A 72089-nucleotide genomic window follows, 5' to 3' on the forward strand; every position below is an offset into this window, starting at 1 on the left:
TACATCACGCCCATCAGCGTAGCAAGGCTCCCGTTTCTCCATGGCCTGTCCTGCATTTCTGGTTTTGACACTTTATTCAGCATGGCCCTTTTGACCGATGGGAAGCGAGACTTCTTTGTAGCGCTGATTTGCCTTTCCAGGTTGCTTGGTTGGCCAAAAAGGGCGTATGCGTTTTTTCCTGAATATATTCAGGAAAAAACGCATACGCCCTTTTTGGCCAAGGGCATCATGGTCGAGGTTTTGCCGCCTTTCCTGTGCTTTAAAGGCGATTCAAATCTACCTCCTGAAATCTGTTTCCTGCAATTCTGCCTTGCTTTCAAATCCTCTTCGTTGCCTTCCCTCAATATATTTGTGGACGAGAGTTATCATTTCTAACTCTGCAGGTTTGTGAATTGCAGTGCCCCTGAGCTCCACTTTTCAACTCGCTTTCTTCGGAGCTGGCCGCAAAATCGCAGGATTGCTTCAGGCCCTATTCTGGTTCCGGGCGGCAGGCTGAGCCTGTGGTTAATTCTTCTTCCTGATGGGAAAATAGAGTGACCTGTGCCTGTCCCAACACCTAGAGCTAGTCTCTCATTGGTTCCCCCTCTTCCCGTTCATCCTCAGGACAAATTGCACCCTGTACGGAACAGGAGGTTAAAGGTGCTGATTCTCCACGGAGGGAGATTGCTAATAACGCGGCTGGAATGGCGAACCCGAGCACAAGGAGATGAGAAATGAGGTGCGTTTTAGAAACCTTTCCCGATCACACGGTGTACCATCTTCTGGGTTTCTCATGCATGTTTTCGATGTAGGAAGATGCCCTTGAACCTGGAGATTTGGGACCCATGGGATGGGTACCACGCAGTATTACTTTAAAGGGTGTGCGTTTGCTCACCCAACCTCACCAAACCTCTCAGCCCCAAGAGTGTCCACCCTTATGTCTCAATCAGCTGTGGGTCTAGATATGGTCAATCCAGGTGGCATCACAGCCCCTGAACGAATTTTGTAAGAATTTCTCTCTCTTTCACTGTCTTTGTTTCACTGGATTTTAAAATTAATTGATTTTTATAATGGGGTTTAGCTGCTTTTCACTGCTCTGTTTATGCTGCTTTACACCCACTTGACTCATTTACAGAGAGATATCAATACATAGCTTTGAAGATTCTTCCTAGTCAGGTATATTCTTGGGCGGTGAATAGGGGGTGTCGAGTCCAGTTCACTGAGCAAGGAGTAGGTCTTGTCTATTACATATTGGGTTTATGGAACGGTATCTGAGCTAATTTGAAACCCTTGTTTTCTACCTCACCTGACCTCACCTTTCCGGTTAAGCAGCCATAGTGTGTTTTGTAAACGTGTGACGCTGTTCTGTTTTGTAATTCAGTTCAAGTGTAGCGGTTTTTACATTCCCTCTCTAAGTGATATCTTATGATAAGTGTCTTTTTCTGTGTGACTTATTTCATTTAGAATCGTCGTACCTAAATCCTCTCATCATGCTGCTACTAGCCTTATGACGTTAATTTCATGGCTGAGTGATATGCCATTGTACATAAGGACCACAACTTCCTTATCCATTTTTCTCTTTCCTGGGATATTTAAGGTGTAACGAAGTGGAGGTTCTTGTCAACAGAGCAGCCCTAAACTTTGGGGTGCCTGTGTCTTGCTGATTTTTAGTTTTCCCAATTTATACGCCCATGAGTGGAAGTGCCTTATGCTCCCTATGCTGAGTTTTTTAGATGTTTCAGGAAACACCGTACACTTCTCCAGAGTGACTGTTGGCAATTTACATCACGCCCATCAGCGTAGCAAGGCTCCCGTTTCTCCATGGCCTGTCCTGCATTTCTGGTTTTGACACTTTATTCAGCATGGCCCTTTTGACCGATGGGAAGCGAGACTTCTTTGTAGCGCTGATTTGCCTTTCCAGGTTGCTTGGTTGGCCAAAAAGGGCGTATGCGTTTTTTCCTGAATATATTCAGGAAAAAACGCATACGCCCTTTTTGGCCAAGGGCATCATGGTCGAGGTTTTGCCGCCTTTCCTGTGCTTTAAAGGCGATTCAAATCTACCTCCTGAAATCTGTTTCCTGCAATTCTGCCTTGCTTTCAAATCCTCTTCGTTGCCTTCCCTCAATATATTTGTGGACGAGAGTTATCATTTCTAACTCTGCAGGTTTGTGAATTGCAGTGCCCCTGAGCTCCACTTTTCAACTCGCTTTCTTCGGAGCTGGCCGCAAAAGCGCAGGATTGCTTCAGGCCCTATTCTGGTTCCGGGCGGCAGGCTGAGCCTGTGGTTAATTCTTCTTCCTGATGGGAAAATAGAGTGACCTGTGCCTGTCCCAACACCTAGAGCTAGTCTCTCATTGGTTCCCCCTCTTCCCGTTCATCCTCAGGACAAATTGCACCCTGTACGGAACAGGAGGTTAAAGGTGCTGATTCTCCACGGAGGGAGATTGCTAATAACGCGGCTGGAATGGCGAACCCGAGCACAAGGAGATGAGAAATGAGGTGCGTTTTAGAAACCTTTCCCGATCACACGGTGTACCATCTTCTGGGTTTCTCATGCATGTTTTCGATGTAGGAAGATGCCCTTGAACCTGGAGATTTGGGACCCATGGGATGGGTACCACGCAGTATTACTTTAAAGGGTGTGCGTTTGCTCACCCAACCTCACCAAACCTCTCAGCCCCAAGAGTGTCCACCCTTATGTCTCAATCAGCTGTGGGTCTAGATATGGTCAATCCAGGTGGCATCACAGCCCCTGAACGAATTTTGTAAGAATTTCTCTCTCTTTCACTGTCTTTGTTTCACTGGATTTTAAAATTAATTGATTTTTATAATGGGGTTTAGCTGCTTTTCACTGCTCTGTTTATGCTGCTTTACACCCACTTGACTCATTTACAGAGAGATATCAATACATAGCTTTGAAGATTCTTCCTAGTCAGGTATATTCTTGGGCGGTGAATAGGGGGTGTCGAGTCCAGTTCACTGAGCAAGGAGTAGGTCTTGTCTATTACATATTGGGTTTATGGAACGGTATCTGAGCTAATTTGAAACCCTTGTTTTCTACCTCACCTGACCTCACCTTTCCGGTTAAGCAGCCATAGTGTGTTTTGTAAACGTGTGACGCTGTTCTGTTTTGTAATTCAGTTCAAGTGTAGCGGTTTTTACATTCCCTCTCTAAGTGATATCTTATGATAAGTGTCTTTTTCTGTGTGACTTATTTCATTTAGAATCGTCGTACCTAAATCCTCTCATCATGCTGCTACTAGCCTTATGACGTTAATTTCATGGCTGAGTGATATGCCATTGTACATAAGGACCACAACTTCCTTATCCATTTTTCTCTTTCCTGGGATATTTAAGGTGTAACGAAGTGGAGGTTCTTGTCAACAGAGCAGCCCTAAACTTTGGGGTGCCTGTGTCTTGCTGATTTTTAGTTTTCCCAATTTATACGCCCATGAGTGGAAGTGCCTTATGCTCCCTATGCTGAGTTTTTTAGATGTTTCAGGAAACACCGTACACTTCTCCAGAGTGGCTGTTGGCAATTTACATCCCGCCCATCAGCGTAGCAAGGCTCCCGTTTCTCCATGGCCTGTCCTGCATTTCTGGTTTTGACACTTTATTCAGCACGGCCGTTTTGACCGAAGGGAAGCGAGACTTCTTTGTAGCGCTGATTTGCCTTTCCAGGTTGCTTGGTTGGCCAAAAAGGGCGTCTGCGTTTTTTCCTGAATATATTCAGAAAAAACGCAGACGCCCTTTTTGGCCAAGGGCATCATGGTCGAGGTTTTGCCGCTTTTCCTGTGCTTTAAAGGCGATTCGACTCTACCTCCTGAAATCTGTTTCCTGCAATTCTGCCTTGCTTTCAAATCCTCCTCGTTGCCTTCCCTCAATATATTTGTGGACGAGAGTTATCATTTCTAACTCTGCAGGTTTGTGAATTGCAGTGCCCCTGAGCTCGATTTTTCAACTCGTTTTTTTGGGAGCTGGCCGCAAAAGCACAGGATTGCTTCAGGCCCTGTTCTGCTTCCGGGCGGCAGGCTGAGCCTGTGGTTAATTCTTCTTCCTGATGGGAAAATAGAGTGACCTGTGCCTGTCCCAACACCTAGAGCTAGTCTCTCACTGGTTCCCCCTCTTCCCGTTCATCCTCAGGACAATTTGCAACCTGTACGGAACAGGAGGTTGAAGGTGCTGATTCTCGAAGGAGGGAGATTGCTAGTAAAGCGGCTGTAATGGCCAACCCGAGCACAAGGAGATGAGAAATGAGGTGCGTTTTCGAAACCTTTCCCGATCACACGGTGTACCATCTTCTGGGTTTCTCATGCATGTTTTTGTTATAGGAAGATGCCCTTGAACTTGGAGATTTGGGACCCATGGGATGGGTACCACGCAGTATTACTTTAAAGGGCCTGCGTTTCCTCAACCAACCTGACCAAACCTCTCAGCCCCAAGAGTGTCCACCCTTATGTCTCAATCAGCTGTGGGTCTAGAGATGGTCAATCCAGGTGGCATCACAGCCCCTGAACGAATATTGTAAGAATTTCTCTCTCTTTCACTGTCTTTGTTTCACGGGTTTTTAAAAGTAATTGATTTTTATAATGGGGTTTAGCTGCTTTTCACTGCTGTTTTTATGCTGCTTTACACCTACTTGACTCACTTACAGAGAGATATCAATACATAGCTTTGAAGATTCTTCCTAGTCAGATATATTCTTGGGCGGTGAATAGGGGGTTTTTGCGTCCAGTTCACTGAGCAAGGAGTAGGTCTTGTCTATTACATATTGGGTTTATTGAACGGTATCTGAGCTAATTTGAAACCCTTGTTTTCTGCCTCACCCGACCTCACCTTTCCCGTTAAGCAGCCATAGTGTGTTTTGTAAACGTGTGTCTCTGTTCTGTTTTGTAATTCAGTTCAAGTGTAGCGGTTTTTACATTCCCTCTATAAGTGATATCTTATGATAAGTGTCGTTTTCTGGTTGACTTATTTCACTTAGAATCGTCGTACCTAAATCCACTCATCATGCTGCTACTAGCCTTATGACGTTGATTTCCTGGCTGAGTGATATTCCATTGTACATAAGGACCACAACTTCTTTATCCATTTTTTTCTTTCCTGGGATATTTAAGGTGTAACGAAGTGGAGGTTCTTGTCAACAGAGCAGCCCTAAACTTTGGGGTGCCTGTGTCTTGCTGATTTTTAGTTTTCCCAATTTATATGCCCATGAGTGGAAGTGCCCTATGCTCTCTAAGCTGAGTTTTTTAGAGGTTTCAGGACACACCGTACACTTCTCCAGAGTGGCTGTTGGCAATTTACATCCCGCCCATCAGCGTAGCAAGGCTCCCGTTTCTCCATGGCCTGTCCTGCATTTCTGGTTTTGACACTTTATTCAGCATGGCCCTTTTGACCGATGGGAAGCGAGACTTCTTTGTAGCGCTGATTTGCCTTTCCAGGTTGCTTGGTTGGCCAAAAAGGGCGTATGCGTTTTTTCCTGAATATATTCAGGAAAAAACGCATACGCCCTTTTTGGCCAAGGGCATTATGGTCGAGGTTTTGCCGCTTTTCCTGTGCTTTAAAGGCGATTCGAATCTACCTCCTGAAATCTGTTTCCTGCAATTCTGCCTTGCTTTCAAATCCTCTTCGTTGCCTTCCCTCAATATATTTGTGGACGAGAGTTATCATTTATAACTCTGCAGGTTTGTGAATTGCAGTGCCCCTGAGCTCGATTTTTCAACTCGCTTTTTTGGGAGCTGGCCGCAAAAGCGCAGGATTGCTTCAGGCCCTGTTCTGCTTCCGGGTGGCAGGCTGAGCCTGTGGTTAATTCTTCTTCCTGATGGGAAAATAGAGTGACCTGTGCCTGTCCCAACACCTAGATCTAGTCTCTCACTGGTTCCCCCTCTTCCCGTTCATCCTCAGGACAAATTGCAACCTGTACGGATCAGGAGGTTAAAGGTGCTGATTCTCGAAGGAGGGAGATTGCTAGTAAAGCGGCTGTAATGGCCAACCCGAGCACAAGGAGATGAGAAATGAGGTGCGTTTTAGAAACCTTTCCCGATCACACGGTGTACCATCTTCTGGGTTTCTCATGCATGTTTTCGATGTAGGAAGATGCCCTTGAACCTGGAGATTTTGGCCCCATGGGATGGATACCACGCAGTATTACTTTAAAGGGTCTGCGTTTGCTCACCCAACCTCACCAAACCTCTCAGCCCCACGAGTGTCCACCCTTATATCTCAATCAGCTGTGGGTCTAGAGGTGGTCAATAAAGGTGGCATCACAGCCCCTGAACGAATTTTGTAAGAATTTCTCTCTCTTTCACTGTCTTTGTTTCACGGGATTTTAAAAGTAATTGATTTTTATAATGGGGTTTAGCTGCTTTTCACTGCTCTGTTTATGCTGCTTTACACCCACTTGACTCATTTACAGAGAGATATCAATACATAGCTTTGAAGATTCTTCCTAGTCAGATATATTCTTGGGCGGTGAATAGGGGGTGTCGAGTCCAGTTCACTGAGCAAGGAGTAGGTCTTGTCTATTACATATTGGGTTTATTGAACGGTATCTGAGCTAATTTGAAACCCTTGTTTTCTGCCTCACCCGACCTCACCTTTCCCGTTAAGCAGCCATAGTGTGTTTTGTAAACGTGTGTCTCTGTTCTGTTTTGTAATTCAGTTCAAGTGTAGCGGTTTTTACATTCCCTCTATAAGTAATATCTTATGATAAGTGTCGTTTTCTGGTTGACTTATTTCACTTAGAATCGTCGTACCTAAATCCACTCATCATGCTGCTACTAGCCTTATGACGTTGATTTCATGGCTGAGTGATATTCCATTGTACATAAGGACCACAACTTCTTTATCCATTTTTTTCTTTCCTGGGATATTTAAGGTGTAACGAAGTGGAGGTTCTTGTCAACAGAGCAGCCCTAAACTTTGGGGTGCCTGTGTCTTGCTGATTTTTAGTTTTCCCAATTTATATGCCCATGAGTGGAAGTGCCCTATGCTCTCTAAGCTGAGTTTTTTAGAGGTTTCAGGACACACCGTACACTTCTCCAGAGTGGCTGTTGGCAATTTACATCCCGCCCATCAGCGTAGCAAGGCTCCCGTTTCTCCATGGCCTGTCCTGCATTTCTGGTTTTGACACTTTATTCAGCATGGCCCTTTTGACCGATGGGAAGCGAGACTTCTTTGTAGCGCTGATTTGCCTTTCCAGGTTGCTTGGTTGGCCAAAAAGGGCGTATGCGTTTTTTCCTGAATATATTCAGGAAAAAACGCATACGCCCTTTTTGGCCAAGGGCATCATGGTCGAGGTTTTGCCGCTTTTCCTGTGCTTTAAAGGCGATTCGACTCTACCTCCTGAAATCTGTTTCCTGCAATTCTGCCTTGCTTTCAAATCCTCCTCGTTGCCTTCCCTCAATATATTTGTGGACGAGAGTTATCATTTATAACTCTGCAGGTTTGTGAATTGCAGTGCCCCTGAGCTCGATTTTTCAACTCGCTTTTTTGGGAGCTGGCCGCAAAAGCGTAGGATTGCTTCAGGCCCTGTTCTGCTTCCGGGCGGCAGGCTGAGCCTGTGGTTAATTCTTCTTCCTGATGGGAAAATAGAGTGACCTGTGCCTGTCCCAACACCTAGAGCTAGTCTCTCACTGGTTCCCCCTCTTCCCGTTCATCCTCAGGACAAATTGCAACCTGTACGGAACAGGAGGTTAAAGGTGCTGATTCTCGAAGGAGGGAGATTGCTAGTAAAGCGGCTGTAATGGCCAACCCGAGCACAAGGAGATGAGAAATGAGGTGCGTTTTCGAAACCTTTCCCGATCACACGGTGTACCATCTTCTGGGTTTCTCATGCATGTTTTCGATGTAGGAAGATGCCCTTGAACCTGGAGATTTTGGACCCATGGGATGGATACCACGCAGTATTACTTTAAAGGGTCTGCGTTTGCTCACCCAACCTCACCAAACCTCTCAGCCCCAAGAGTGTCCACCCTTATGTCTCAATCAGCTGTGGGTCTAGAGATGGTCAATAAAGGTGGCATCACAGCCCCTGAACGAATTTTGTAAGAATTTCTCTCTCTTTCACTGTCTTTGTTTCACGGGTTTTTAAAAGTAATTGATTTTTATAATGGGGTTTAGCTGCTTTTCACTGCTGTGTTTATGCCGCTTTACACCCACTTGACTCACTTACAGAGAGATATCAATACATAGCTTTGAAGATTCTTCCTAGTCAGATATATTCTTGGGCGGTGAATAGGGGGTGTCGAGTCCAGTTCACTGAGCAAGGAGTAGGTCTTGTCTATTACATATTGGGTTTATTGAACGGTATCTGAGCTAATTTGAAACCCTTGTTTTCTGCCTCACCCGACCTCACCTTTCCCGTTAAGCAGCCATAGTGTGTTTTGTAAACGTGTGTCTCTGTTCTGTTTTGTAATTCAGTTCAAGTGTAGCGGTTTTTACATTCCCTCTATAAGTAATATCTTATGATAAGTGTCGTTTTCTGGTTGACTTATTTCACTTAGAATCGTCGTACCTAAATCCACTCATCATGCTGCTACTAGCCTTATGACGTTGATTTCATGGCTGAGTGATATTCCATTGTACATAAGGACCACAACTTCTTTATCCATTTTTTTCTTTCCTGGGATATTTAAGGTGTAACGAAGTGGAGGTTCTTGTCAACAGAGCAGCCCTAAACTTTGGGGTGCCTGTGTCTTGCTGATTTTTAGTTTTCCCAATTTATATGCCCATGAGTGGAAGTGCCCTATGCTCTCTAAGCTGAGTTTTTTAGAGGTTTCAGGACACACCGTACACTTCTCCAGAGTGGCTGTTGGCAATTTACATCCCGCCCATCAGCGTAGCAAGGCTCCCGTTTCTCCATGGCCTGTCCTGCATTTCTGGTTTTGACACTTTATTCAGCATGGCCCTTTTGACCGATGGGAAGCGAGACTTCTTTGTAGCGCTGATTTGCCTTTCCAGGTTGCTTGGTTGGCCAAAAAGGGCGTATGCGTTTTTTCCTGAATATATTCAGGAAAAAACGCATACGCCCTTTTTGGCCAAGGGCATCATGGTCGAGGTTTTGCCGCTTTTCCTGTGCTTTAAAGGCGATTCGACTCTACCTCCTGAAATCTGTTTCCTGCAATTCTGCCTTGCTTTCAAATCCTCCTCGTTGCCTTCCCTCAATATATTTGTGGACGAGAGTTATCATTTATAACTCTGCAGGTTTGTGAATTGCAGTGCCCCTGAGCTCGATTTTTCAACTCGATTTTTTGGGAGCTGGCCGCAAAAGCGCAGGATTGCTTCAGGCCCTGTTCTGCTTCCGGGCGGCAGGCTGAGCCTGTGGTTAATTCTTCTTCCTGATGGGAAAATAGAGTGACCTGTGCCTGTCCCAACACCTAGAGCTAGTCTCTCACTGGTTCCCCCTCTTCCCGTTCATCCTCAGGACAAATTGCAACCTGTACGGAACAGGAGGTTAAAGGTGCTGATTCTCGAAGGAGGGAGATTGCTAGTAAAGCGGCTGTAATGGCCAACCCGAGCACAAGGAGATGAGAAATGAGGTGCGTTTTCGAAACCTTTCCCGATCACACGGTGTACCATCTTCTGGGTTTCTCATGCATGTTTTCGATGTAGGAAGATGCCCTTGAACCTGGAGATTTTGGACCCATGGGATGGATACCACGCAGTATTACTTTAAAGGGTCTGCGTTTGCTCACCCAACCTCACCAAACCTCTCAGCCCCAAGAGTGTCCACCCTTATGTCTCAATCAGCTGTGGGTCTAGAGATGGTCAATAAAGGTGGCATCACAGCCCCTGAACGAATTTTGTAAGAATTTCTCTCTCTTTCACTGTCTTTGTTTCACGGGTTTTTAAAAGTAATTGATTTTTATAATGGGGTTTAGCTGCTTTTCACTGCTGTGTTTATGCCGCTTTACACCCACTTGACTCACTTACAGAGGGATATCAATACATTGGTTTTAAGATTCTTACTAGTCAGATATATTCTTGGGCGGTGAACAGGGGGTGTTGAGTCCAGTTCACTGAGCAAGGAGTAGGTCTTGTCTATTACATATTGGGTTTATGGAACGGTATCTGAGCTAATTTGAAACCCTTGTTTTATGCATCACCCACCTCACCTTTCCCGTTAAGCAGCCATAGTGTGTCTTCTAAACGTGTGACGCTGTTCTGTTTTGTAATTCCGTTCAAGTGTAGCGGTTTTTGCATTCCCTCTCTAAGTGATATCTTATGATAAGTGTCTTTTTCTGTGTGACTTATTTCACTTAGAATCGTCGTACCTAAATCCTCTCATCATGCTGCTACTAGCCTTATGACGTTAATTTCATGGCTGAGTGATATGCCATTGTACATAAGGACCACAACTTCCTTATCCATGTTTCTCTTTCCTGGGATATTTAAGGTGTAACGAAGTGGAGGTTCTTGTCAACAGAGCAGCCCTAAACTTTGGGGTGCCTGTGTCTTGCTGATTTTTAGTTTTCCCAATTTATACGCCCATGAGTGGAAGTGCCCTATGCTCTCTAAGCTGAGTTTTTTAGATGTTTCAGGACACACCGTACACTTCTCCAGAGTGGCTGTTGACAATTTACATCCCGCGCATCAGCGTAGCAAGGCTCCCGTTTCACCATGGCCTGTCCTGCATTTCTGGTTTTGACACTTTATTCAGCACGGCCGTTTTGACAGAAGGGAAGCGAGACTTCTTTGTAGCGCTGATTTGCCTTTCCAGGTTGCTTGGTTGGCCAAAAAGGGCGTCTGCGTTTTTTCCTGAATATATTCAGGAAAAAACGCAGACGCCCTTTTTGGCCAAGGGCATCATGGTCGAGGTTTTGCCGCTTTTCCTGTGCTTTAAAGGCGATTCGAATCTACCTCCTGAAATCTGTTTCCTGCAATTCTGACTTGCTTTCAAATCCTCTTCGTTGCCTTTCCTCAATATATTTGTGGACGAGAGTTATCATTTATAACTCTGCAGGTTTGTGAATTGCAGTGCCCCTGAGCTCCATTTTTCAACTCGTTTTCTTGGGAGCTGGCCACAAAAGCGTAGGATTGCTTCAGGCCCTATTCTGGTTCCGGGCGGCAGGCTGAGCCTGTGGTTAATTCTTCTTCCTGATGGGAAAATAGAGTGACCTGTGCCTGTCCCAACACCTAGACCTAGTCTCTCATTGGTTCCCCCTCTTCCCGTTCATCCTCAGGACAAATTGCAACCTGTACGGAACAGGAGGTTAAAGGTGCTGATTCTCCACGGAGGGAGATTGCTACTAACGCGGCTGGAATGGCGAACCCGAGCACAAGGAGATGAGAAATGACGTGCGTTTTAGAAACCTTTCCCGATCACACAGTGTACCATTTTCTGGGTTTCTCATGCATGTTTTCGATGTAGGAAGATGCACTTGAACCTGGAGATTTGGGACCCATGAGATGGGTACCACACAGTATTACTTTAAAGGATCTGTGTTTGCTCACCCAACCTCACCAAACCTCTCAGCCCCAAGAGTGTCCACCCTTATGTCTCAATCAGCTGTGGGTTTAGAGATGGTCAATACAGGTGGCATCACAGCCCCTGAACGAATTTTGTAAGAATTTCTCTCCCTTTCACTGTCTTTGTTTCATGGGATTTTAAAAGTAATTGATTTTTATAATGGGGTTTAGCTGCTTTTCACTGCTCTGTTTATGCTGCTTTACACCCACTTGACTCATTTACAGAGGGATATCAATACATAGCTTTGAAGATTCTTCCTAGTCAGATATATTCTTGGGCGGTGAATAGGGGGTGTCGAGTCCAGTTCACTGAGCAAGGAGTAGGTCTTGTCTATTACATATTGGGTTTATGGAACGGTATCTGAGCTAATTTGAAACCCTTGTTTTCTACCTCACCCGACCTCACCTTTCCCGTTAAGCAGCCATAGTGTGTTTTGTAAACGTGTGTCTCTGTTCTGTTTTGTAATTCAGTTCAAGTGTAGCGGTTTTTACATTCCCTCTATAAGTCATATCTTATGATAAGTGTTGTTTTCTGGTTGACTTATTTCACTTAAAATCGTCGTACCTAAATCCACTCATCATGCTGCTACTAGCCCTATGACGTTGATTTCATGGCTGAGTGATATGCCATTGTACATAAGGACCACAACTTCCTTATCCATTTTTCTCTTTCCTGGGATATTTAAGGTGTAACGAAGTGGAGGTTCTTGTCAACAGAGCAGCCCTAAACTTTGGGGTGCCTGTGTCTTGCTGATTTTTAGTTTTCCCAATTTATACGCCCATGAGTGGAAGTGCCTTATGCTCTCTATGCTGAGTTTTTTAGATGTTTCAGGAAACACCGTACACTTCTCCAGAGTGGCTGTTGGCAATTTACATCCCGCCCATCAGCGTAGTAAGGCTCCCGTTTCTCCATGGCCTGTCCTGCATTTCTGGTTTTGACACTTTATTCAGCATGGCCCTTTTGACCGATGGGAAGCGAGACTTCTTTGTAGCGCTGATTTGCCTTTCCAGGTTGCTTGGTTGGCCAAAAAGGGCGTATGCGTTTTTTCCTGAATATATTCAGGAAAAAACGCATACGCCCTTTTTGGCCAAGGGCATCATTGTCGAGGTTTTGCCGCTTTTCCTGTGCTTTAAAGGCGATTCGACTTTACCTCCTGAATTCTGTTTCCTGCAATTCTGCCTTGCTTTCAAATCCTCCTCGTTGCCTTCCCTCAATATATTTGTGGACGAGAGTTATCATTTCTAACTCTGCAGGTTTGTGAATTGCAGTGCCCCTGAGCTCGATTTTTCAACTCGCTTTTTTGGGAGCTGGCCGCAAAAGCAGAGGATTGCTTCAAGGCCTGTTCTGCTTCCGGGCGGCAGGCTGAGCCTGTGGTTAATTCTTCTTCCTGATGGGAAAATAGAGTGACCTGTGCCTGTCCCAACACCTAGAGCTAGTCTCTCACTGGTTCCCCCTCTTCCCGTTCATCCTCAGGACAAATTGCAACCTGTACGGAACAGGAGGTTAAAGGTGCTGATTCTCGAAGAAGGGAGATTGCTAGTAAAGCGGCTGTAATGGCCAACCCGAGCACAAGGAGATGAGAAATGAGGTGCGTTTTAGAAACCTTTCCCGATCACACGGTGTACCATCTTCTGGGTTTCTCATGCATGTTTTCCATGTAGGAAGATGCCCTTGAACCTGGAGATTTTGGACCCATGGGATGGATACCACGCAGTATTACTTTAAAGGGTCTGCGTTTGCTCACCCAACCTCACCAAACCTCTCAGCCCCAAGAGTGTCCACCCTTATGTCTCAATCAGCTGTGGGTCTAGAGATGGTCAATCCAGGTGGCATCACAGCCCCTGAACGAATTTTGTAAGAATTTCTCTCTCTTTCACTGTCTTTGTTTCACGGGTTTTTAAAAGTAATTGATTTTTATAATGGGGTTTAGCTGCTTTTCACTGCTGTGTTTATGCCGCTTTACACCCACTTGACTCACTTACAGAGGGATATCAATACATTGGTTTTAAGATTCTTACTAGTCAGATATATTCTTGGGCGGTGAACAGGGGGTGTTTAGTCCACTTCACTGAGCAAGGAGTAGGTCTTGTCTATTACATATTGGGTGTATGGAACGGTATCTGAGCCTATTTGAAACCCTTGTTTTATGCATCACCCCACCTCACCTTTCCTGTTAAGCAGCCATAGTGTGTCTTCTAAACGTGTGACGCTGTTCTGTTTTGTAATTCAGTTCAAGTGTAGCGGTTTTTACACTCCCTCTATAAGTGATATCTTATGATAAGTGTCGTTTTCTGGTTGACTTATTTCACTTAGAATCGTCGTACCTAAATCCACTCATCATGCTGCTACTAGCCTTATGACGTTGATTTCATGGCTGAGTGATATTCCATTGTACATAAGGACCACAACTTCTTTATCCATTTTTTTCTTTCCTGGGATATTTAAGGTGTAACGAAGTGGAGGTTCTTGTCAACAGAGCAGCCCTAAACTTTGGGGTGCCTGTGTCTTGCTGATTTTTAGTTTTCCCAATTTATACGCCCATGAGTGGAAGTGCCTTATGCTCTCTATGCTGAGTTCTTTAGATGTTTCAGGAAACACCGTACACTTCTCCAGAGTGGCTGTTGGCAATTTACATCCCGCCCATCAGCGTAGCAAGGCTCCCGTTTCTCCATGGCCTGTCCTACATTTCTGGTTTTGACACTTTATTCAGCATGGCCCTTTTGACCGATGGGAAGCGAGACTTCTTTGTAGCGCTGATTTGCCTTTCCAGGTTGCTTGGTTGGCCAAAAAGGGCGTATGCGTTTTTTCCTGAATATATTCAGGAAAAAACGCATACGCCCTTTTTGGCCAAGGGCATCATGGTCGAGGTTTTGCCGCTTTTCCTGTGCTTTAAAGGCGATTCGACTCTACCTCCTGAAATCTCTTTCCTACAATTCTGCCTTGCTTTCAAATCCTCTTCGTTGCCTTCCCTCAATATATTTGTGGACGAGAGTTATCATTTATAACTCTGCAGGTTTGTGAATTGCAGTGCCCCTGAGCTCGATTTTTCAACTCGCTTTTTTGGGAGCTGGCCGCAAAAGCGCAGGATTGCTTCAGGCCCTGTTCTGCTTCCGGGTGGCAGGCTGAGCCTGTGGTTAATTCTTCTTCCTGATGGGAAAATAGAGTGACCTGTGCCTGTCCCAACACCTAGATCTAGTCTCTCACTGGTTCCCCCTCTTCCCGTTCATCCTCAGGACAAATTGCAACCTGTACGGATCAGGAGGTTAAAGGTGCTGATTCTCGAAGGAGGGAGATTGCTAGTAAAGCGGCTGTAATGGCCAACCCGAGCACAAGGAGATGAGAAATGAGGTGCGTTTTAGAAACCTTTCCCGATCACACGGTGTACCATCTTCTGGGTTTCTCATGCATGTTTTCGATGTAGGAAGATGCCCTTGAACCTGGAGATTTTGGCCCCATGGGATGGATACCACGCAGTATTACTTTAAAGGGTCTGCGTTTGCTCACCCAACCTCACCAAACCTCTCAGCCCCACGAGTGTCCACCCTTATATCTCAATCAGCTGTGGGTCTAGAGGTGGTCAATAAAGGTGGCATCACAGCCCCTGAACGAATTTTGTAAGAATTTCTCTCTCTTTCACTGTCTTTGTTTCACGGGATTTTAAAAGTAATTGATTTTTATAATGGGGTTTAGCTGCTTTTCACTGCTCTGTTTATGCTGCTTTACACCCACTTGACTCATTTACAGAGAGATATCAATACATAGCTTTGAAGATTCTTCCTAGTCAGATATATTCTTGGGCGGTGAATAGGGGGTGTCGAGTCCAGTTCACTGAGCAAGGAGTAGGTCTTGTCTATTACATATTGGGTTTATTGAACGGTATCTGAGCTAATTTGAAACCCTTGTTTTCTGCCTCACCCGACCTCACCTTTCCCGTTAAGCAGCCATAGTGTGTTTTGTAAACGTGTGTCTCTGTTCTGTTTTGTAATTCAGTTCAAGTGTAGCGGTTTTTACATTCCCTCTATAAGTAATATCTTATGATAAGTGTCGTTTTCTGGTTGACTTATTTCACTTAGAATCGTCGTACCTAAATCCACTCATCATGCTGCTACTAGCCTTATGACGTTGATTTCATGGCTGAGTGATATTCCATTGTACATAAGGACCACAACTTCTTTATCCATTTTTTTCTTTCCTGGGATATTTAAGGTGTAACGAAGTGGAGGTTCTTGTCAACAGAGCAGCCCTAAACTTTGGGGTGCCTGTGTCTTGCTGATTTTTAGTTTTCCCAATTTATATGCCCATGAGTGGAAGTGCCCTATGCTCTCTAAGCTGAGTTTTTTAGAGGTTTCAGGACACACCGTACACTTCTCCAGAGTGGCTGTTGGCAATTTACATCCCGCCCATCAGCGTAGCAAGGCTCCCGTTTCTCCATGGCCTGTCCTGCATTTCTGGTTTTGACACTTTATTCAGCATGGCCCTTTTGACCGATGGGAAGCGAGACTTCTTTGTAGCGCTGATTTGCCTTTCCAGGTTGCTTGGTTGGCCAAAAAGGGCGTATGCGTTTTTTCCTGAATATATTCAGGAAAAAACGCATACGCCCTTTTTGGCCAAGGGCATCATGGTCGAGGTTTTGCCGCTTTTCCTGTGCTTTAAAGGCGATTCGACTCTACCTCCTGAAATCTGTTTCCTGCAATTCTGCCTTGCTTTCAAATCCTCCTCGTTGCCTTCCCTCAATATATTTGTGGACGAGAGTTATCATTTATAACTCTGCAGGTTTGTGAATTGCAGTGCCCCTGAGCTCGATTTTTCAACTCGCTTTTTTGGGAGCTGGCCGCAAAAGCGTAGGATTGCTTCAGGCCCTGTTCTGCTTCCGGGCGGCAGGCTGAGCCTGTGGTTAATTCTTCTTCCTGATGGGAAAATAGAGTGACCTGTGCCTGTCCCAACACCTAGAGCTAGTCTCTCACTGGTTCCCCCTCTTCCCGTTCATCCTCAGGACAAATTGCAACCTGTACGGAACAGGAGGTTAAAGGTGCTGATTCTCGAAGGAGGGAGATTGCTAGTAAAGCGGCCGTAATGGCCAACCCGAGCACAAGGAGATGAGAAATGAGGTGCGTTTTCGAAACCTTTCCCGATCACACGGTGTACCATCTTCTGGGTTTCTCATGCATGTTTTCGATGTAGGAAGATGCCCTTGAACCTGGAGATTTTGGACCCATGGGATGGATACCACGCAGTATTACTTTAAAGGGTCTGCGTTTGCTCACCCAACCTCACCAAACCTCTCAGCCCCAAGAGTGTCCACCCTTATGTCTCAATCAGCTGTGGGTCTAGAGATGGTCAATAAAGGTGGCATCACAGCCCCTGAACGAATTTTGTAAGAATTTCTCTCTCTTTCACTGTCTTTGTTTCACGGGTTTTTAAAAGTAATTGATTTTTATAATGGGGTTTAGCTGCTTTTCACTGCTGTGTTTATGCCGCTTTACACCCACTTGACTCACTTACAGAGAGATATCAATACATAGCTTTGAAGATTCTTCCTAGTCAGATATATTCTTGGGCGGTGAATAGGGGGTGTCGAGTCCAGTTCACTGAGCAAGGAGTAGGTCTTGTCTATTACATATTGGGTTTATTGAATGGTATCTGAGCTAATTTGAAACCCTTGTTTTCTGCCTCACCCGACCTCACCTTTCCCGTTAAGCAGCCATAGTGTGTTTTGTAAACGTGTGTCTCTGTTCTGTTTTGTAATTCAGTTCAAGTGTAGCGGTTTTTACATTCCCTCTATAAGTAATATCTTATGATAAGTGTCGTTTTCTGGTTGACTTATTTCACTTAGAATCGTCGTACCTAAATCCACTCATCATGCTGCTACTAGCCTTATGACGTTGATTTCATGGCTGAGTGATATTCCATTGTACATAAGGACCACAACTTCTTTATCCATTTTTTTCTTTCCTGGGATATTTAAGGTGTAACGAAGTGGAGGTTCTTGTCAACAGAGCAGCCCTAAACTTTGGGGTGCCTGTGTCTTGCTGATTTTTAGTTTTCCCAATTTATATGCCCATGAGTGGAAGTGCCCTATGCTCTCTAAGCTGAGTTTTTTAGAGGTTTCAGGACACACCGTACACTTCTCCAGAGTGGCTGTTGGCAATTTACATCCCGCCCATCAGCGTAGCAAGGCTCCCGTTTCTCCATGGCCTGTCCTGCATTTCTGGTTTTGACACTTTATTCAGCATGGCCCTTTTGACCGATGGGAAGCGAGACTTCTTTGTAGCGCTGATTTGCCTTTCCAGGTTGCTTGGTTGGCCAAAAAGGGCGTATGCGTTTTTTCCTGAATATATTCAGGAAAAAACGCATACGCCCTTTTTGGCCAAGGGCATCATGGTCGAGGTTTTGCCGCTTTTCCTGTGCTTTAAAGGCGATTCGACTCTACCTCCTGAAATCTGTTTCCTGCAATTCTGCCTTGCTTTCAAATCCTCCTCGTTGCCTTCCCTCAATATATTTGTGGACGAGAGTTATCATTTATAACTCTGCAGGTTTGTGAATTGCAGTGCCCCTGAGCTCGATTTTTCAACTCGCTTTTTTGGGAGCTGGCCGCAAAAGCGCAGGATTGCTTCAGGCCCTGTTCTGCTTCCGGGCGGCAGGCTGAGCCTGTGGTTAATTCTTCTTCCTGATGGGAAAATAGAGTGACCTGTGCCTGTCCCAACACCTAGAGCTAGTCTCTCACTGGTTCCCCCTCTTCCCGTTCATCCTCAGGACAAATTGCAACCTGTACGGAACAGGAGGTTAAAGGTGCTGATTCTCGAAGGAGGGAGATTGCTAGTAAAGCGGCTGTAATGGCCAACCCGAGCACAAGGAGATGAGAAATGAGGTGCGTTTTCGAAACCTTTCCCGATCACACGGTGTACCATCTTCTGGGTTTCTCATGCATGTTTTCGATGTAGGAAGATGCCCTTGAACCTGGAGATTTTGGACCCATGGGATGGATACCACGCAGTATTACTTTAAAGGGTCTGCGTTTGCTCACCCAACCTCACCAAACCTCTCAGCCCCAAGAGTGTCCACCCTTATGTCTCAATCAGCTGTGGGTCTAGAGATGGTCAATAAAGGTGGCATCACAGCCCCTGAACGAATTTTGTAAGAATTTCTCTCTCTTTCACTGTCTTTGTTTCACGGGTTTTTAAAAGTAATTGATTTTTATAATGGGGTTTAGCTGCTTTTCACTGCTGTGTTTATGCCGCTTTACACCCACTTGACTCACTTACAGAGAGATATCAATACATAGCTTTGAAGATTCTTCCTAGTCAGATATATTCTTGGGCGGTGAATAGGGGGTGTCGAGTCCAGTTCACTGAGCAAGGAGTAGGTCTTGTCTATTACATATTGGGTTTATTGAACGGTATCTGAGCTAATTTGAAACCCTTGTTTTCTGCCTCACCCGACCTCACCTTTCCCGTTAAGCAGCCATAGTGTGTTTTGTAAACGTGTGTCTCTGTTCTGTTTTGTAATTCAGTTCAAGTGTAGCGGTTTTTACATTCCCTCTATAAGTAATATCTTATGATAAGTGTCGTTTTCTGGTTGACTTATTTCACTTAGAATCGTCGTACCTAAATCCACTCATCATGCTGCTACTAGCCTTATGACGTTGATTTCATGGCTGAGTGATATTCCATTGTACATAAGGACCACAACTTCTTTATCCATTTTTTTCTTTCCTGGGATATTTAAGGTGTAACGAAGTGGAGGTTCTTGTCAACAGAGCAGCCCTAAACTTTGGGGTGCCTGTGTCTTGCTGATTTTTAGTTTTCCCAATTTATATGCCCATGAGTGGAAGTGCCCTATGCTCTCTAAGCTGAGTTTTTTAGAGGTTTCAGGACACACCGTACACTTCTCCAGAGTGGCTGTTGGCAATTTACATCCCGCCCATCAGCGTAGCAAGGCTCCCGTTTCTCCATGGCCTGTCCTGCATTTCTGGTTTTGACACTTTATTCAGCATGGCCCTTTTGACCGATGGGAAGCGAGACTTCTTTGTAGCGCTGATTTGCCTTTCCAGGTTGCTTGGTTGGCCAAAAAGGGCGTATGCGTTTTTTCCTGAATATATTCAGGAAAAAACGCATACGCCCTTTTTGGCCAAGGGCATCATGGTCGAGGTTTTGCCGCTTTTCCTGTGCTTTAAAGGCGATTCGACTCTACCTCCTGAAATCTGTTTCCTGCAATTCTGCCTTGCTTTCAAATCCTCCTCGTTGCCTTCCCTCAATATATTTGTGGACGAGAGTTATCATTTATAACTCTGCAGGTTTGTGAATTGCAGTGCCCCTGAGCTCGATTTTTCAACTCGCTTTTTTGGGAGCTGGCCGCAAAAGCGCAGGATTGCTTCAGGCCCTGTTCTGCTTCCGGGCGGCAGGCTGAGCCTGTGGTTAATTCTTCTTCCTGATGGGAAAATAGAGTGACCTGTGCCTGTCCCAACACCTAGAGCTAGTCTCTCACTGGTTCCCCCTCTTCCCGTTCATCCTCAGGACAAATTGCAACCTGTACGGAACAGGAGGTTAAAGGTGCTGATTCTCGAAGGAGGAAGATTGCTAGTAAAGCGGCTGTAATGGCCAACCCGAGCACAAGGAGATGAGAAATGAGGTGCGTTTTCGAAACCTTTCCCGATCACATGGTGTACCATCTTCTGGGTTTCTCATGCATGTTTTCGATGTAGGAAGATGCCCTTGAACCTGGAGATTTTGGACCCATGGGATGGATACCACGCAGTATTACTTTAAAGGGTCTGCGTTTGCTCACCCAACCTCACCAAACCTCTCAGGCCCAAGAGTGTCCACCCTTATGTCTCAATCAGCTGTGGGTCTAGAGATGGTCAATCCAGGTGGCATCACAGCCCCTGAACGAATTTTGTAAGAATTTCTCTCTCTTTCACTGTCTTTGTTTCACGGGTTTTTAAAAGTAATTGATTTTTATAATGGGGTTTAGCTGCTTTTCACTGCTGTGTTTATGCCGCTTTACACCCACTTGACTCACTTACAGAGAGATATCAATACATAGCTTTGAAGATTCTTCCTAGTCAGATATATTCTTGGGCGGTGAATAGGGGGTGTCGAGTCCAGTTCACTGAGCAAGGAGTAGGTCTTGTCTATTACATATTGGGTTTATTGAACGGTATCTGAGCTAATTTGAAACCCTTGTTTTCTGCCTCACCCGACCTCACCTTTCCCGTTAAGCAGCCATAGTGTGTTTTGTAAACGTGTGTCTCTGTTCTGTTTTGTAATTCAGTTCAAGTGTAGCGGTTTTTACATTCCCTCTATAAGTAATATCTTATGATAAGTGTCGTTTTCTGGTTGACTTATTTCACTTAGAATCGTCGTACCTAAATCCACTCATCATGCTGCTACTAGCCTTATGACGTTGATTTCATGGCTGAGTGATATTCCATTGTACATAAGGACCACAACTTCTTTATCCATTTTTTTCTTTCCTGGGATATTTAAGGTGTAACGAAGTGGAGGTTCTTGTCAACAGAGCAGCCCTAAACTTTGGGGTGCCTGTGTCTTGCTGATTTTTAGTTTTCCCAATTTATATGCCCATGAGTGGAAGTGCCCTATGCTCTCTAAGCTGAGTTTTTTAGAGGTTTCAGGACACACCGTACACTTCTCCAGAGTGGCTGTTGGCAATTTACATCCCGCCCATCAGCGTAGCAAGGCTCCCGTTTCTCCATGGCCTGTCCTGCATTTCTGGTTTTGACACTTTATTCAGCATGGCCCTTTTGACCGATGGGAAGCGAGACTTCTTTGTAGCGCTGATTTGCCTTTCCAGGTTGCTTGGTTGGCCAAAAAGGGCGTATGCGTTTTTTCCTGAATATATTCAGGAAAAAACGCATACGCCCTTTTTGGCCAAGGGCATCATGGTCGAGGTTTTGCCGCTTTTCCTGTGCTTTAAAGGCGATTCGACTCTACCTCCTGAAATCTGTTTCCTGCAATTCTGCCTTGCTTTCAAATCCTCCTCGTTGCCTTCCCTCAATATATTTGTGGACGAGAGTTATCATTTATAACTCTGCAGGTTTGTGAATTGCAGTGCCCCTGAGCTCGATTTTTCAACTCGCTTTTTTGGGAGCTGGCCGCAAAAGCGCAGGATTGCTTCAGGCCCTGTTCTGCTTCCGGGCGGCAGGCTGAGCCTGTGGTTAATTCTTCTTCCTGATGGGAAAATAGAGTGACCTGTGCCTGTCCCAACACCTAGAGCTAGTCTCTCACTGGTTCCCCCTCTTCCCGTTCATCCTCAGGACAAATTGCAACCTGTACGGAACAGGAGGTTAAAGGTGCTGATTCTCGAAGGAGGGAGATTGCTAGTAAAGCGGCCGTAATGGCCAACCCGAGCACAAGGAGATGAGAAATGAGGTGCGTTTTCGAAACCTTTCCCGATCACACGGTGTACCATCTTCTGGGTTTCTCATGCATGTTTTCGATGTAGGAAGATGCCCTTGAACCTGGAGATTTTGGACCCATGGGATGGATACCACGCAGTATTACTTTAAAGGGTCTGCGTTTGCTCACCCAACCTCACCAAACCTCTCAGCCCCAAGAGTGTCCACCCTTATGTCTCAATCAGCTGTGGGTCTAGAGATGGTCAATAAAGGTGGCATCACAGCCCCTGAACGAATTTTGTAAGAATTTCTCTCTCTTTCACTGTCTTTGTTTCACGGGTTTTTAAAAGTAATTGATTTTTATAATGGGGTTTAGCTGCTTTTCACTGCTGTGTTTATGCCGCTTTACACCCACTTGACTCACTTACAGAGAGATATCAATACATAGCTTTGAAGATTCTTCCTAGTCAGATATATTCTTGGGCGGTGAATAGGGGGTGTCGAGTCCAGTTCACTGAGCAAGGAGTAGGTCTTGTCTATTACATATTGGGTTTATTGAATGGTATCTGAGCTAATTTGAAACCCTTGTTTTCTGCCTCACCCGACCTCACCTTTCCCGTTAAGCAGCCATAGTGTGTTTTGTAAACGTGTGTCTCTGTTCTGTTTTGTAATTCAGTTCAAGTGTAGCGGTTTTTACATTCCCTCTATAAGTAATATCTTATGATAAGTGTCGTTTTCTGGTTGACTTATTTCACTTAGAATCGTCGTACCTAAATCCACTCATCATGCTGCTACTAGCCTTATGACGTTGATTTCATGGCTGAGTGATATTCCATTGTACATAAGGACCACAACTTCTTTATCCATTTTTTTCTTTCCTGGGATATTTAAGGTGTAACGAAGTGGAGGTTCTTGTCAACAGAGCAGCCCTAAACTTTGGGGTGCCTGTGTCTTGCTGATTTTTAGTTTTCCCAATTTATATGCCCATGAGTGGAAGTGCCCTATGCTCTCTAAGCTGAGTTTTTTAGAGGTTTCAGGACACACCGTACACTTCTCCAGAGTGGCTGTTGGCAATTTACATCCCGCCCATCAGCGTAGCAAGGCTCCCGTTTCTCCATGGCCTGTCCTGCATTTCTGGTTTTGACACTTTATTCAGCATGGCCCTTTTGACCGATGGGAAGCGAGACTTCTTTGTAGCGCTGATTTGCCTTTCCAGGTTGCTTGGTTGGCCAAAAAGGGCGTATGCGTTTTTTCCTGAATATATTCAGGAAAAAACGCATACGCCCTTTTTGGCCAAGGGCATCATGGTCGAGGTTTTGCCGCTTTTCCTGTGCTTTAAAGGCGATTCGACTCTACCTCCTGAAATCTGTTTCCTGCAATTCTGCCTTGCTTTCAAATCCTCCTCGTTGCCTTCCCTCAATATATTTGTGGACGAGAGTTATCATTTATAACTCTGCAGGTTTGTGAATTGCAGTGCCCCTGAGCTCGATTTTTCAACTCGATTTTTTGGGAGCTGGCCGCAAAAGCGCAGGATTGCTTCAGGCCCTGTTCTGCTTCCGGGCGGCAGGCTGAGCCTGTGGTTAATTCTTCTTCCTGATGGGAAAATAGAGTGACCTGTGCCTGTCCCAACACCTAGAGCTAGTCTCTCACTGGTTCCCCCTCTTCCCGTTCATCCTCAGGACAAATTGCAACCTGTACGGAACAGGAGGTTAAAGGTGCTGATTCTCGAAGGAGGGAGATTGCTAGTAAAGCGGCTGTAATGGCCAACCCGAGCACAAGGAGATGAGAAATGAGGTGCGTTTTCGAAACCTTTCCCGATCACACGGTGTACCATCTTCTGGGTTTCTCATGCATGTTTTCGATGTAGGAAGATGCCCTTGAACCTGGAGATTTTGGACCCATGGGATGGATACCACGCAGTATTACTTTAAAGGGTCTGCGTTTGCTCACCCAACCTCACCAAACCTCTCAGCCCCAAGAGTGTCCACCCTTATGTCTCAATCAGCTGTGGGTCTAGAGATGGTCAATAAAGGTGGCATCACAGCCCCTGAACGAATTTTGTAAGAATTTCTCTCTCTTTCACTGTCTTTGTTTCACGGGTTTTTAAAAGTAATTGATTTTTATAATGGGGTTTAGCTGCTTTTCACTGCTGTGTTTATGCCGCTTTACACCCACTTGACTCACTTACAGAGAGATATCAATACATAGCTTTGAAGATTCTTCCTAGTCAGATATATTCTTGGGCGGTGAATAGGGGGTGTCGAGTCCAGTTCACTGAGCAAGGAGTAGGTCTTGTCTATTACATATTGGGTTTATTGAACGGTATCTGAGCTAATTTGAAACCCTTGTTTTCTGCCTCACCCGACCTCACCTTTCCCGTTAAGCAGCCATAGTGTGTTTTGTAAACGTGTGTCTCTGTTCTGTTTTGTAATTCAGTTCAAGTGTAGCGGTTTTTACATTCCCTCTATAAGTAATATCTTATGATAAGTGTCGTTTTCTGGTTGACTTATTTCACTTAGAATCGTCGTACCTAAATCCACTCATCATGCTGCTACTAGCCTTATGACGTTGATTTCATGGCTGAGTGATATTCCATTGTACATAAGGACCACAACTTCTTTATCCATTTTTTTCTTTCCTGGGATATTTAAGGTGTAACGAAGTGGAGGTTCTTGTCAACAGAGCAGCCCTAAACTTTGGGGTGCCTGTGTCTTGCTGATTTTTAGTTTTCCCAATTTATATGCCCATGAGTGGAAGTGCCCTATGCTCTCTAAGCTGAGTTTTTTAGAGGTTTCAGGACACACCGTACACTTCTCCAGAGTGGCTGTTGGCAATTTACATCCCGCCCATCAGCGTAGCAAGGCTCCCGTTTCTCCATGGCCTGTCCTGCATTTCTGGTTTTGACACTTTATTCAGCATGGCCCTTTTGACCGATGGGAAGCGAGACTTCTTTGTAGCGCTGATTTGCCTTTCCAGGTTGCTTGGTTGGCCAAAAAGGGCGTATGCGTTTTTTCCTGAATATATTCAGGAAAAAACGCATACGCCCTTTTTGGCCAAGGGCATCATGGTCGAGGTTTTGCCGCTTTTCCTGTGCTTTAAAGGCGATTCGACTCTACCTCCTGAAATCTGTTTCCTGCAATTCTGCCTTGCTTTCAAATCCTCCTCGTTGCCTTCCCTCAATATATTTGTGGACGAGAGTTATCATTTATAACTCTGCAGGTTTGTGAATTGCAGTGCCCCTGAGCTCGATTTTTCAACTCGCTTTTTTGGGAGCTGGCCGCAAAAGCGCAGGATTGCTTCAGGCCCTGTTCTGCTTCCGGGCGGCAGGCTGAGCCTGTGGTTAATTCTTCTTCCTGATGGGAAAATAGAGTGACCTGTGCCTGTCCCAACACCTAGAGCTAGTCTCTCACTGGTTCCCCCTCTTCCCGTTCATCCTCAGGACAAATTGCAACCTGTACGGAACAGGAGGTTAAAGGTGCTGATTCTCGAAGGAGGAAGATTGCTAGTAAAGCGGCTGTAATGGCCAACCCGAGCACAAGGAGATGAGAAATGAGGTGCGTTTTCGAAACCTTTCCCGATCACATGGTGTACCATCTTCTGGGTTTCTCATGCATGTTTTCGATGTAGGAAGATGCCCTTGAACCTGGAGATTTTGGACCCATGGGATGGATACCACGCAGTATTACTTTAAAGGGTCTGCGTTTGCTCACCCAACCTCACCAAACCTCTCAGGCCCAAGAGTGTCCACCCTTATGTCTCAATCAGCTGTGGGTCTAGAGATGGTCAATCCAGGTGGCATCACAGCCCCTGAACGAATTTTGTAAGAATTTCTCTCTCTTTCACTGTCTTTGTTTCACGGGTTTTTAAAAGTAATTGATTTTTATAATGGGGTTTAGCTGCTTTTCACTGCTGTGTTTATGCCGCTTTACACCCACTTGACTCACTTACAGAGAGATATCAATACATAGCTTTGAAGATTCTTCCTAGTCAGATATATTCTTGGGCGGTGAATAGGGGGTGTCGAGTCCAGTTCACTGAGCAAGGAGTAGGTCTTGTCTATTACATATTGGGTTTATTGAACGGTATCTGAGCTAATTTGAAACCCTTGTTTTCTGCCTCACCCGACCTCACCTTTCCCGTTAAGCAGCCATAGTGTGTTTTGTAAACGTGTGTCTCTGTTCTGTTTTGTAATTCAGTTCAAGTGTAGCGGTTTTTACATTCCCTCTATAAGTAATATCTTATGATAAGTGTCGTTTTCTGGTTGACTTATTTCACTTAGAATCGTCGTACCTAAATCCACTCATCATGCTGCTACTAGCCTTATGACGTTGATTTCATGGCTGAGTGATATTCCATTGTACATAAGGACCACAACTTCTTTATCCATTTTTTTCTTTCCTGGGATATTTAAGGTGTAACGAAGTGGAGGTTCTTGTCAACAGAGCAGCCCTAAACTTTGGGGTGCCTGTGTCTTGCTGATTTTTAGTTTTCCCAATTTATATGCCCATGAGTGGAAGTGCCCTATGCTCTCTAAGCTGAGTTTTTTAGAGGTTTCAGGACACACCGTACACTTCTCCAGAGTGGCTGTTGGCAATTTACATCCCGCCCATCAGCGTAGCAAGGCTCCCGTTTCTCCATGGCCTGTCCTGCATTTCTGGTTTTGACACTTTATTCAGCATGGCCCTTTTGACCGATGGGAAGCGAGACTTCTTTGTAGCGCTGATTTGCCTTTCCAGGTTGCTTGGTTGGCCAAAAAGGGCGTATGCGTTTTTTCCTGAATATATTCAGGAAAAAACGCATACGCCCTTTTTGGCCAAGGGCATCATGGTCGAGGTTTTGCCGCTTTTCCTGTGCTTTAAAGGCGATTCGACTCTACCTCCTGAAATCTGTTTCCTGCAATTCTGCCTTGCTTTCAAATCCTCCTCGTTGCCTTCCCTCAATATATTTGTGGACGAGAGTTATCATTTATAACTCTGCAGGTTTGTGAATTGCAGTGCCCCTGAGCTCGATTTTTCAACTCGCTTTTTTGGGAGCTGGCCGCAAAAGCGCAGGATTGCTTCAGGCCCTGTTCTGCTTCCGGGCGGCAGGCTGAGCCTGTGGTTAATTCTTCTTCCTGATGGGAAAATAGAGTGACCTGTGCCTGTCCCAACACCTAGAGCTAGTCTCTCACTGGTTCCCCCTCTTCCCGTTCATCCTCAGGACAAATTGCAACCTGTACGGAACAGGAGGTTAAAGGTGCTGATTCTCGAAGGAGGGAGATTGCTAGTAAAGCGGCTGTAATGGCCAACCCGAGCACAAGGAGATGAGAAATGAGGTGCGTTTTCGAAACCTTTCCCGATCACACGGTGTACCATCTTCTGGGTTTCTCATGCATGTTTTCGATGTAGGAAGATGCCCTTGAACCTGGAGATTTTGGACCCATGGGATGGATACCACGCAGTATTACTTTAAAGGGTCTGCGTTTGCTCACCCAACCTCACCAAACCTCTCAGCCCCAAGAGTGTCCACCCTTATGTCTCAATCAGCTGTGGGTCTAGAGATGGTCAATAAAGGTGGCATCACAGCCCCTGAACGAATTTTGTAAGAATTTCTCTCTCTTTCACTGTCTTTGTTTCACGGGTTTTTAAAAGTAATTGATTTTTATAATGGGGTTTAGCTGCTTTTCACTGCTGTGTTTATGCCGCTTTACACCCACTTGACTCACTTACAGAGGGATATCAATACATTGGTTTTAAGATTCTTACTAGTCAGATATATTCTTGGGCGGTGAACAGGGGGTGTTGAGTCCAGTTCACTGAGCAAGGAGTAGGTCTTGTCTATTACATATTGGGTTTATGGAACGGTATCTGAGCTAATTTGAAACCCTTGTTTTATGCATCACCCACCTCACCTTTCCCGTTAAGCAGCCATAGTGTGTCTTCTAAACGTGTGACGCTGTTCTGTTTTGTAATTCCGTTCAAGTGTAGCGGTTTTTGCATTCCCTCTCTAAGTGATATCTTATGATAAGTGTCTTTTTCTGTGTGACTTATTTCACTTAGAATCGTCGTACCTAAATCCTCTCATCATGCTGCTACTAGCCTTATGACGTTAATTTCATGGCTGAGTGATATGCCATTGTACATAAGGACCACAACTTACTTATCCATGTTTCTCTTTCCTGGGATATTTAAGGTGTAACGAAGTGGAGGTTCTTGTCAACAGAGCAGCCCTAAACTTTGGGGTGCCTGTGTCTTGCTGATTTTTAGTTTTCCCAATTTATACGCCCATGAGTGGAAGTGCCCTATGCTCTCTAAGCTGAGTTTTTTAGATGTTTCAGGACACACCGTACACTTCTCCAGAGTGGCTGTTGACAATTTACATCCCGCGCATCAGCGTAGCAAGGCTCCCGTTTCACCATGGCCTGTCCTGCATTTCTGGTTTTGACACTTTATTCAGCACGGCCGTTTTGACAGAAGGGAAGCGAGACTTCTTTGTAGCGCTGATTTGCCTTTCCAGGTTGCTTGGTTGGCCAAAAAGGGCGTCTGCGTTTTTTCCTGAATATATTCAGGAAAAAACGCAGACGCCCTTTTTGGCCAAGGGCATCATGGTCGAGGTTTTGCCGCTTTTCCTGTGCTTTAAAGGCGATTCGAATCTACCTCCTGAAATCTGTTTCCTGCAATTCTGACTTGCTTTCAAATCCTCTTCGTTGCCTTTCCTCAATATATTTGTGGACGAGAGTTATCATTTATAACTCTGCAGGTTTGTGAATTGCAGTGCCCCTGAGCTCCATTTTTCAACTCGTTTTCTTGGGAGCTGGCCACAAAAGCGTAGGATTGCTTCAGGCCCTATTCTGGTTCCGGGCGGCAGGCTGAGCCTGTGGTTAATTCTTCTTCCTGATGGGAAAATAGAGTGACCTGTGCCTGTCCCAACACCTAGACCTAGTCTCTCATTGGTTCCCCCTCTTCCCGTTCATCCTCAGGACAAATTGCAACCTGTACGGAACAGGAGGTTAAAGGTGCTGATTCTCCACGGAGGGAGATTGCTACTAACGCGGCTGGAATGGCGAACCCGAGCACAAGGAGATGAGAAATGACGTGCGTTTTAGAAACCTTTCCCGATCACACAGTGTACCATCTTCTGGGTTTCTCATGCATGTTTTCGATGTAGGAAGATGCCCTTGAACCTGGAGATTTGGGACCCATGAGATGGGTACCACAGAGTATTACTTTAAAGGATCTGTGTTTGCTCACCCAACCTCACCAAACCTCTCAGCCCCAAGAGTGTCCACCCTTATGTCTCAATCAGCTGTGGGTTTAGAGATGGTCAATACAGGTGGCATCACAGCCCCTGAACGAATTTTGTAAGAATTTCTCTCCCTTTCACTGTCTTTGTTTCATGGGATTTTAAAAGTAATTGATTTTTATAATGGGGTTTAGCTGCTTTTCACTGCTGTGTTTATGCTGCTTTACACCCACTTGACTCATTTACAGAGGGATATCAATACATAGCTTTGAAGATTCTTCCTAGTCAGATATATTCTTGGGCGGTGAATAGGGGGTGTCGAGTCCAGTTCACTGAGCAAGGAGTAGGTCTTGTCTATTACATATTGGGTTTATGGAACGGTATCTGAGCTAATTTGAAACCCTTGTTTTCTACCTCACCCGACCTCACCTTTCCCGTTAAGCAGCCATAGTGTGTTTTGTAAACGTGTGTCTCTGTTCTGTTTTGTAATTCAGTTCAAGTGTAGCGGTTTTTACATTCCCTCTATAAGTCATATCTTATGATAAGTGTTGTTTTCTGGTTGACTTATTTCACTTAAAATCGTCGTACCTAAATCCACTCATCATGCTGCTACTAGCCCTATGACGTTGATTTCATGGCTGAGTGATATGCCATTGTACATAAGGACCACAACTTCCTTATCCATTTTTCTCTTTCCTGGGATATTTAAGGTGTAACGAAGTGGAGGTTCTTGTCAACAGAGCAGCCCTAAACTTTGGGGTGCCTGTGTCTTGCTGATTTTTAGTTTTCCCAATTTATACGCCCATGAGTGGAAGTGCCTTATGCTCTCTATGCTGAGTTTTTTAGATGTTTCAGGAAACACCGTACACTTCTCCAGAGTGGCTGTTGGCAATTTACATCCCGCCCATCAGCGTAGTAAGGCTCCCGTTTCTCCATGGCCTGTCCTGCATTTCTGGTTTTGACACTTTATTCAGCATGGCCCTTTTGACCGATGGGAAGCGAGACTTCTTTGTAGCGCTGATTTGCCTTTCCAGGTTGCTTGGTTGGCCAAAAAGGGCGTATGCGTTTTTTCCTGAATATATTCAGGAAAAAACGCATATGCCCTTTTTGGCCAAGGGCATCATTGTCGAGGTTTTGCCGCTTTTCCTGTGCTTTAAAGGCGATTCGACTCTACCTCCTGAAATCTGTTTCCTGCAATTCTGCCTTGCTTTCAAATCCTCCTCGTTGCCTTCCCTCAATATATTTGTGGACGAGAGTTATCATTTATAACTCTGCAGGTTTGTGAATTGCAGTGCCCCTGAGCTCGATTTTTCAACTCGATTTTTTGGGAGCTGGCCGCAAAAGCGCAGGATTGCTTCAGGCCCTGTTCTGCTTCCGGGCGGCAGGCTGAGCCTGTGGTTAATTCTTCTTCCTGATGGGAAAATAGAGTGACCTGTGCCTGTCCCAACACCTAGAGCTAGTCTCTCACTGGTTCCCCCTCTTCCCGTTCATCCTCAGGACAAATTGCAACCTGTACGGAACAGGAGGTTAAAGGTGCTGATTCTCGAAGGAGGGAGATTGCTAGTAAAGCGGCTGTAATGGCCAACCCGAGCACAAGGAGATGAGAAATGAGGTGCGTTTTCGAAACCTTTCCCGATCACACGGTGTACCATCTTCTGGGTTTCTCATGCATGTTTTCGATGTAGGAAGATGCCCTTGAACCTGGAGATTTTGGACCCATGGGATGGATACCACGCAGTATTACTTTAAAGGGTCTGCGTTTGCTCACCCAACCTCACCAAACCTCTCAGCCCCAAGAGTGTCCACCCTTATGTCTCAATCAGCTGTGGGTCTAGAGATGGTCAATAAAGGTGGCATCACAGCCCCTGAACGAATTTTGTAAGAATTTCTCTCTCTTTCACTGTCTTTGTTTCACGGGTTTTTAAAAGTAATTGATTTTTATAATGGGGTTTAGCTGCTTTTCACTGCTGTGTTTATGCCGCTTTACACCCACTTGACTCACTTACAGAGGGATATCAATACATTGGTTTTAAGATTCTTACTAGTCAGATATATTCTTGGGCGGTGAACAGGGGGTGTTGAGTCCAGTTCACTGAGCAAGGAGTAGGTCTTGTCTATTACATATTGGGTTTATGGAACGGTATCTGAGCTAATTTGAAACCCTTGTTTTATGCATCACCCACCTCACCTTTCCCGTTAAGCAGCCATAGTGTGTCTTCTAAACGTGTGACGCTGTTCTGTTTTGTAATTCCGTTCAAGTGTAGCGGTTTTTGCATTCCCTCTCTAAGTGATATCTTATGATAAGTGTCTTTTTCTGTGTGACTTATTTCACTTAGAATCGTCGTACCTAAATCCTCTCATCATGCTGCTACTAGCCTTATGACGTTAATTTCATGGCTGAGTGATATGCCATTGTACATAAGGACCACAACTTCCTTATCCATGTTTCTCTTTCCTGGGATATTTAAGGTGTAACGAAGTGGAGGTTCTTGTCAACAGAGCAGCCCTAAACTTTGGGGTGCCTGTGTCTTGCTGATTTTTAGTTTTCCCAATTTATACGCCCATGAGTGGAAGTGCCCTATGCTCTCTAAGCTGAGTTTTTTAGATGTTTCAGGACACACCGTACACTTCTCCAGAGTGGCTGTTGACAATTTACATCCCGCGCATCAGCGTAGCAAGGCTCCCGTTTCACCATGGCCTGTCCTGCATTTCTGGTTTTGACACTTTATTCAGCACGGCCGTTTTGACAGAAGGGAAGCGAGACTTCTTTGTAGCGCTGATTTGCCTTTCCAGGTTGCTTGGTTGGCCAAAAAGGGCGTCTGCGTTTTTTCCTGAATATATTCAGGAAAAAACGCAGACGCCCTTTTTGGCCAAGGGCATCATGGTCGAGGTTTTGCCGCTTTTCCTGTGCTTTAAAGGCGATTCGAATCTACCTCCTGAAATCTGTTTCCTGCAATTCTGACTTGCTTTCAAATCCTCTTCGTTGCCTTTCCTCAATATATTTGTGGACGAGAGTTATCATTTATAACTCTGCAGGTTTGTGAATTGCAGTGCCCCTGAGCTCCATTTTTCAACTCGTTTTCTTGGGAGCTGGCCACAAAAGCGTAGGATTGCTTCAGGCCCTATTCTGGTTCCGGGCGGCAGGCTGAGCCTGTGGTTAATTCTTCTTCCTGATGGGAAAATAGAGTGACCTGTGCCTGTCCCAACACCTAGACCTAGTCTCTCATTGGTTCCCCCTCTTCCCGTTCATCCTCAGGACAAATTGCAACCTGTACGGAACAGGAGGTTAAAGGTGCTGATTCTCCACGGAGGGAGATTGCTACTAACGCGGCTGGAATGGCGAACCCGAGCACAAGGAGATGAGAAATGACGTGCGTTTTAGAAACCTTTCCCGATCACACAGTGTACCATCTTCTGGGTTTCTCATGCATGTTTTCGATGTAGGAAGATGCCCTTGAACCTGGAGATTTGGGACCCATGAGATGGGTACCACACAGTATTACTTTAAAGGATCTGTGTTTGCTCACCCAACCTCACCAAACCTCTCAGCCCCAAGAGTGTCCACCCTTATGTCTCAATCAGCTGTGGGTTTAGAGATGGTCAATACAGGTGGCATCACAGCCCCTGAACGAATTTTGTAAGAATTTCTCTCCCTTTCACTGTCTTTGTTTCATGGGATTTTAAAAGTAATTGATTTTTATAATGGGGTTTAGCTGCTTTTCACTGCTGTGTTTATGCTGCTTTACACCCACTTGACTCATTTACAGAGGGATATCAATACATAGCTTTGAAGATTCTTCCTAGTCAGATATATTCTTGGGCGGTGAATAGGGGGTGTCGAGTCCAGTTCACTGAGCAAGGAGTAGGTCTTGTCTATTACATATTGGGTTTATGGAACGGTATCTGAGCTAATTTGAAACCCTTGTTTTCTACCTCACCCGACCTCACCTTTCCCGTTAAGCAGCCATAGTGTGTTTTGTAAACGTGTGTCTCTGTTCTGTTTTGTAATTCAGTTCAAGTGTAGCGGTTTTTACATTCCCTCTATAAGTCATATCTTATGATAAGTGTTGTTTTCTGGTTGACTTATTTCACTTAAAATCGTCGTACCTAAATCCACTCATCATGCTGCTACTAGCCCTATGACGTTGAATTCATGGCTGAGTGATATGCCATTGTACATAAGGACCACAACTTCCTTATCCATTTTTCTCTTTCCTGGGATATTTAAGTTGTAACGAAGTGGAGGTTCTTGTCAACAGAGCAGCCCTAAACTTTGGGGTGCCTGTGTCTTGCTGATTTTTAGTTTTCCCAATTTATACGCCCATGAGTGGAAGTGCCTTATGCTCTCTATGCTGAGTTTTTTAGATGTTTCAGGAAACACCGTACACTTCTCCAGAGTGGCTGTTGGCAATTTACATCCCGCCCATCAGCGTAGTAAGGCTCCCGTTTCTCCATGGCCTGTCCTGCATTTCTGGTTTTGACACTTTATTCAGCATGGCCCTTTTGACCGATGGGAAGCGAGACTTCTTTGTAGCGCTGATTTGCCTTTCCAGGTTGCTTGGTTGGCCAAAAAGGGCGTATGCGTTTTTTCCTGAATATATTCAGGAAAAAACGCATACGCCCTTTTTGGCCAAGGGCATCATTGTCGAGGTTTTGCCGCTTTTCCTGTGCTTTAAAGGCGATTCGACTTTACCTCCTGAATTCTGTTTCCTGCAATTCTGCCTTGCTTTCAAATCCTCCTCGTTGCCTTCCCTCAATATATTTGTGGACGAGAGTTATCATTTCTAACTCTGCAGGTTTGTGAATTGCAGTGCCCCTGAGCTCGATTTTTCAACTCGCTTTTTTGGGAGCTGGCCGCAAAAGCAGAGGATTGCTTCAGGGCCTGTTCTGCTTCCGGGCGGCAGGCTGAGCCTGTGGTTAATTCTTCTTCCTGATGGGAAAATAGAGTGACCTGTGCCTGTACCAACACCTAGAGCTAGTCTCTCACTGGTTCCCCCTCTTCCCGTTCATCCTCAGGACAAATTGCAACCTGTACGGAACAGGAGGTTAAAGGTGCTGATTCTCGAAGGAGGGAGATTGCTAGTAAAGCGGCTGTAATGGCCAACCCGAGCACAAGGAGATGAGAAATGAGGTGCGTTTTCGAAACCTTTCCCGATCACACGGTGTACCATCTTCTGGGTTTCTCATGCATGTTTTCGATGTAGGAAGATGCCCTTGAACCTGGAGATTTTGGACCCATGGGATGGATACCACGCAGTATTACTTTAAAGGGTCTGCGTTTGCTCACCCAACCTCACCAAACCTCTCAGCCCCAAGAGTGTCCACCCTTATGTCTCAATCAGCTGTGGGTCTAGAGATGGTCAATAAAGGTGGCATCACAGCCCCTGAACGAATTTTGTAAGAATTTCTCTCTCTTTCACTGTCTTTGTTTCACGGGTTTTTAAAAGTAATTGATTTTTATAATGGGGTTTAGCTGCTTTTCACTGCTGTGTTTATGCCGCTTTACACCCACTTGACTCACTTACAGAGGGATATCAATACATTGGTTTTAAGATTCTTACTAGTCAGATATATTCTTGGGCGGTGAACAGGGGGTGTTGAGTCCAGTTCACTGAGCAAGGAGTAGGTCTTGTCTATTACATATTGGGTTTATGGAACGGTATCTGAGCTAATTTGAAACCCTTGTTTTATGCATCACCCACCTCACCTTTCCCGTTAAGCAGCCATAGTGTGTCTTCTAAACGTGTGACGCTGTTCTGTTTTGTAATTCCGTTCAAGTGTAGCGGTTTTTGCATTCCCTCTCTAAGTGATATCTTATGATAAGTGTCTTTTTCTGTGTGACTTATTTCACTTAGAATCGTCGTACCTAAATCCTCTCATCATGCTGCTACTAGCCTTATGACGTTAATTTCATGGCTGAGTGATATGCCATTGTACATAAGGACCACAACTTCCTTATCCATGTTTCTCTTTCCTGGGATATTTAAGGTGTAACGAAGTGGAGGTTCTTGTCAACAGAGCAGCCCTAAACTTTGGGGTGCCTGTGTCTTGCTGATTTTTAGTTTTCCCAATTTATACGCCCATGAGTGGAAGTGCCCTATGCTCTCTAAGCTGAGTTTTTTAGATGTTTCAGGACACACCGTACACTTCTCCAGAGTGGCTGTTGACAATTTACATCCCGCGCATCAGCGTAGCAAGGCTCCCGTTTCACCATGGCCTGTCCTGCATTTCTGGTTTTGACACTTTATTCAGCACGGCCGTTTTGACAGAAGGGAAGCGAGACTTCTTTGTAGCGCTGATTTGCCTTTCCAGGTTGCTTGGTTGGCCAAAAAGGGCGTCTGCGTTTTTTCCTGAATATATTCAGGAAAAAACGCAGACGCCCTTTTTGGCCAAGGGCATCATGGTCGAGGTTTTGCCGCTTTTCCTGTGCTTTAAAGGCGATTCGAATCTACCTCCTGAAATCTGTTTCCTGCAATTCTGACTTGCTTTCAAATCCTCTTCGTTGCCTTTCCTCAATATATTTGTGGACGAGAGTTATCATTTATAACTCTGCAGGTTTGTGAATTGCAGTGCCCCTGAGCTCCATTTTTCAACTCGTTTTCTTGGGAGCTGGCCACAAAAGCGTAGGATTGCTTCAGGCCCTATTCTGGTTCCGGGCGGCAGGCTGAGCCTGTGGTTAATTCTTCTTCCTGATGGGAAAATAGAGTGACCTGTGCCTGTCCCAACACCTAGACCTAGTCTCTCATTGGTTCCCCCTCTTCCCGTTCATCCTCAGGACAAATTGCAACCTGTACGGAACAGGAGGTTAAAGGTGCTGATTCTCCACGGAGGGAGATTGCTACTAACGCGGCTGGAATGGCGAACCCGAGCACAAGGAGATGAGAAATGACGTGCGTTTTAGAAACCTTTCCCGATCACACAGTGTACCATCTTCTGGGTTTCTCATGCATGTTTTCGATGTAGGAAGATGCCCTTGAACCTGGAGATTTGGGACCCATGAGATGGGTACCACACAGTATTACTTTAAAGGATCTGTGTTTGCTCACCCAACCTCACCAAACCTCTCAGCCCCAAGAGTGTCCACCCTTATGTCTCAATCAGCTGTGGGTTTAGAGATGGTCAATACAGGTGGCATCACAGCCCCTGAACGAATTTTGTAAGAATTTCTCTCCCTTTCACTGTCTTTGTTTCATGGGATTTTAAAAGTAATTGATTTTTATAATGGGGTTTAGCTGCTTTTCACTGCTGTGTTTATGCTGCTTTACACCCACTTGACTCATTTACAGAGGGATATCAATACATAGCTTTGAAGATTCTTCCTAGTCAGATATATTCTTGGGCGGTGAATAGGGGGTGTCGAGTCCAGTTCACTGAGCAAGGAGTAGGTCTTGTCTATTACATATTGGGTTTATGGAACGGTATCTGAGCTAATTTGAAACCCTTGTTTTCTACCTCACCCGACCTCACCTTTCCCGTTAAGCAGCCATAGTGTGTTTTGTAAACGTGTGTCTCTGTTCTGTTTTGTAATTCAGTTCAAGTGTAGCGGTTTTTACATTCCCTCTATAAGTCATATCTTATGATAAGTGTTGTTTTCTGGTTGACTTATTTCACTTAAAATCGTCGTACCTAAATCCACTCATCATGCTGCTACTAGCCCTATGACGTTGAATTCATGGCTGAGTGATATGCCATTGTACATAAGGACCACAACTTCCTTATCCATTTTTCTCTTTCCTGGGATATTTAAGTTGTAACGAAGTGGAGGTTCTTGTCAACAGAGCAGCCCTAAACTTTGGGGTGCCTGTGTCTTGCTGATTTTTAGTTTTCCCAATTTATACGCCCATGAGTGGAAGTGCCTTATGCTCTCTATGCTGAGTTTTTTAGATGTTTCAGGAAACACCGTACACTTCTCCAGAGTGGCTGTTGGCAATTTACATCCCGCCCATCAGCGTAGTAAGGCTCCCGTTTCTCCATGGCCTGTCCTGCATTTCTGGTTTTGACACTTTATTCAGCATGGCCCTTTTGACCGATGGGAAGCGAGACTTCTTTGTAGCGCTGATTTGCCTTTCCAGGTTGCTTGGTTGGCCAAAAAGGGCGTATGCGTTTTTTCCTGAATATATTCAGGAAAAAACGCATACGCCCTTTTTGGCCAAGGGCATCATTGTCGAGGTTTTGCCGCTTTTCCTGTGCTTTAAAGGCGATTCGACTTTACCTCCTGAATTCTGTTTCCTGCAATTCTGCCTTGCTTTCAAATCCTCCTCGTTGCCTTCCCTCAATATATTTGTGGACGAGAGTTATCATTTCTAACTCTGCAGGTTTGTGAATTGCAGTGCCCCTGAGCTCGATTTTTCAACTCGCTTTTTTGGGAGCTGGCCGCAAAAGCAGAGGATTGCTTCAGGGCCTGTTCTGCTTCCGGGCGGCAGGCTGAGCCTGTGGTTAATTCTTCTTCCTGATGGGAAAATAGAGTGACCTGTGCCTGTACCAACACCTAGAGCTAGTCTCTCACTGGTTCACCCTCTTCCCGTTCATCCTCAGGACAAATTGCAACCTGTACGGAACAGGAGGTTAAAGGTGCTGATTCTCGAAGAAGGGAGATTGCTAGTAAAGCGGCTGTAATGGCCAACCCGAGCACAAGGAGATGAGAAATGAGGTGCGTTTTAGAAACCTTTCCCGATCACACGGTGTACCATCTTCTGGGTTTCTCATGCATGTTTTCGATGTAGGAAGATGCCCTTGAACCTGGAGATTTTGGACCCATGGGATGGATACCACGCAGTATTACTTTAAAGGGTCTGCGTTTGCTCACCCAACCTCACCAAACCTCTCAGCCCCAAGAGTGTCCACCCTTATGTCTCAATCAGCTGTGGGTCTAGAGATGGTCAATCCAGGTGGCATCACAGCCCCTGAACGAATTTTGTAAGAATTTCTCTCTCTTTCACTGTCTTTGTTTCACGGGTTTTTAAAAGTAATTGATTTTTATAATGGGGTTTAGCTGCTTTTCACTGCTGTGTTTATGCCGCTTTACACCCACTTGACTCACTTACAGAGGGATATCAATACATTGGTTTTAAGATTCTTACTAGTCAGATATATTCTTGGGCGGTGAACAGGGGGTGTTTAGTCCACTTCACTGAGCAAGGAGTAGGTCTTGTCTATTACATATTGGGTGTATGGAACGGTATCTGAGCCTATTTGAAACCCTTGTTTTATGCATCACCCCACCTCACCTTTCCTGTTAAGCAGCCATAGTGTGTCTTCTAAACGTGTGACGCTGTTCTGTTTTGTAATTCAGTTCAAGTGTAGCGGTTTTTACACTCCCTCTATAAGTGATATCTTATGATAAGTGTCGTTTTCTGGTTGACTTATTTCACTTAGAATCGTCGTACCTAAATCCACTCATCATGCTGCTACTAGCCTTATGACGTTGATTTCATGGCTGAGTGATATTCCATTGTACATAAGGACCACAACTTCTTTATCCATTTTTTTCTTTCCTGGGATATTTAAGGTGTAACGAAGTGGAGGTTCTTGTCAACAGAGCAGCCCTAAACTTTGGGGTGCCTGTGTCTTGCTGATTTTTAGTTTTCCCAATTTATATGCCCATGAGTGGAAGTGCCCTATGCTCTCTAAGCTGAGTTTTTTAGAGGTTTCAGGACACACCGTACACTTCTCCAGAGTGGCTGTTGGCAATTTACATCCCGCCCATCAGCGTAGCAAGGCTCCCGTTTCTCCATGGCCTGTCCTGCATTTCTGGTTTTGACACTTTATTCAGCATGGCCCTTTTGACCGATGGGAAGCGAGACTTCTTTGTAGCGCTGATTTGCCTTTCCAGGTTGCTTGGTTGGCCAAAAAGGGCGTATGCGTTTTTTCCTGAATATATTCAGGAAAAAACGCATACGCCCTTTTTGGCCAAGGGCATCATGGTCGAGGTTTTGCCGCTTTTCCTGTGCTTTAAAGGCGATTCGACTCTACCTCCTGAAATCTGTTTCCTGCAATTCTGCCTTGCTTTCAAATCCTCCTCGTTGCCTTCCCTCAATATATTTGTGGACGAGAGTTATCATTTATAACTCTGCAGGTTTGTGAATTGCAGTGCCCCTGAGCTCGATTTTTCAACTCGCTTTTTTGGGAGCTGGCCGCAAAAGCGCAGGATTGCTTCAGGCCCTGTTCTGCTTCCGGGCGGCAGGCTGAGCCTGTGGTTAATTCTTCTTCCTGATGGGAAAATAGAGTGACCTGTGCCTGTCCCAACACCTAGAGCTAGTCTCTCACTGGTTCCCCCTCTTCCCGTTCATCCTCAGGACAAATTGCAACCTGTACGGAACAGGAGGTTAAAGGTGCTGATTCTCGAAGGAGGGAGATTGCTAGTAAAGCGGCTGTAATGGCCAACCCGAGCACAAGGAGATGAGAAATGAGGTGCGTTTTCGAAACCTTTCCCGATCACACGGTGTACCATCTTCTGGGTTTCTCATGCATGTTTTCGATGTAGGAAGATGCCCTTGAACCTGGAGATTTTGGACCCATGGGATGGATACCACGCAGTATTACTTTAAAGGGTCTGCGTTTGCTCACCCAACCTCACCAAACCTCTCAGCCCCAAGAGTGTCCACCCTTATGTCTCAATCAGCTGTGGGTCTAGAGATGGTCAATAAAGGTGGCATCACAGCCCCTGAACGAATTTTGTAAGAATTTCTCTCTCTTTCACTGTCTTTGTTTCACGGGTTTTTAAAAGTAATTGATTTTTATAATGGGGTTTAGCTGCTTTTCACTGCTGTGTTTATGCCGCTTTACACCCACTTGACTCACTTACAGAGAGATATCAATACATAGCTTTGAAGATTCTTCCTAGTCAGATATATTCTTGGGCGGTGAATAGGGGGTGTCGAGTCCAGTTCACTGAGCAAGGAGTAGGTCTTGTCTATTACATATTGGGTTTATTGAACGGTATCTGAGCTAATTTGAAACCCTTGTTTTCTGCCTCACCCGACCTCACCTTTCCCGTTAAGCAGCCATAGTGTGTTTTGTAAACGTGTGTCTCTGTTCTGTTTTGTAATTCAGTTCAAGTGTAGCGGTTTTTACATTCCCTCTATAAGTAATATCTTATGATAAGTGTCGTTTTCTGGTTGACTTATTTCACTTAGAATCGTCGTACCTAAATCCACTCATCATGCTGCTACTAGCCTTATGACGTTGATTTCATGGCTGAGTGATATTCCATTGTACATAAGGACCACAACTTCTTTATCCATTTTTTTCTTTCCTGGGATATTTAAGGTGTAACGAAGTGGAGGTTCTTGTCAACAGAGCAGCCCTAAACTTTGGGGTGCCTGTGTCTTGCTGATTTTTAGTTTTCCCAATTTATATGCCCATGAGTGGAAGTGCCCTATGCTCTCTAAGCTGAGTTTTTTAGAGGTTTCAGGACACACCGTACACTTCTCCAGAGTGGCTGTTGGCAATTTACATCCCGCCCATCAGCGTAGCAAGGCTCCCGTTTCTCCATGGCCTGTCCTGCATTTCTGGTTTTGACACTTTATTCAGCATGGCCCTTTTGACCGATGGGAAGCGAGACTTCTTTGTAGCGCTGATTTGCCTTTCCAGGTTGCTTGGTTGGCCAAAAAGGGCGTATGCGTTTTTTCCTGAATATATTCAGGAAAAAACGCATACGCCCTTTTTGGCCAAGGGCATCATGGTCGAGGTTTTGCCGCTTTTCCTGTGCTTTAAAGGCGATTCGACTCTACCTCCTGAAATCTGTTTCCTGCAATTCTGCCTTGCTTTCAAATCCTCCTCGTTGCCTTCCCTCAATATATTTGTGGACGAGAGTTATCATTTATAACTCTGCAGGTTTGTGAATTGCAGTGCCCCTGAGCTCGATTTTTCAACTCACTTTTTTGGGAGCTGGCCGCAAAAGCGCAGGATTGCTTCAGGCCCTGTTCTGCTTCCGGGCGGCAGGCTGAGCCTGTGGTTAATTCTTCTTCCTGATGGGAAAATAGAGTGACCTGTGCCTGTCCCAACACCTAGAGCTAGTCTCTCACTGGTTCCCCCTCTTCCCGTTCATCCTCAGGACAAATTGCAACCTGTACGGAACAGGAGGTTAAAGGTGCTGATTCTCGAAGGAGGGAGATTGCTAGTAAAGCGGCTGTAATGGCCAACCCGAGCACAAGGAGATGAGAAATGAGGTGCGTTTTCGAAACCTTTCCCGATCACACGGTGTACCATCTTCTGGGTTTCTCATGCATGTTTTCGATGTAGGAAGATGCCCTTGAACCTGGAGATTTTGGACCCATGGGATGGATACCACGCAGTATTACTTTAAAGGGTCTGCGTTTGCTCACCCAACCTCACCAAACCTCTCAGCCCCAAGAGTGTCCACCCTTATGTCTCAATCAGCTGTGGGTCTAGAGATGGTCAATAAAGGTGGCATCACAGCCCCTGAACGAATTTTGTAAGAATTTCTCTCTCTTTCACTGTCTTTGTTTCACGGGTTTTTAAAAGTAATTGATTTTTATAATGGGGTTTAGCTGCTTTTCACTGCTGTGTTTATGCCGCTTTACACCCACTTGACTCACTTACAGAGAGATATCAATACATAGCTTTGAAGATTCTTCCTAGTCAGATATATTCTTGGGCGGTGAATAGGGGGTGTCGAGTCCAGTTCACTGAGCAAGGAGTAGGTCTTGTCTATTACATATTGGGTTTATTGAACGGTATCTGAGCTAATTTGAAACCCTTGTTTTCTGCCTCACCCGACCTCACCTTTCCCGTTAAGCAGCCATAGTGTGTTTTGTAAACGTGTGTCTCTGTTCTGTTTTGTAATTCAGTTCAAGTGTAGCAGTTTTTACATTCCCTCTATAAGTAATATCTTATGATAAGTGTCGTTTTCTGGTTGACTTATTTCACTTAGAATCGTCGTACCTAAATCCACTCATCATGCTGCTACTAGCCTTATGACGTTGATTTCATGGCTGAGTGATATTCCATTGTACATAAGGACCACAACTTCTTTATCCATTTTTTTCTTTCCTGGGATATTTAAGGTGTAACGAAGTGGAGGTTCTTGTCAACAGAGCAGCCCTAAACTTTGGGGTGCCTGTGTCTTGCTGATTTTTAGTTTTCCCAATTTATATGCCCATGAGTGGAAGTGCCCTATGCTCTCTAAGCTGAGTTTTTTAGAGGTTTCAGGACACACCGTACACTTCTCCAGAGTGGCTGTTGGCAATTTACATCCCGCCCATCAGCGTAGCAAGGCTCCCGTTTCTCCATGGCCTGTCCTGCATTTCTGGTTTTGACACTTTATTCAGCATGGCCCTTTTGACCGATGGGAAGCGAGACTTCTTTGTAGCGCTGATTTGCCTTTCCAGGTTGCTTGGTTGGCCAAAAAGGGCGTATGCGTTTTTTCCTGAATATATTCAGGAAAAAACGCATACGCCCTTTTTGGCCAAGGGCATCATGGTCGAGGTTTTGCCGCTTTTCCTGTGCTTTAAAGGCGATTCGACTCTACCTCCTGAAATCTGTTTCCTGCAATTCTGCCTTGCTTTCAAATCCTCCTCGTTGCCTTCCCTCAATATATTTGTGGACGAGAGTTATCATTTATAACTCTGCAGGTTTGTGAATTGCAGTGCCCCTGAGCTCGATTTTTCAACTCGATTTTTTGGGAGCTGGCCGCAAAAGCGCAGGATTGCTTCAGGCCCTGTTCTGCTTCCGGGCGGCAGGCTGAGCCTGTGGTTAATTCTTCTTCCTGATGGGAAAATAGAATGACCTGTGCCTGTCCCAACACCTAGAGCTAGTCTCTCACTGGTTCCCCCTCTTCCCGTTCATCCTCAGGACAAATTGCAACCTGTACGGAACAGGAGGTTAAAGGTGCTGATTCTCGAAGGAGGGAGATTGCTAGTAAAGCGGCTGTAATGGCCAACCCGAGCACAAGGAGATGAGAAATGAGGTGCGTTTTCGAAACCTTTCCCGATCACACGGTGTACCATCTTCTGGGTTTCTCATGCATGTTTTCGATGTAGGAAGATGCCCTTGAACCTGGAGATTTTGGACCCATGGGATGGATACCACGCAGTATTACTTTAAAGGGTCTGCGTTTGCTCACCCAACCTCACCAAACCTCTCAGCCCCAAGAGTGTCCACCCTTATGTCTCAATCAGCTGTGGGTCTAGAGATGGTCAATAAAGGTGGCATCACAGCCCCTGAACGAATTTTGTAAGAATTTCTCTCTCTTTCACTGTCTTTGTTTCACGGGTTTTTAAAAGTAATTGATTTTTATAATGGGGTTTAGCTGCTTTTCACTGCTGTGTTTATGCCGCTTTACACCCACTTGACTCACTTACAGAGGGATATCAATACATTGGTTTTAAGATTCTTACTAGTCAGATATATTCTTGGGCGGTGAACAGGGGGTGTTGAGTCCAGTTCACTGAGCAAGGAGTAGGTCTTGTCTATTACATATTGGGTTTATGGAACGGTATCTGAGCTAATTTGAAACCCTTGTTTTATGCATCACCCACCTCACCTTTCCCGTTAAGCAGCCATAGTGTGTCTTCTAAACGTGTGACGCTGTTCTGTTTTGTAATTCCGTTCAAGTGTAGCGGTTTTTGCATTCCCTCTCTAAGTGATATCTTATGATAAGTGTCTTTTTCTGTGTGACTTATTTCACTTAGAATCGTCGTACCTAAATCCTCTCATCATGCTGCTACTAGCCTTATGACGTTAATTTCATGGCTGAGTGATATGCCATTGTACATAAGGACCACAACTTCCTTATCCATGTTTCTCTTTCCTGGGATATTTAAGGTGTAACGAAGTGGAGGTTCTTGTCAACAGAGCAGCCCTAAACTTTGGGGTGCCTGTGTCTTGCTGATTTTTAGTTTTCCCAATTTATACGCCCATGAGTGGAAGTGCCCTATGCTCTCTAAGCTGAGTTTTTTAGATGTTTCAGGACACACCGTACACTTCTCCAGAGTGGCTGTTGACAATTTACATCCCGCGCATCAGCGTAGCAAGGCTCCCGTTTCACCATGGCCTGTCCTGCATTTCTGGTTTTGACACTTTATTCAGCACGGCCGTTTTGACAGAAGGGAAGCGAGACTTCTTTGTAGCGCTGATTTGCCTTTCCAGGTTGCTTGGTTGGCCAAAAAGGGCGTCTGCGTTTTTTCCTGAATATATTCAGGAAAAAACGCAGACGCCCTTTTTGGCCAAGGGCATCATGGTCGAGGTTTTGCCGCTTTTCCTGTGCTTTAAAGGCGATTCGAATCTACCTCCTGAAATCTGTTTCCTGCAATTCTGACTTGCTTTCAAATCCTCTTCGTTGCCTTTCCTCAATATATTTGTGGACGAGAGTTATCATTTATAACTCTGCAGGTTTGTGAATTGCAGTGCCCCTGAGCTCCATTTTTCAACTCGTTTTCTTGGGAGCTGGCCACAAAAGCGTAGGATTGCTTCAGGCCCTATTCTGGTTCCGGGCGGCAGGCTGAGCCTGTGGTTAATTCTTCTTCCTGATGGGAAAATAGAGTGACCTGTGCCTGTCCCAACACCTAGACCTAGTCTCTCATTGGTTCCCCCTCTTCCCGTTCATCCTCAGGACAAATTGCAACCTGTACGGAACAGGAGGTTAAAGGTGCTGATTCTCCACGGAGGGAGATTGCTACTAACGCGGCTGGAATGGCGAACCCGAGCACAAGGAGATGAGAAATGACGTGCGTTTTAGAAACCTTTCCCGATCACACAGTGTACCATCTTCTGGGTTTCTCATGCATGTTTTCGATGTAGGAAGATGCCCTTGAACCTGGAGATTTGGGACCCATGAGATGGGTACCACACAGTATTACTTTAAAGGATCTGTGTTTGCTCACCCAACCTCACCAAACCTCTCAGCCCCAAGAGTGTCCACCCTTATGTCTCAATCAGCTGTGGGTTTAGAGATGGTCAATACAGGTGGCATCACAGCCCCTGAACGAATTTTGTAAGAATTTCTCTCCCTTTCACTGTCTTTGTTTCATGGGATTTTAAAAGTAATTGATTTTTATAATGGGGTTTAGCTGCTTTTCACTGCTGTGTTTATGCTGCTTTACACCCACTTGACTCATTTACAGAGGGATATCAATACATAGCTTTGAAGATTCTTCCTAGTCAGATATATTCTTGGGCGGTGAATAGGGGGTGTCGAGTCCAGTTCACTGAGCAAGGAGTAGGTCTTGTCTATTACATATTGGGTTTATGGAACGGTATCTGAGCTAATTTGAAACCCTTGTTTTCTACCTCACCCGACCTCACCTTTCCCGTTAAGCAGCCATAGTGTGTTTTGTAAACGTGTGTCTCTGTTCTGTTTTGTAATTCAGTTCAAGTGTAGCGGTTTTTACATTCCCTCTATAAGTCATATCTTATGATAAGTGTTGTTTTCTGGTTGACTTATTTCACTTAAAATCGTCGTACCTAAATCCACTCATCATGCTGCTACTAGCCCTATGACGTTGAATTCATGGCTGAGTGATATGCCATTGTACATAAGGACCACAACTTCCTTATCCATTTTTCTCTTTCCTGGGATATTTAAGTTGTAACGAAGTGGAGGTTCTTGTCAACAGAGCAGCCCTAAACTTTGGGGTGCCTGTGTCTTGCTGATTTTTAGTTTTCCCAATTTATACGCCCATGAGTGGAAGTGCCTTATGCTCTCTATGCTGAGTTTTTTAGATGTTTCAGGAAACACCGTACACTTCTCCAGAGTGGCTGTTGGCAATTTACATCCCGCCCATCAGCGTAGTAAGGCTCCCGTTTCTCCATGGCCTGTCCTGCATTTCTGGTTTTGACACTTTATTCAGCATGGCCCTTTTGACCGATGGGAAGCGAGACTTCTTTGTAGCGCTGATTTGCCTTTCCAGGTTGCTTGGTTGGCCAAAAAGGGCGTATGCGTTTTTTCCTGAATATATTCAGGAAAAAACGCATACGCCCTTTTTGGCCAAGGGCATCATTGTCGAGGTTTTGCCGCTTTTCCTGTGCTTTAAAGGCGATTCGACTTTACCTCCTGAATTCTGTTTCCTGCAATTCTGCCTTGCTTTCAAATCCTCCTCGTTGCCTTCCCTCAATATATTTGTGGACGAGAGTTATCATTTCTAACTCTGCAGGTTTGTGAATTGCAGTGCCCCTGAGCTCGATTTTTCAACTCGCTTTTTTGGGAGCTGGCCGCAAAAGCAGAGGATTGCTTCAGGGCCTGTTCTGCTTCCGGGCGGCAGGCTGAGCCTGTGGTTAATTCTTCTTCCTGATGGGAAAATAGAGTGACCTGTGCCTGTACCAACACCTAGAGCTAGTCTCTCACTGGTTCCCCCTCTTCCCGTTCATCCTCAGGACAAATTGCAACCTGTACGGAACAGGAGGTTAAAGGTGCTGATTCTCGAAGGAGGGAGATTGCTAGTAAAGCGGCTGTAATGGCCAACCCGAGCACAAGGAGATGAGAAATGAGGTGCGTTTTCGAAACCTTTCCCGATCACACGGTGTACCATCTTCTGGGTTTCTCATGCATGTTTTCGATGTAGGAAGATGCCCTTGAACCTGGAGATTTTGGACCCATGGGATGGATACCACGCAGTATTACTTTAAAGGGTCTGCGTTTGCTCACCCAACCTCACCAAACCTCTCAGCCCCAAGAGTGTCCACCCTTATGTCTCAATCAGCTGTGGGTCTAGAGATGGTCAATAAAGGTGGCATCACAGCCCCTGAACGAATTTTGTAAGAATTTCTCTCTCTTTCACTGTCTTTGTTTCACGGGTTTTTAAAAGTAATTGATTTTTATAATGGGGTTTAGCTGCTTTTCACTGCTGTGTTTATGCCGCTTTACACCCACTTGACTCACTTACAGAGAGATATCAATACATAGCTTTGAAGATTCTTCCTAGTCAGATATATTCTTGGGCGGTGAATAGGGGGTGTCGAGTCCAGTTCACTGAGCAAGGAGTAGGTCTTGTCTATTACATATTGGGTTTATTGAACGGTATCTGAGCTAATTTGAAACCCTTGTTTTCTGCCTCACCCGACCTCACCTTTCCCGTTAAGCAGCCATAGTGTGTTTTGTAAACGTGTGTCTCTGTTCTGTTTTGTAATTCAGTTCAAGTGTAGCGGTTTTTACATTCCCTCTATAAGTAATATCTTATGATAAGTGTCGTTTTCTGGTTGACTTATTTCACTTAGAATCGTCGTACCTAAATCCACTCATCATGCTGCTACTAGCCTTATGACGTTGATTTCATGGCTGAGTGATATTCCATTGTACATAAGGACCACAACTTCTTTATCCATTTTTTTCTTTCCTGGGATATTTAAGGTGTAACGAAGTGGAGGTTCTTGTCAACAGAGCAGCCCTAAACTTTGGGGTGCCTGTGTCTTGCTGATTTTTAGTTTTCCCAATTTATATGCCCATGAGTGGAAGTGCCCTATGCTCTCTAAGCTGAGTTTTTTAGAGGTTTCAGGACACACCGTACACTTCTCCAGAGTGGCTGTTGGCAATTTACATCCCGCCCATCAGCGTAGCAAGGCTCCCGTTTCTCCATGGCCTGTCCTGCATTTCTGGTTTTGACACTTTATTCAGCATGGCCCTTTTGACCGATGGGAAGCGAGACTTCTTTGTAGCGCTGATTTGCCTTTCCAGGTTGCTTGGTTGGCCAAAAAGGGCGTATGCGTTTTTTCCTGAATATATTCAGGAAAAAACGCATACGCCCTTTTTGGCCAAGGGCATCATGGTCGAGGTTTTGCCGCTTTTCCTGTGCTTTAAAGGCGATTCGACTCTACCTCCTGAAATCTGTTTCCTGCAATTCTGCCTTGCTTTCAAATCCTCCTCGTTGCCTTCCCTCAATATATTTGTGGACGAGAGTTATCATTTATAACTCTGCAGGTTTGTGAATTGCAGTGCCCCTGAGCTCGATTTTTCAACTCACTTTTTTGGGAGCTGGCCGCAAAAGCGCAGGATTGCTTCAGGCCCTGTTCTGCTTCCGGGCGGCAGGCTGAGCCTGTGGTTAATTCTTCTTCCTGATGGGAAAATAGAGTGACCTGTGCCTGTCCCAACACCTAGAGCTAGTCTCTCACTGGTTCCCCCTCTTCCCGTTCATCCTCAGGACAAATTGCAACCTGTACGGAACAGGAGGTTAAAGGTGCTGATTCTCGAAGGAGGGAGATTGCTAGTAAAGCGGCTGTAATGGCCAACCCGAGCACAAGGAGATGAGAAATGAGGTGCGTTTTCGAAACCTTTCCCGATCACACGGTGTACCATCTTCTGGGTTTCTCATGCATGTTTTCGATGTAGGAAGATGCCCTTGAACCTGGAGATTTTGGACCCATGGGATGGATACCACGCAGTATTACTTTAAAGGGTCTGCGTTTGCTCACCCAACCTCACCAAACCTCTCAGCCCCAAGAGTGTCCACCCTTATGTCTCAATCAGCTGTGGGTCTAGAGATGGTCAATAAAGGTGGCATCACAGCCCCTGAACGAATTTTGTAAGAATTTCTCTCTCTTTCACTGTCTTTGTTTCACGGGTTTTTAAAAGTAATTGATTTTTATAATGGGGTTTAGCTGCTTTTCACTGCTGTGTTTATGCCGCTTTACACCCACTTGACTCACTTACAGAGGGATATCAATACATTGGTTTTAAGATTCTTACTAGTCAGATATATTCTTGGGCGGTGAACAGGGGGTGTTGAGTCCAGTTCACTGAGCAAGGAGTAGGTCTTGTCTATTACATATTGGGTTTATGGAACGGTATCTGAGCTAATTTGAAACCCTTGTTTTATGCATCACCCACCTCACCTTTCCCGTTAAGCAGCCATAGTGTGTCTTCTAAACGTGTGACGCTGTTCTGTTTTGTAATTCCGTTCAAGTGTAGCGGTTTTTGCATTCCCTCTCTAAGTGATATCTTATGATAAGTGTCTTTTTCTGTGTGACTTATTTCACTTAGAATCGTCGTACCTAAATCCTCTCATCATGCTGCTACTAGCCTTATGACGTTAATTTCATGGCTGAGTGATATGCCATTGTACATAAGGACCACAACTTCCTTATCCATGTTTCTCTTTCCTGGGATATTTAAGGTGTAACGAAGTGGAGGTTCTTGTCAACAGAGCAGCCCTAAACTTTGGGGTGCCTGTGTCTTGCTGATTTTTAGTTTTCCCAATTTATACGCCCATGAGTGGAAGTGCCCTATGCTCTCTAAGCTGAGTTTTTTAGATGTTTCAGGACACACCGTACACTTCTCCAGAGTGGCTGTTGACAATTTACATCCCGCGCATCAGCGTAGCAAGGCTCCCGTTTCACCATGGCCTGTCCTGCATTTCTGGTTTTGACACTTTATTCAGCACGGCCGTTTTGACAGAAGGGAAGCGAGACTTCTTTGTAGCGCTGATTTGCCTTTCCAGGTTGCTTGGTTGGCCAAAAAGGGCGTCTGCGTTTTTTCCTGAATATATTCAGGAAAAAACGCAGACGCCCTTTTTGGCCAAGGGCATCATGGTCGAGGTTTTGCCGCTTTTCCTGTGCTTTAAAGGCGATTCGAATCTACCTCCTGAAATCTGTTTCCTGCAATTCTGACTTGCTTTCAAATCCTCTTCGTTGCCTTTCCTCAATATATTTGTGGACGAGAGTTATCATTTATAACTCTGCAGGTTTGTGAATTGCAGTGCCCCTGAGCTCCATTTTTCAACTCGTTTTCTTGGGAGCTGGCCACAAAAGCGTAGGATTGCTTCAGGCCCTATTCTGGTTCCGGGCGGCAGGCTGAGCCTGTGGTTAATTCTTCTTCCTGATGGGAAAATAGAGTGACCTGTGCCTGTCCCAACACCTAGACCTAGTCTCTCATTGGTTCCCCCTCTTCCCGTTCATCCTCAGGACAAATTGCAACCTGTACGGAACAGGAGGTTAAAGGTGCTGATTCTCCACGGAGGGAGATTGCTACTAACGCGGCTGGAATGGCGAACCCGAGCACAAGGAGATGAGAAATGACGTGCGTTTTAGAAACCTTTCCCGATCACACAGTGTACCATCTTCTGGGTTTCTCATGCATGTTTTCGATGTAGGAAGATGCCCTTGAACCTGGAGATTTGGGACCCATGAGATGGGTACCACACAGTATTACTTTAAAGGATCTGTGTTTGCTCACCCAACCTCACCAAACCTCTCAGCCCCAAGAGTGTCCACCCTTATGTCTCAATCAGCTGTGGGTTTAGAGATGGTCAATACAGGTGGCATCACAGCCCCTGAACGAATTTTGTAAGAATTTCTCTCCCTTTCACTGTCTTTGTTTCATGGGATTTTAAAAGTAATTGATTTTTATAATGGGGTTTAGCTGCTTTTCACTGCTGTGTTTATGCTGCTTTACACCCACTTGACTCATTTACAGAGGGATATCAATACATAGCTTTGAAGATTCTTCCTAGTCAGATATATTCTTGGGCGGTGAATAGGGGGTGTCGAGTCCAGTTCACTGAGCAAGGAGTAGGTCTTGTCTATTACATATTGGGTTTATGGAACGGTATCTGAGCTAATTTGAAACCCTTGTTTTCTACCTCACCCGACCTCACCTTTCCCGTTAAGCAGCCATAGTGTGTTTTGTAAACGTGTGTCTCTGTTCTGTTTTGTAATTCAGTTCAAGTGTAGCGGTTTTTACATTCCCTCTATAAGTCATATCTTATGATAAGTGTTGTTTTCTGGTTGACTTATTTCACTTAAAATCGTCGTACCTAAATCCACTCATCATGCTGCTACTAGCCCTATGACGTTGATTTCATGGCTGAGTGATATGCCATTGTACATAAGGACCACAACTTCCTTATCCATTTTTCTCTTTCCTGGGATATTTAAGGTGTAACGAAGTGGAGGTTCTTGTCAACAGAGCAGCCCTAAACTTTGGGGTGCCTGTGTCTTGCTGATTTTTAGTTTTCCCAATTTATACGCCCATGAGTGGAAGTGCCTTATGCTCTCTATGCTGAGTTTTTTAGATGTTTCAGGAAACACCGTACACTTCTCCAGAGTGGCTGTTGGCAATTTACATCCCGCCCATCAGCGTAGTAAGGCTCCCGTTTCTCCATGGCCTGTCCTGCATTTCTGGTTTTGACACTTTATTCAGCATGGCCCTTTTGACCGATGGGAAGCGAGACTTCTTTGTAGCGCTGATTTGCCTTTCCAGGTTGCTTGGTTGGCCAAAAAGGGCGTATGCGTTTTTTCCTGAATATATTCAGGAAAAAACGCATACGCCCTTTTTGGCCAAGGGCATCATTGTCGAGGTTTTGCCGCTTTTCCTGTGCTTTAAAGGCGATTCGACTTTACCTCCTGAATTCTGTTTCCTGCAATTCTGCCTTGCTTTCAAATCCTCCTCGTTGCCTTCCCTCAATATATTTGTGGACGAGAGTTATCATTTCTAACTCTGCAGGTTTGTGAATTGCAGTGCCCCTGAGCTCGATTTTTCAACTCGCTTTTTTGGGAGCTGGCCGCAAAAGCAGAGGATTGCTTCAGGGCCTGTTCTGCTTCCGGGCGGCAGGCTGAGCCTGTGGTTAATTCTTCTTCCTGATGGGAAAATAGAGTGACCTGTGCCTGTACCAACACCTAGAGCTAGTCTCTCACTGGTTCCCCCTCTTCCCGTTCATCCTCAGGACAAATTGCAACCTGTACGGAACAGGAGGTTAAAGGTGCTGATTCTCGAAGAAGGGAGATTGCTAGTAAAGCGGCTGTAATGGCCAACCCGAGCACAAGGAGATGAGAAATGAGGTGCGTTTTCGAAACCTTTCCCGATCACACGGTGTACCATCTTCTGGGTTTCTCATGCATGTTTTCGATGTAGGAAGATGCCCTTGAACCTGGAGATTTTGGACCCATGGGATGGATACCACGCAGTATTACTTTAAAGGGTCTGCGTTTGCTCACCCAACCTCACCAAACCTCTCAGCCCCAAGAGTGTCCACCCTTATGTCTCAATCAGCTGTGGGTCTAGAGATGGTCAATCCAGGTGGCATCACAGCCCCTGAACGAATTTTGTAAGAATTTCTCTCTCTTTCACTGTCTTTGTTTCACGGGTTTTTAAAAGTAATTGATTTTTATAATGGGGTTTAGCTGCTTTTCACTGCTGTGTTTATGCCGCTTTACACCCACTTGACTCACTTACAGAGGGATATCAATACATTGGTTTTAAGATTCTTACTAGTCAGATATATTCTTGGGCGGTGAACAGGGGGTGTTTAGTCCACTTCACTGAGCAAGGAGTAGGTCTTGTCTATTACATATTGGGTGTATGGAACGGTATCTGAGCCTATTTGAAACCCTTGTTTTATGCATCACCCCACCTCACCTTTCCTGTTAAGCAGCCATAGTGTGTCTTCTAAACGTGTGACGCTGTTCTGTTTTGTAATTCAGTTCAAGTGTAGCGGTTTTTACACTCCCTCTATAAGTGATATCTTATGATAAGTGTCGTTTTCTGGTTGACTTATTTCACTTAGAATCGTCGTACCTAAATCCACTCATCATGCTGCTACTAGCCTTATGACGTTGATTTCATGGCTGAGTGATATTCCATTGTACATAAGGACCACAACTTCTTTATCCATTTTTTTCTTTCCTGGGATATTTAAGGTGTAACGAAGTGGAGGTTCTTGTCAACAGAGCAGCCCTAAACTTTGGGGTGCCTGTGTCTTGCTGATTTTTAGTTTTCCCAATTTATATGCCCATGAGTGGAAGTGCCCTATGCTCTCTAAGCTGAGTTTTTTAGAGGTTTCAGGACACACCGTACACTTCTCCAGAGTGGCTGTTGGCAATTTACATCCCGCCCATCAGCGTAGCAAGGCTCCCGTTTCTCCATGGCCTGTCCTGCATTTCTGGTTTTGACACTTTATTCAGCATGGCCCTTTTGACCGATGGGAAGCGAGACTTCTTTGTAGCGCTGATTTGCCTTTCCAGGTTGCTTGGTTGGCCAAAAAGGGCGTATGCGTTTTTTCCTGAATATATTCAGGAAAAAACGCATACGCCCTTTTTGGCCAAGGGCATCATTGTCGAGGTTTTGCCGCCTTTCCTGTGCTTTAAAGGCGATTCGACTCTACCTCCTGAAATCTGTTTCCTGCAATTCTGCTATGCTTTCAAATCCTCTTCGTTGCCTTCCCTCAATATATTTGTGGACGAGAGTTATCATTTCTAACTCTGCAGGTTTGTGAATTGCAGTGCCCCTGAGCTCGATTTTTCAACTCGCTTTTTTGGGAGCTGGCCGCAAAAGCACAGGATTGCTTCAGGCCCTCTTCTGCTTCCGGGCGGCAGGCTGAGCCTGTGGTTAATCCTTCTTCCTGATGGGAAAATAGAGTGACCTGTGCCTGTCCCCACACCTAGACCTAGTCTCTCATTGGTTCCCCCTCTTCCCGTTCATCCTCAGGACAAACTGCAACCTGTACGGAACAGGAGGTTAAAGGTGCTGATTCTCGAAGGAGGGAGATTGCTAGTAAAGCGGCTGTAATGGCCAACCCGAGCACAAGGAGATGAGAAATGAGGTGCGTTTTCGAAACCTTTCCCGATCACACGGTGTACCATCTTCTGGGTTTCTCATGCATGTTTTCGATGTAGGAAGATGCCCTTGAACCTGGAGATTTTGGACCCATGGGATGGATACCACGCAGTATTACTTTAAAGGGTCTGCGTTTGCTCACCCAACCTCACCAAACCTCTCAGCCCCAAGAGTGTCCACCCTTATGTCTCAATCAGCTGTGGGTCTAGAGATGGTCAATAAAGGTGGCATCACAGCCCCTGAACGAATTTTGTAAGAATTTCTCTCTCTTTCACTGTCTTTGTTTCACGGGTTTTTAAAAGTAATTGATTTTTATAATGGGGTTTAGCTGCTTTTCACTGCTGTGTTTATGCCGCTTTACACCCACTTGACTCACTTACAGAGGGATATCAATACATTGGTTTTAAGATTCTTACTAGTCAGATATATTCTTGGGCGGTGAACAGGGGGTGTTGAGTCCAGTTCACTGAGCAAGGAGTAGGTCTTGTCTATTACATATTGGGTTTATGGAACGGTATCTGAGCTAATTTGAAACCCTTGTTTTATGCATCACCCACCTCACCTTTCCCGTTAAGCAGCCATAGTGTGTCTTCTAAACGTGTGACGCTGTTCTGTTTTGTAATTCCGTTCAAGTGTAGCGGTTTTTGCATTCCCTCTCTAAGTGATATCTTATGATAAGTGTCTTTTTCTGTGTGACTTATTTCACTTAGAATCGTCGTACCTAAATCCTCTCATCATGCTGCTACTAGCCTTATGACGTTAATTTCATGGCTGAGTGATATGCCATTGTACATAAGGACCACAACTTCCTTATCCATGTTTCTCTTTCCTGGGATATTTAAGGTGTAACGAAGTGGAGGTTCTTGTCAACAGAGCAGCCCTAAACTTTGGGGTGCCTGTGTCTTGCTGATTTTTAGTTTTCCCAATTTATACGCCCATGAGTGGAAGTGCCCTATGCTCTCTAAGCTGAGTTTTTTAGATGTTTCAGGACACACCGTACACTTCTCCAGAGTGGCTGTTGACAATTTACATCCCGCGCATCAGCGTAGCAAGGCTCCCGTTTCACCATGGCCTGTCCTGCATTTCTGGTTTTGACACTTTATTCAGCACGGCCGTTTTGACAGAAGGGAAGCGAGACTTCTTTGTAGCGCTGATTTGCCTTTCCAGGTTGCTTGGTTGGCCAAAAAGGGCGTCTGCGTTTTTTCCTGAATATATTCAGGAAAAAACGCAGACGCCCTTTTTGGCCAAGGGCATCATGGTCGAGGTTTTGCCGCTTTTCCTGTGCTTTAAAGGCGATTCGAATCTACCTCCTGAAATCTGTTTCCTGCAATTCTGACTTGCTTTCAAATCCTCTTCGTTGCCTTTCCTCAATATATTTGTGGACGAGAGTTATCATTTATAACTCTGCAGGTTTGTGAATTGCAGTGCCCCTGAGCTCCATTTTTCAACTCGTTTTCTTGGGAGCTGGCCACAAAAGCGTAGGATTGCTTCAGGCCCTATTCTGGTTCCGGGCGGCAGGCTGAGCCTGTGGTTAATTCTTCTTCCTGATGGGAAAATAGAGTGACCTGTGCCTGTCCCAACACCTAGACCTAGTCTCTCATTGGTTCCCCCTCTTCCCGTTCATCCTCAGGACAAATTGCAACCTGTACGGAACAGGAGGTTAAAGGTGCTGATTCTCCACGGAGGGAGATTGCTACTAACGCGGCTGGAATGGCGAACCCGAGCACAAGGAGATGAGAAATGACGTGCGTTTTAGAAACCTTTCCCGATCACACAGTGTACCATCTTCTGGGTTTCTCATGCATGTTTTCGATGTAGGAAGATGCCCTTGAACCTGGAGATTTGGGACCCATGAGATGGGTACCACAGAGTATTACTTTAAAGGATCTGTGTTTGCTCACCCAACCTCACCAAACCTCTCAGCCCCAAGAGTGTCCACCCTTATGTCTCAATCAGCTGTGGGTTTAGAGATGGTCAATACAGGTGGCATCACAGCCCCTGAACGAATTTTGTAAGAATTTCTCTCCCTTTCACTGTCTTTGTTTCATGGGATTTTAAAAGTAATTGATTTTTATAATGGGGTTTAGCTGCTTTTCACTGCTGTGTTTATGCTGCTTTACACCCACTTGACTCATTTACAGAGGGATATCAATACATAGCTTTGAAGATTCTTCCTAGTCAGATATATTCTTGGGCGGTGAATAGGGGGTGTCGAGTCCAGTTCACTGAGCAAGGAGTAGGTCTTGTCTATTACATATTGGGTTTATGGAACGGTATCTGAGCTAATTTGAAACCCTTGTTTTCTACCTCACCCGACCTCACCTTTCCCGTTAAGCAGCCATAGTGTGTTTTGTAAACGTGTGTCTCTGTTCTGTTTTGTAATTCAGTTCAAGTGTAGCGGTTTTTACATTCCCTCTATAAGTCATATCTTATGATAAGTGTTGTTTTCTGGTTGACTTATTTCACTTAAAATCGTCGTACCTAAATCCACTCATCATGCTGCTACTAGCCCTATGACGTTGATTTCATGGCTGAGTGATATGCCATTGTACATAAGGACCACAACTTCCTTATCCATTTTTCTCTTTCCTGGGATATTTAAGGTGTAACGAAGTGGAGGTTCTTGTCAACAGAGCAGCCCTAAACTTTGGGGTGCCTGTGTCTTGCTGATTTTTAGTTTTCCCAATTTATACGCCCATGAGTGGAAGTGCCTTATGCTCTCTATGCTGAGTTTTTTAGATGTTTCAGGAAACACCGTACACTTCTCCAGAGTGGCTGTTGGCAATTTACATCCCGCCCATCAGCGTAGTAAGGCTCCCGTTTCTCCATGGCCTGTCCTGCATTTCTGGTTTTGACACTTTATTCAGCATGGCCCTTTTGACCGATGGGAAGCGAGACTTCTTTGTAGCGCTGATTTGCCTTTCCAGGTTGCTTGGTTGGCCAAAAGGGGCGTATGCGTTTTTTCCTGAATATATTCAGGAAAAAACGCATACGCCCTTTTTGGCCAAGGGCATCATTGTCGAGGTTTTGCCGCTTTTCCTGTGCTTTAAAGGCGATTCGACTTTACCTCCTGAATTCTGTTTCCTGCAATTCTGCCTTGCTTTCAAATCCTCCTCGTTGCCTTCCCTCAATATATTTGTGGACGAGAGTTATCATTTCTAACTCTGCAGGTTTGTGAATTGCAGTGCCCCTGAGCTCGATTTTTCAACTCGCTTTTTTGGGAGCTGGCCGCAAAAGCAGAGGATTGCTTCAAGGCCTGTTCTGCTTCCGGGCGGCAGGCTGAGCCTGTGGTTAATTCTTCTTCCTGATGGGAAAATAGAGTGACCTGTGCCTGTACCAACACCTAGAGCTAGTCTCTCACTGGTTCCCCCTCTTCCCGTTCATCCTCAGGACAAATTGCAACCTGTACGGAACAGGAGGTTAAAGGTGCTGATTCTCGAAGAAGGGAGATTGCTAGTAAAGCGGCTGTAATGGCCAACCCGAGCACAAGGAGATGAGAAATGAGGTGCGTTTTAGAAACCTTTCCCGATCACACGGTGTACCATCTTCTGGGTTTCTCATGCATGTTTTCCATGTAGGAAGATGCCCTTGAACCTGGAGATTTTGGACCCATGGGATGGATACCACGCAGTATTACTTTAAAGGGTCTGCGTTTGCTCACCCAACCTCACCAAACCTCTCAGCCCCAAGAGTGTCCACCCTTATGTCTCAATCAGCTGTGGGTCTAGAGATGGTCAATCCAGGTGGCATCACAGCCCCTGAACGAATTTTGTAAGAATTTCTCTCTCTTTCACTGTCTTTGTTTCACGGGTTTTTAAAAGTAATTGATTTTTATAATGGGGTTTAGCTGCTTTTCACTGCTGTGTTTATGCCGCTTTACACCCACTTGACTCACTTACAGAGGGATATCAATACATTGGTTTTAAGATTCTTACTAGTCAGATATATTCTTGGGCGGTGAACAGGGGGTGTTTAGTCCACTTCACTGAGCAAGGAGTAGGTCTTGTCTATTACATATTGGGTGTATGGAACGGTATCTGAGCCTATTTGAAACCCTTGTTTTATGCATCACCCCACCTCACCTTTCCTGTTAAGCAGCCATAGTGTGTCTTCTAAACGTGTGACGCTGTTCTGTTTTGTAATTCAGTTCAAGTGTAGCGGTTTTTACACTCCCTCTATAAGTGATATCTTATGATAAGTGTCGTTTTCTGGTTGACTTATTTCACTTAGAATCGTCGTACCTAAATCCACTCATCATGCTGCTACTAGCCTTATGACGTTGATTTCATGGCTGAGTGATATTCCATTGTACATAAGGACCACAACTTCTTTATCCATTTTTTTCTTTCCTGGGATATTTAAGGTGTAACGAAGTGGAGGTTCTTGTCAACAGAGCAGCCCTAAACTTTGGGGTGCCTGTGTCTTGCTGATTTTTAGTTTTCCCAATTTATACGCCCATGAGTGGAAGTGCCTTATGCTCTCTATGCTGAGTTCTTTAGATGTTTCAGGAAACACCGTACACTTCTCCAGAGTGGCTGTTGGCAATTTACATCCCGCCCATCAGCGTAGCAAGGCTCCCGTTTCTCCATGGCCTGTCCTACATTTCTGGTTTTGACACTTTATTCAGCATGGCCCTTTTGACCGATGGGAAGCGAGACTTCTTTGTAGCGCTGATTTGCCTTTCCAGGTTGCTTGGTTGGCCAAAAAGGGCGTATGCGTTTTTTCCTGAATATATTCAGGAAAAAACGCATACGCCCTTTTTGGCCAAGGGCATCATGGTCGAGGTTTTGCCGCTTTTCCTGTGCTTTAAAGGCGATTCGACTCTACCTCCTGAAATCTCTTTCCTGCAATTCTGCCTTGCTTTCAAATCCTCTTCGTTGCCTTCCCTCAATATATTTGTGGACGAGAGTTATCATTTATAACTCTGCAGGTTTGTGAATTGCAGTGCCCCTGAGCTCGATTTTTCAACTCGCTTTTTTGGGAGCTGGCCGCAAAAGCGCAGGATTGCTTCAGGCCCTGTTCTGCTTCCGGGTGGCAGGCTGAGCCTGTGGTTAATTCTTCTTCCTGATGGGAAAATAGAGTGACCTGTGCCTGTCCCAACACCTAGATCTAGTCTCTCACTGGTTCCCCCTCTTCCCGTTCATCCTCAGGACAAATTGCAACCTGTACGGATCAGGAGGTTAAAGGTGCTGATTCTCGAAGGAGGGAGATTGCTAGTAAAGCGGCTGTAATGGCCAACCCGAGCACAAGGAGATGAGAAATGAGGTGCGTTTTAGAAACCTTTCCCGATCACACGGTGTACCATCTTCTGGGTTTCTCATGCATGTTTTCGATGTAGGAAGATGCCCTTGAACCTGGAGATTTTGGCCCCATGGGATGGATACCACGCAGTATTACTTTAAAGGGTCTGCGTTTGCTCACCCAACCTCACCAAACCTCTCAGCCCCACGAGTGTCCACCCTTATATCTCAATCAGCTGTGGGTCTAGAGGTGGTCAATAAAGGTGGCATCACAGCCCCTGAACGAATTTTGTAAGAATTTCTCTCTCTTTCACTGTCTTTGTTTCACGGGATTTTAAAAGTAATTGATTTTTATAATGGGGTTTAGCTGCTTTTCACTGCTCTGTTTATGCTGCTTTACACCCACTTGACTCATTTACAGAGAGATATCAATACATAGCTTTGAAGATTCTTCCTAGTCAGATATATTCTTGGGCGGTGAATAGGGGGTGTCGAGTCCAGTTCACTGAGCAAGGAGTAGGTCTTGTCTATTACATATTGGGTTTATTGAACGGTATCTGAGCTAATTTGAAACCCTTGTTTTCTGCCTCACCCGACCTCACCTTTCCCGTTAAGCAGCCATAGTGTGTTTTGTAAACGTGTGTCTCTGTTCTGTTTTGTAATTCAGTTCAAGTGTAGCGGTTTTTACATTCCCTCTATAAGTAATATCTTATGATAAGTGTCGTTTTCTGGTTGACTTATTTCACTTAGAATCGTCGTACCTAAATCGACTCATCATGCTGCTACTAGCCTTATGACGTTGATTTCATGGCTGAGTGATATTCCATTGTACATAAGGACCACAACTTCTTTATCCATTTTTTTCTTTCCTGGAATATTTAAGGTGTAACGAAGTGGAGGTTCTTGTCAACAGAGCAGCCCTAAACTTTGGGGTGCCTGTGTCTTGCTGATTTTTAGTTTTCCCAATTTATATGCCCATGAGTGGAAGTGCCCTATGCTCTCTAAGCTGAGTTTTTTAGAGGTTTCAGGACACACCGTACACTTCTCCAGAGTGGCTGTTGGCAATTTACATCCCGCCCATCAGCGTAGCAAGGCTCCCGTTTCTCCATGGCCTGTCCTGCATTTCTGGTTTTGACACTTTATTCAGCATGGCCCTTTTGACCGATGGGAAGCGAGACTTCTTTGTAGCGCTGATTTGCCTTTCCAGGTTGCTTGGTTGGCCAAAAAGGGCGTATGCGTTTTTTCCTGAATATATTCAGGAAAAAACGCATACGCCCTTTTTGGCCAAGGGCATCATGGTCGAGGTTTTGCCGCTTTTCCTGTGCTTTAAAGGCGATTCGACTCTACCTCCTGAAATCTGTTTCCTGCAATTCTGCCTTGCTTTCAAATCCTCCTCGTTGCCTTCCCTCAATATATTTGTGGACGAGAGTTATCATTTATAACTCTGCAGGTTTGTGAATTGCAGTGCCCCTGAGCTCGATTTTTCAACTCGCTTTTTTGGGAGCTGGCCGCAAAAGCGTAGGATTGCTTCAGGCCCTGTTCTGCTTCCGGGCGGCAGGCTGAGCCTGTGGTTAATTCTTCTTCCTGATGGGAAAATAGAGTGACCTGTGCCTGTCCCAACACCTAGAGCTAGTCTCTCACTGGTTCCCCCTCTTCCCGTTCATCCTCAGGACAAACTGCAACCTGTACGGAACAGGAGGTTAAAGGTGCTGATTCTCGAAGGAGGGAGATTGCTAGTAAAGCGGCTGTAATGGCCAACCCGAGCACAAGGAGATGAGAAATGAGGTGCGTTTTCGAAACCTTTCCCGATCACACGGTGTACCATCTTCTGGGTTTCTCATGCATGTTTTCGATGTAGGAAGATGCCCTTGAACCTGGAGATTTTGGACCCATGGGATGGATACCACGCAGTATTACTTTAAAGGGTCTGCGTTTGCTCACCCAACCTCACCAAACCTCTCAGCCCCAAGACTGTCCACCCTTATGTCTCAATCAGCTGTGGGTCTAGAGATGGTCAATAAAGGTGGCATCACAGCCCCTGAACGAATTTTGTAAGAATTTCTCTCTCTTTCACTGTCTTTGTTTCACGGGTTTTTAAAAGTAATTGATTTTTATAATGGGGTTTAGCTGCTTTTCACTGCTGTGTTTATGCCGCTTTACACCCACTTGACTCACTTACAGAGAGATATCAATACATAGCTTTGAAGATTCTTCCTAGTCAGATATATTCTTGGGCGGTGAATAGGGGGTGTCGAGTCCAGTTCACTGAGCAAGGAGTAGGTCTTGTCTATTACATATTGGGTTTATTGAACGGTATCTGAGCTAATTTGAAACCCTTGTTTTCTGCCTCACCCGACCTCACCTTTCCCGTTAAGCAGCCATAGTGTGTTTTGTAAACGTGTGTCTCTGTTCTGTTTTGTAATTCAGTTCAAGTGTAGCGGTTTTTACATTCCCTCTATAAGTAATATCTTATGATAAGTGTCGTTTTCTGGTTGACTTATTTCACTTAGAATCGTCGTACCTAAATCCACTCATCATGCTGCTACTAGCCTTATGACGTTGATTTCATGGCTGAGTGATATTCCATTGTACATAAGGACCACAACTTCTTTATCCATTTTTTTCTTTCCTGGGATATTTAAGGTGTAACGAAGTGGAGGTTCTTGTCAACAGAGCAGCCCTAAACTTTGGGGTGCCTGTGTCTTGCTGATTTTTAGTTTTCCCAATTTATATGCCCATGAGTGGAAGTGCCCTATGCTCTCTAAGCTGAGTTTTTTAGAGGTTTCAGGACACACCGTACACTTCTCCAGAGTGGCTGTTGGCAATTTACATCCCGCCCATCAGCGTAGCAAGGCTCCCGTTTCTCCATGGCCTGTCCTGCATTTCTGGTTTTGACACTTTATTCAGCATGGCCCTTTTGACCGATGGGAAGCGAGACTTCTTTGTAGCGCTGATTTGCCTTTCCAGGTTGCTTGGTTGGCCAAAAAGGGCGTATGCGTTTTTTCCTGAATATATTCAGGAAAAAACGCATACGCCCTTTTTGGCCAAGGGCATCATGGTCGAGGTTTTGCCGCTTTTCCTGTGCTTTAAAGGCGATTCGACTCTACCTCCTGAAATCTGTTTCCTGCAATTCTGCCTTGCTTTCAAATCCTCCTCGTTGCCTTCCCTCAATATATTTGTGGACGAGAGTTATCATTTATAACTCTGCAGGTTTGTGAATTGCAGTGCCCCTGAGCTCGATTTTTCAACTCGCTTTTTTGGGAGCTGGCCGCAAAAGCGCAGGATTGCTTCAGGCCCTGTTCTGCTTCCGGGCGGCAGGCTGAGCCTGTGGTTAATTCTTCTTCCTGATGGGAAAATAGAGTGACCTGTGCCTGTCCCAACACCTAGAGCTAGTCTCTCACTGGTTCCCCCTCTTCCCGTTCATCCTCAGGACAAATTGCAACCTGTACGGAACAGGAGGTTAAAGGTGCTGATTCTCGAAGGAGGGAGATTGCTAGTAAAGCGGCTGTAATGGCCAACCCGAGCACAAGGAGATGAGAAATGAGGTGCGTTTTCGAAACCTTTCCCGATCACACGGTGTACCATCTTCTGGGTTTCTCATGCATGTTTTCGATGTAGGAAGATGCCCTTGAACCTGGAGATTTTGGACCCATGGGATGGATACCACGCAGTATTACTTTAAAGGGTCTGCGTTTGCTCACCCAACCTCACCAAACCTCTCAGCCCCAAGAGTGTCCACCCTTATGTCTCAATCAGCTGTGGGTCTAGAGATGGTCAATAAAGGTGGCATCACAGCCCCTGAACGAATTTTGTAAGAATTTCTCTCTCTTTCACTGTCTTTGTTTCACGGGTTTTTAAAAGTAATTGATTTTTATAATGGGGTTTAGCTGCTTTTCACTGCTGTGTTTATGCCGCTTTACACCCACTTGACTCACTTACAGAGAGATATCAATACATAGCTTTGAAGATTCTTCCTAGTCAGATATATTCTTGGGCGGTGAATAGGGGGTGTCGAGTCCAGTTCACTGAGCAAGGAGTAGGTCTTGTCTATTACATATTGGGTTTATTGAACGGTATCTGAGCTAATTTGAAACCCTTGTTTTCTGCCTCACCCGACCTCACCTTTCCCGTTAAGCAACCATAGTGTGTTTTGTAAACGTGTGTCTCTGTTCTGTTTTGTAATTCAGTTCAAGTGTAGCGGTTTTTACATTCCCTCTATAAGTAATATCTTATGATAAGTGTCGTTTTCTGGTTGACTTATTTCACTTAGAATCGTCGTACCTAAATCCACTCATCATGCTGCTACTAGCCTTATGACGTTGATTTCATGGCTGAGTGATATTCCATTGTACATAAGGACCACAACTTCTTTATCCATTTTTTTCTTTCCTGGGATATTTAAGGTGTAACGAAGTGGAGGTTCTTGTCAACAGAGCAGCCCTAAACTTTGGGGTGCCTGTGTCTTGCTGATTTTTAGTTTTCCCAATTTATATGCCCATGAGTGGAAGTGCCCTATGCTCTCTAAGCTGAGTTTTTTAGAGGTTTCAGGACACACCGTACACTTCTCCAGAGTGGCTGTTGGCAATTTACATCCCGCCCATCAGCGTAGCAAGGCTCCCGTTTCTCCATGGCCTGTCCTGCATTTCTGGTTTTGACACTTTATTCAGCATGGCCCTTTTGACCGATGGGAAGCGAGACTTCTTTGTAGCGCTGATTTGCCTTTCCAGGTTGCTTGGTTGGCCAAAAAGGGCGTATGCGTTTTTTCCTGAATATATTCAGGAAAAAACGCATACGCCCTTTTTGGCCAAGGGCATCATGGTCGAGGTTTTGCCGCTTTTCCTGTGCTTTAAAGGCGATTCGACTCTACCTCCTGAAATCTGTTTCCTGCAATTCTGCCTTGCTTTCAAATCCTCCTCGTTGCCTTCCCTCAATATATTTGTGGACGAGAGTTATCATTTATAACTCTGCAGGTTTGTGAATTGCAGTGCCCCTGAGCTCGATTTTTCAACTCGATTTTTTGGGAGCTGGCCGCAAAAGCGCAGGATTGCTTCAGGCCCTGTTCTGCTTCCGGGCGGCAGGCTGAGCCTGTGGTTAATTCTTCTTCCTGATGGGAAAATAGAGTGACCTGTGCCTGTCCCAACACCTAGAGCTAGTCTCTCACTGGTTCCCCCTCTTCCCGTTCATCCTCAGGACAAATTGCAACCTGTACGGAACAGGAGGTTAAAGGTGCTGATTCTCGAAGGAGGGAGATTGCTAGTAAAGCGGCTGTAATGGCCAACCCGAGCACAAGGAGATGAGAAATGAGGTGCGTTTTCGAAACCTTTCCCGATCACACGGTGTACCATCTTCTGGGTTTCTCATGCATGTTTTCGATGTAGGAAGATGCCCTTGAACCTGGAGATTTTGGACCCATGGGATGGATACCACGCAGTATTACTTTAAAGGGTCTGCGTTTGCTCACCCAACCTCACCAAACCTCTCAGCCCCAAGAGTGTCCACCCTTATGTCTCAATCAGCTGTGGGTCTAGAGATGGTCAATAAAGGTGGCATCACAGCCCCTGAACGAATTTTGTAAGAATTTCTCTCTCTTTCACTGTCTTTGTTTCACGGGTTTTTAAAAGTAATTGATTTTTATAATGGGGTTTAGCTGCTTTTCACTGCTGTGTTTATGCCGCTTTACACCCACTTGACTCACTTACAGAGGGATATCAATACATTGGTTTTAAGATTCTTACTAGTCAGATATATTCTTGGGCGGTGAACAGGGGGTGTTGAGTCCAGTTCACTGAGCAAGGAGTAGGTCTTGTCTATTACATATTGGGTTTATGGAACGGTATCTGAGCTAATTTGAAACCCTTGTTTTATGCATCACCCACCTCACCTTTCCCGTTAAGCAGCCATAGTGTGTCTTCTAAACGTGTGACGCTGTTCTGTTTTGTAATTCCGTTCAAGTGTAGCGGTTTTTGCATTCCCTCTCTAAGTGATATCTTATGATAAGTGTCTTTTTCTGTGTGACTTATTTCACTTAGAATCGTCGTACCTAAATCCTCTCATCATGCTGCTACTAGCCTTATGACGTTAATTTCATGGCTGAGTGATATGCCATTGTACATAAGGACCACAACTTCCTTATCCATGTTTCTCTTTCCTGGGATATTTAAGGTGTAACGAAGTGGAGGTTCTTGTCAACAGAGCAGCCCTAAACTTTGGGGTGCCTGTGTCTTGCTGATTTTTAGTTTTCCCAATTTATACGCCCATGAGTGGAAATGCCCTATGCTCTCTAAGCTGAGTTTTTTAGATGTTTCAGGACACACCGTACACTTCTCCAGAGTGGCTGTTGACAATTTACATCCCGCGCATCAGCGTAGCAAGGCTCCCGTTTCACCATGGCCTGTCCTGCATTTCTGGTTTTGACACTTTATTCAGCACGGCCGTTTTGACAGAAGGGAAGCGAGACTTCTTTGTAGCGCTGATTTGCCTTTCCAGGTTGCTTGGTTGGCCAAAAAGGGCGTCTGCGTTTTTTCCTGAATATATTCAGGAAAAAACGCAGACGCCCTTTTTGGCCAAGGGCATCATGGTCGAGGTTTTGCCGCTTTTCCTGTGCTTTAAAGGCGATTCGAATCTACCTCCTGAAATCTGTTTCCTGCAATTCTGACTTGCTTTCAAATCCTCTTCGTTGCCTTTCCTCAATATATTTGTGGACGAGAGTTATCATTTATAACTCTGCAGGTTTGTGAATTGCAGTGCCCCTGAGCTCCATTTTTCAACTCGTTTTCTTGGGAGCTGGCCACAAAAGCGTAGGATTGCTTCAGGCCCTATTCTGGTTCCGGGCGGCAGGCTGAGCCTGTGGTTAATTCTTCTTCCTGATGGGAAAATAGAGTGACCTGTGCCTGTCCCAACACCTAGACCTAGTCTCTCATTGGTTCCCCCTCTTCCCGTTCATCCTCAGGACAAATTGCAACCTGTACGGAACAGGAGGTTAAAGGTGCTGATTCTCCACGGAGGGAGATTGCTACTAACGCGGCTGGAATGGCGAACCCGAGCACAAGGAGATGAGAAATGACGTGCGTTTTAGAAACCTTTCCCGATCACACAGTGTACCATCTTCTGGGTTTCTCATGCATGTTTTCGATGTAGGAAGATGCCCTTGAACCTGGAGATTTGGGACCCATGAGATGGGTACCACAGAGTATTACTTTAAAGGATCTGTGTTTGCTCACCCAACCTCACCAAACCTCTCAGCCCCAAGAGTGTCCACCCTTATGTCTCAATCAGCTGTGGGTTTAGAGATGGTCAATACAGGTGGCATCACAGCCCCTGAACGAATTTTGTAAGAATTTCTCTCCCTTTCACTGTCTTTGTTTCATGGGATTTTAAAAGTAATTGATTTTTATAATGGGGTTTAGCTGCTTTTCACTGCTGTGTTTATGCTGCTTTACACCCACTTGACTCATTTACAGAGGGATATCAATACATAGCTTTGAAGATTCTTCCTAGTCAGATATATTCTTGGGCGGTGAATAGGGGGTGTCGAGTCCAGTTCACTGAGCAAGGAGTAGGTCTTGTCTATTACATATTGGGTTTATGGAACGGTATCTGAGCTAATTTGAAACCCTTGTTTTCTACCTCACCCGACCTCACCTTTCCCGTTAAGCAGCCATAGTGTGTTTTCTAAACGTGTGTCTCTGTTCTGTTTTGTAATTCAGTTCAAGTGTAGCGGTTTTTACATTCCCTCTATAAGTCATATCTTATGATAAGTGTTGTTTTCTGGTTGACTTATTTCACTTAAAATCGTCGTACCTAAATCCACTCATCATGCTGCTACTAGCCCTATGACGTTGAATTCATGGCTGAGTGATATGCCATTGTACATAAGGACCACAACTTCCTTATCCATTTTTCTCTTTCCTGGGATATTTAAGTTGTAACGAAGTGGAGGTTCTTGTCAACAGAGCAGCCCTAAACTTTGGGGTGCCTGTGTCTTGCTGATTTTTAGTTTTCCCAATTTATACGCCCATGAGTGGAAGTGCCTTATGCTCTCTATGCTGAGTTTTTTAGATGTTTCAGGAAACACCGTACACTTCTCCAGAGTGGCTGTTGGCAATTTACATCCCGCCCATCAGCGTAGTAAGGCTCCCGTTTCTCCATGGCCTGTCCTGCATTTCTGGTTTTGACACTTTATTCAGCATGGCCCTTTTGACCGATGGGAAGCGAGACTTCTTTGTAGCGCTGATTTGCCTTTCCAGGTTGCTTGGTTGGCCAAAAAGGGCGTATGCGTTTTTTCCTGAATATATTCAGGAAAAAACGCATATGCCCTTTTTGGCCAAGGGCATCATTGTCGAGGTTTTGCCGCTTTTCCTGTGCTTTAAAGGCGATTCGACTCTACCTCCTGAAATCTGTTTCCTGCAATTCTGCCTTGCTTTCAAATCCTCCTCGTTGCCTTCCCTCAATATATTTGTGGACGAGAGTTATCATTTATAACTCTGCAGGTTTGTGAATTGCAGTGCCCCTGAGCTCGATTTTTCAACTCGATTTTTTGGGAGCTGGCCGCAAAAGCGCAGGATTGCTTCAGGCCCTGTTCTGCTTCCGGGCGGCAGGCTGAGCCTGTGGTTAATTCTTCTTCCTGATGGGAAAATAGAGTGACCTGTGCCTGTCCCAACACCTAGAGCTAGTCTCTCACTGGTTCCCCCTCTTCCCGTTCATCCTCAGGACAAATTGCAACCTGTACGGAACAGGAGGTTAAAGGTGCTGATTCTCGAAGGAGGGAGATTGCTAGTAAAGCGGCTGTAATGGCCAACCCGAGCACAAGGAGATGAGAAATGAGGTGCGTTTTCGAAACCTTTCCCGATCACACGGTGTACCATCTTCTGGGTTTCTCATGCATGTTTTCGATGTAGGAAGATGCCCTTGAACCTGGAGATTTTGGACCCATGGGATGGATACCACGCAGTATTACTTTAAAGGGTCTGCGTTTGCTCACCCAACCTCACCAAACCTCTCAGCCCCAAGAGTGTCCACCCTTATGTCTCAATCAGCTATGGGTCTAGAGATGGTCAATAAAGGTGGCATCACAGCCCCTGAACGAATTTTGTAAGAATTTCTCTCTCTTTCACTGTCTTTGTTTCACGGGTTTTTAAAAGTAATTGATTTTTATAATGGGGTTTAGCTGCTTTTCACTGCTGTGTTTATGCCGCTTTACACCCACTTGACTCACTTACAGAGGGATATCAATACATTGGTTTTAAGATTCTTACTAGTCAGATATATTCTTGGGCGGTGAACAGGGGGTGTTGAGTCCAGTTCACTGAGCAAGGAGTAGGTCTTGTCTATTACATATTGGGTTTATGGAACGGTATCTGAGCTAATTTGAAACCCTTGTTTTATGCATCACCCACCTCACCTTTCCCGTTAAGCAGCCATAGTGTGTCTTCTAAACGTGTGACGCTGTTCTGTTTTGTAATTCCGTTCAAGTGTAGCGGTTTTTGCATTCCCTCTCTAAGTGATATCTTATGATAAGTGTCTTTTTCTGTGTGACTTATTTCACTTAGAATCGTCGTACCTAAATCCTCTCATCATGCTGCTACTAGCCTTATGACGTTAATTTCATGGCTGAGTGATATGCCATTGTACATAAGGACCACAACTTCCTTATCCATGTTTCTCTTTCCTGGGATATTTAAGGTGTAACGAAGTGGAGGTTCTTGTCAACAGAGCAGCCCTAAACTTTGGGGTGCCTGTGTCTTGCTGATTTTTAGTTTTCCCAATTTATACGCCCATGAGTGGAAGTGCCCTATGCTCTCTAAGCTGAGTTTTTTAGATGTTTCAGGACACACCGTACACTTCTCCAGAGTGGCTGTTGACAATTTACATCCCGCGCATCAGCGTAGCAAGGCTCCCGTTTCACCATGGCCTGTCCTGCATTTCTGGTTTTGACACTTTATTCAGCACGGCCGTTTTGACAGAAGGGAAGCGAGACTTCTTTGTAGCGCTGATTTGCCTTTCCAGGTTGCTTGGTTGGCCAAAAAGGGCGTCTGCGTTTTTTCCTGAATATATTCAGGAAAAAACGCAGACGCCCTTTTTGGCCAAGGGCATCATGGTCGAGGTTTTGCCGCTTTTCCTGTGCTTTAAAGGCGATTCGAATCTACCTCCTGAAATCTGTTTCCTGCAATTCTGACTTGCTTTCAAATCCTCTTCGTTGCCTTTCCTCAATATATTTGTGGACGAGAGTTATCATTTATAACTCTGCAGGTTTGTGAATTGCAGTGCCCCTGAGCTCCATTTTTCAACTCGTTTTCTTGGGAGCTGGCCACAAAAGCGTAGGATTGCTTCAGGCCCTATTCTGGTTCCGGGCGGCAGGCTGAGCCTGTGGTTAATTCTTCTTCCTGATGGGAAAATAGAGTGACCTGTGCCTGTCCCAACACCTAGACCTAGTCTCTCATTGGTTCCCCCTCTTCCCGTTCATCCTCAGGACAAATTGCAACCTGTACGGAACAGGAGGTTAAAGGTGCTGATTCTCCACGGAGGGAGATTGCTACTAACGCGGCTGGAATGGCGAACCCGAGCACAAGGAGATGAGAAATGACGTGCGTTTTAGAAACCTTTCCCGATCACACAGTGTACCATCTTCTGGGTTTCTCATGCATGTTTTCGATGTAGGAAGATGCCCTTGAACCTGGAGATTTGGGACCCATGAGATGGGTACCACAGAGTATTACTTTAAAGGATCTGTGTTTGCTCACCCAACCTCACCAAACCTCTCAGCCCCAAGAGTGTCCACCCTTATGTCTCAATCAGCTGTGGGTTTAGAGATGGTCAATACAGGTGGCATCACAGCCCCTGAACGAATTTTGTAAGAATTTCTCTCCCTTTCACTGTCTTTGTTTCATGGGATTTTAAAAGTAATTGATTTTTATAATGGGGTTTAGCTGCTTTTCACTGCTGTGTTTATGCTGCTTTACACCCACTTGACTCATTTACAGAGGGATATCAATACATAGCTTTGAAGATTCTTCCTAGTCAGATATATTCTTGGGCGGTGAATAGGGGGTGTCGAGTCCAGTTCACTGAGCAAGGAGTAGGTCTTGTCTATTACATATTGGGTTTATGGAACGGTATCTGAGCTAATTTGAAACCCTTGTTTTCTACCTCACCCGACCTCACCTTTCCCGTTAAGCAGCCATAGTGTGTTTTGTAAACGTGTGTCTCTGTTCTGTTTTGTAATTCAGTTCAAGTGTAGCGGTTTTTACATTCCCTCTATAAGTCATATCTTATGATAAGTGTTGTTTTCTGGTTGACTTATTTCACTTAAAATCGTCGTACCTAAATCCACTCATCATGCTGCTACTAGCCCTATGACGTTGAATTCATGGCTGAGTGATATGCCATTGTACATAAGGACCACAACTTCCTTATCCATTTTTCTCTTTCCTGGGATATTTAAGTTGTAACGAAGTGGAGGTTCTTGTCAACAGAGCAGCCCTAAACTTTGGGGTGCCTGTGTCTTGCTGATTTTTAGTTTTCCCAATTTATACGCCCATGAGTGGAAGTGCCTTATGCTCTCTATGCTGAGTTTTTTAGATGTTTCAGGAAACACCGTACACTTCTCCAGAGTGGCTGTTGGCAATTTACATCCCGCCCATCAGCGTAGTAAGGCTCCCGTTTCTCCATGGCCTGTCCTGCATTTCTGGTTTTGACACTTTATTCAGCATGGCCCTTTTGACCGATGGGAAGCGAGACTTCTTTGTAGCGCTGATTTGCCTTTCCAGGTTGCTTGGTTGGCCAAAAAGGGCGTATGCGTTTTTTCCTGAATATATTCAGGAAAAAACGCATATGCCCTTTTTGGCCAAGGGCATCATTGTCGAGGTTTTGCCGCTTTTCCTGTGCTTTAAAGGCGATTCGACTTTACCTCCTGAATTCTGTTTCCTGCAATTCTGCCTTGCTTTCAAATCCTCCTCGTTGCCTTCCCTCAATATATTTGTGGACGAGAGTTATCATTTCTAACTCTGCAGGTTTGTGAATTGCAGTGCCCCTGAGCTCGATTTTTCAACTCGCTTTTTTGGGAGCTGGCCGCAAAAGCAGAGGATTGCTTCAGGGCCTGTTCTGCTTCCGGGCGGCAGGCTGAGCCTGTGGTTAATTCTTCTTCCTGATGGGAAAATAGAGTGACCTGTGCCTGTCCCAACACCTAGAGCTAGTCTCTCACTGGTTCCCCCTCTTCCCGTTCATCCTCAGGACAAATTGCAACCTGTACGGAACAGGAGGTTAAAGGTGCTGATTCTCGAAGGAGGGAGATTGCTAGTAAAGCGGCTGTAATGGCCAACCCGAGCACAAGGAGATGAGAAATGAGGTGCGTTTTCGAAACCTTTCCCGATCACACGGTGTACCATCTTCTGGGTTTCTCATGCATGTTTTCGATGTAGGAAGATGCCCTTGAACCTGGAGATTTTGGACCCATGGGATGGATACCACGCAGTATTACTTTAAAGGGTCTGCGTTTGCTCACCCAACCTCACCAAACCTCTCAGCCCCAAGAGTGTCCACCCTTATGTCTCAATCAGCTGTGGGTCTAGAGATGGTCAATAAAGGTGGCATCACAGCCCCTGAACGAATTTTGTAAGAATTTCTCTCTCTTTCACTGTCTTTGTTTCACGGGTTTTTAAAAGTAATTGATTTTTATAATGGGGTTTAGCTGCTTTTCACTGCTGTGTTTATGCCGCTTTACACCCACTTGACTCACTTACAGAGAGATATCAATACATAGCTTTGAAGATTCTTCCTAGTCAGATATATTCTTGGGCGGTGAATAGGGGGTGTCGAGTCCAGTTCACTGAGCAAGGAGTAGGTCTTGTCTATTACATATTGGGTTTATTGAACGGTATCTGAGCTAATTTGAAACCCTTGTTTTCTGCCTCACCCGACCTCACCTTTCCCGTTAAGCAGCCATAGTGTGTTTTGTAAACGTGTGTCTCTGTTCTGTTTTGTAATTCAGTTCAAGTGTAGCGGTTTTTACATTCCCTCTCTAAGTAATATCTTATGATAAGTGTCGTTTTCTGGTTGACTTATTTCACTTAGAATCGTCGTACCTAAATCCACTCATCATGCTGCTACTAGCCTTATGACGTTGATTTCATGGCTGAGTGATATTCCATTGTACATAAGGACCACAACTTCTTTATCCATTTTTTTCTTTCCTGGGATATTTAAGGTGTAACGAAGTGGAGGTTCTTGTCAACAGAGCAGCCCTAAACTTTGGGGTGCCTGTGTCTTGCTGATTTTTAGTTTTCCCAATTTATATGCCCATGAGTGGAAGTGCCCTATGCTCTCTAA

Source organism: Balaenoptera borealis (genome assembly GCF_965194805.1).
Source record: "Balaenoptera borealis genome assembly, chromosome: 6".
Taxonomy (NCBI): Eukaryota; Metazoa; Chordata; class Mammalia; order Artiodactyla; family Balaenopteridae; genus Balaenoptera; species Balaenoptera borealis.